This window comes from Coregonus lavaretus, assembly GCF_964263955.1.
Source record: "Coregonus lavaretus genome assembly, chromosome: 38".
Classification (NCBI taxonomy): Eukaryota; Metazoa; Chordata; class Actinopteri; order Salmoniformes; family Salmonidae; genus Coregonus; species Coregonus lavaretus.
The window spans coordinates 19,517,185-19,578,617 of record NC_140025.1 but is presented as its reverse complement, the minus strand read 5'-3'; the positions used below and the strand labels follow the sequence as shown (position 1 = coordinate 19,578,617).

Genomic DNA, 61,433 nt, shown 5'->3' with positions numbered 1-61,433 from the left:
ACCAAAATATAATCTCTTCATGGTACAAAAACGTGATCTCCCATTTTATAATTCCCAAATTAAGAAATTAAAACAAAATTATACAAGATAGGCCTACAGCGCCTTCAGAAAGTATTGTATAAATAATACAGGTGTCCTTCCTAACTCAGTTGCAGGAGAGGAAGGAAACTGTTCAAGGATTTCATCATGAGGCCATTAGTGATTTTAAAACAGTTAGAGTTGAATGGCTGTGATAGGAGAAAATTGCTCTGTCAACAACATTGTAGTTACTCCATACTAACCTAAATGACAGAGTGAAAAGAAGGAAGCATGTACAGAATAAAAATTTTACAAAACATGCATCCTGTTTGCAACAAGGCACTAAAGTAATGTGGCAAAGAAATGAACATTTTGTCCTATTATACAAAGTGTTATGATTGGGGCAAATCCAACACAACACATCACTGAGTACCACTCTTTATATTTTCAAGCATTGTGGTGGCTGCATCATGTTATGGGTATGCTTGTCATCGTCAAGGACTGGGGAGTTTTTCAGGATAAAAATAAACGGAATGGAGCTAAGCACAGGCAAAATCCTAGAGGAAAGCCTGGTTCAGTCTGCTTTCCAACAGACACTGGGAGACAAATTCACCTTTCACCAGGACAATAACCTAAAACACAAAGCCAAATAGACACTGGAGGTACTCACCAAGACGACATTGAATGTTCCTGAGAGGCCTAGTTACAGTTTGGATTGAAATCTGCTTGAAGATATATAGCAAGACTTGAAAATGTCTGTCTACCAATGATCAACAACCAACTTGTGTAACACTCTGGCTCCGGGACTTTTGGATTTGAGCCAGGGTGTATTTGTTTTGTTGGGTATTTGTTGTGGGGTTGGTTGTAAGGGTGTATTCGGTTGGTTGTGTTTTGGGTGTGTTAATTGTGGTGTCGTGTGACTCCCAATCGGAGGTAACGAGTGTCAGCTGTCGGCTCGTTATCTCTGATTGGGAGCCATATTTAATCTGAATGTTTTCCTGTGGGCATTGTGGGTTTTTGTTCCGTATTCAGTATTTGTAACTGTGGACTTCACTAGCCGTCTTTGTTTATTGTTTTTGTTCGTTCGTGTCTTTACTCAAATAAAGTCATGTTCACTCAACGCGCTGCGCTTTGGTCTGCTCCTTTTGAAGACGGTCGTGACAGAAAAACCCACCATCAAAGGACCAAGCAGCGTGTCAAGCGGCAACAGGACCCAGCTCCAAAGGCTTCCTGGACATGGGAGGAGATTTTGGACGGAAAGGGGTCCTGGACTTGGGAGGAGATCCTGGATGGGATGGATCGCCGTCCATGGAGCGAGACGGTGGAGAGGCGACGGCGAGAGGAGCAACGGCGTCAGCAGGGCCATCGTCGGAAGGACGAGAGGCAACCCCAAAAAGTTTTTTGGGGGGGGCACATGGCTTGGGCGGCTGGGCAGCAGGAGGCTGCCACAGGGCTGACGGAGGCAGAGAAGGGGCGAATTCAAGAGGCAACCAGGTTACGGGGGTCACTGGCCAAAGTAGGGAAAGGAGATGTAGGGGCACGGCGAGTGGTACTGGGGTGTATTACCAGTCCGGTCCGGCCCGTTCCAGTTCCCGGGGTAGAGCCAGTGGTGTGTGCCTCCAGTACGGTCCGGCCTGTTACGACCCCTCGCACCAAGGATACGGTGCGCTTCGCCAGCCCGGCCCGGCCTGTTCCGGCCACTCGCACCAGGGATACGGTGCGCTTCGCCAGCCCAGCCCGGCCTGTTCCGGCCACTCGCACCAGGGATACGGTGCGCTTCGCCAGCCCAGCCCGGCCTGTTCCGGCCACTCGCACCAGGGATACGGTGCGCTTCGCCAGCCCAGCCCGGCCTGTTCCGGCCACTCACACCAGGGATACGGTGCGCTTCGCCAGCCCGGCCCGGCCTGTTCCGGCCACTCGCACCAGGGATACGGTGCGCGTCGCCAGCCCTTTCCCACCAGTGCCTACACCACGCCCCAAGCCTCCTGTGTGTCTCCCGAGTCCTGTGCGTCCTGTTGCTGCTCTCCGCACTAGGCTTAATGTGAGTCCCCAGGGTCCAGCATGCCCTGTTCCGGCTCTCCGCACTAGCCCTTATGTGCGTTCCCAGGGTCCAGCATGCCCTGTTGCTTCTCCCCGCACTAGCCCTGAGATGCGTGTCCTCAGCCCGGTACCTCCAGTTCCGGCACCACGCATCAGGCCTACGGTGCGTCCCCAGGGCCAAGCATGCCCTGTTGCTGCTTCCCGCACTAGCCCTGAGATGCGTGTCCTCAGCCCGGTACCTCCAGTTCCGGCACCACGCATCAGGCCTACGGTGCGTCCCCAGGGCCAAGCATGCCCTGTTGCTTCTCCCCGCACTAGCCCTGAGATGCGTGTCCTCAGCCCGGTACCTCCTGTTCCGGCACCACGCACCAGGCCTACGATGCGCCTCAGACGGCCAGAGTCTGCCGTCTGCCCAACGGGGCCTGAACTGTCCGTCTGCCCAACGCCGTCTGAACTGCCCGTCTGCCCAACGCCGTCTGAACTGTCCGTCTGCCAAGCGCCGCAGGAACTGCCCGTCTGCCATGAGCCATCAGAGCCGTCCGCCAGACCAGAGCCGCTAGAGCCTTCCGCCAGACAGGATCAGCCAGAGCCTTCCGCCAGACAGGATCAGCCAGAGCCTTCTGCCAGACAGGATCAGCCAGAGCCTTCTGCCAGACAGGATCAGCCAGAGCCTTCCGCCAGACAGGATCAGCCAGAGCCTTCCGCCAGCCATGAGCAGCCAGATCCGTCGGCCAGCCATGAACAGCCAGATCCGTCGGCCAGCCATGAGCAGCCAGATCCGTCGGCCAGCCATGAGCAGCCAGATCCGTCAGCCAGCCATGAGCAGCCAGATCCTTCAGCCTGCCATGAGCCGTCCAGCCAGGATCCGCCAGAGCCAGCCAGCCAGGATCCGCCTCTTAGTCCGGTGCTGCCCCTTAGCCAGGTGCTGTCCCTTAGCCCGGTGCTGCCCCTAAATCCAGGTGGAGTAAGTTGGAGGGTGGTCATGTGGAGGAGGCTAGGGAAGCGGGTGGTGACTAAGGTGGGGTGGGGACCACGACCAGGGCCAGAACCGCCACCGTGGACAGACGCCCACCCAGACCCTCCCCGAGACTGTATGCTGGTGCGCCCGGAGTGCGCACCTTTAGGGGGGGGGTACTGTAACACTCTGGCTCCGGGACTTTTGGATTTGAGCCAGGGTGTATTTGTTTTGTTGGGTATTTGTTGTGGGGTTGGTTGTAAGGGTGTATTCGGTTGGTTTTGTTTTGGGTGTGTTAATTTTGGTGTCGTGTGACTCCCAATCGGAGGTAACGAGTGTCAGCTGTCGGCTCGTTATCTCTGATTGGGAGCCATATTTAATCTGAATGTTTTCCTGTGGGCATTGTGGGTTTTTGTTCCGTATTCAGTATTTGTAACTGTGGACTTCACTAGCCGTCTTTGTTTATTGTTTTTGTTCGTTCGTGTCTTTACTCAAATAAAGTCATGTTCACTCAACGCGCTGCGCTTTGGTCTGCTCCTTTTGAAGACGGTCATGACAACTTGACAGAGCTTGAAGAATGTTTTCTAAGAATAATGGGCAAATATTGCACAATTCAGGTGTGCAAAGCTCTTAGAGACTTTTCCAAAAAAGATTCACAGCTGTCATCGCTGCCAAAGGTGTTTTTTTCTTGGACTTTTCTTCCACTTTGACATTACATTATATTTTGTGTAGATCGTTGACAAAATATGGCAACCATTTGAATCCCACTTTGTAACAAAACAATAACTTGTTAACTAAAAAGGAATGAGGTGGTTGTCATCTATCCACTCCTAATGATGATTAACTAAAATATATCAATCCATGAAAAGACTCTTGGTCTAGTGGTTAAAAATAACATTTCAACTAGGGTCAGCTCTCAATCAATCAGGATACAAAGGCTATGCCTGTAAATTCATTCTCCCGGAAAAGATCAGTTCTATGGATGCAATAAAACATGTTGGCAATTATCCTGGGAAATTGTTTTCCATGTAAGCCTACTTGCGGACAATATAACATCATCTGTAGGCTATTTAAATCCCATTCCTGACCTCTTGTTCTAATGAAGTAGGTCTAGAGAAACAAAGATTGCGTAGCATAATTTATCCTATACCCTAGGATTGATAAGGAATAACATTATCATAAGATAATGCTTTTGATCACACTTGTGTATGAAACTGATGATTGCAATAAATCCAGTATTTGCGACATTAAACTACCCTTCCTTAGTCTGTTAATAGAAACGTTTACATTTACGTTTTATATTACATATATTTTTCCATTATTTAAAAAAAGTATAGAATGTATTTTTCACGTTGTAAGTGTAGACTGATGAATAAATAATTTCCCCACCAATATTTGACAACTACACAGAACCCAAATGTAAATCAAATCAATGGTGGGAGAATAATCTGATTAACTGATAACACCAGGGCTGGATTAATGCAGGGATTTACCGGAGTTGAAGCACCTGGGCTCAGGCACGAGGGGGTCCGAAGAGGCAGCAAAAGACAAAATAAATAAATAGTGAAAAAAAAAAAAATATGTGTATATATATATGTATATATATACATATATATATATATATATATATAAATAGTACGAGTCAAAAGTGTGATGAGTGTGATGGAAAGGAGTCAGACGCAGGAGGGTAATCACCGACTACAGAGTTTATTCCTTCGTAGACACACAAATGCGCTCAAGTAGCGATCAACGAAACAGGCACAGGGGAAACTATCATCCCTGGCAAATACCCTGTAACGGATATCCAATAATACATATGCACAGGGGAAAATCTACCCTGGCAACAATATGTACGAGTAGCTCCACCGAGCTACACTACTCTCACAAATAACAATCACCCACAAGGACAAGGGGGCAGAGGGAACACTTACAGTGGGGAAAAAAAGTATTTAGTCAGCCACCAATTGTGCAAGTTCTCCCACTTAAAAAGATGAGAGAGGCCTGTAATTTTCATCATAGGTACACGTCAACTATGACAGACAAAATGAGAAAAAAAATCCAGAAAATCACATTGTAGGATTTTTTATGAATTTATTTGCAAATTATGGTGGAAAATAAGTATTTGGTCAATAACAAAAGTTTCTCAATACTTTGTTATATACCCTTTGTTGGCAATGACACAGGCCAAACGTTTTCTGTAAGTCTTCACAAGGTTTTCACACACTGTTGCTGGTATTTTGGCCCTTTCCTCCATGCAGAACTCCTCTAGAGCAGTGATGTTTTGGGGCTGTCGCTGGGCAACACAGACTTTCAACTCCCTCCAAAGATTTTCTATGGGATTGAGATCTGGAGACTGGCTAGGCCACTCTAGGACCTTGAAATGCTTCTTACGAAGCCACTCCTTCGTTGCCCGGGCGGTGTGTTTTGGATCATTGTCATGCTGAAAGACCCAGCCACGTTTCATCTTCAATGCCCTTGCTGATGGAAGGAGGTTTTCACTCAAAATCTCACGATACATGGCCCCATTCATTCTTGCCTTTACACGGATCAGTCGTCCTGGTCCCTTTGCAGAAAAACAGCCCCAAAGCATGATGTTTCCACCCCCATGCTTCACAGTATGTATGGTGTTCTTTGGATGCAACTCAGCATTCTTTGTCCTCCAAACACAACGAGTTGAGTTTTTACCAAAAAGTTATATTTAGGTTTCATCTGACCATATGACATTCTCCTAATCCTCTTCTGGATCATCCAAATGCACTCTAGTAAACTTCAGACGGGCCTGGGCATGTACTGACTTAAGCAGGGGGACACGTCTCTCACTTCAGGATTTGAGTCCCTGGCGGCGTAGTGTGTTACTGATGGTAGACTTTGTTACTTTGGTCCCAGCTCTCTACAGGTCATTCACTAGGTCCCCCCGTGTGGTTCTGGGATTTTTGCTCACCGTTCTTGTGATCATTTTGACCCCATGGGGTGAGATCTTGCGTGGAGCCCCAGATCGAGGGAGATTATCAGTGGTCTTGTATGTCTTCCATTTCCTAATAATTGCTCCCACAGTTGTTTTCTTCAAACCAAGCTGCTTACCTATTGCAGATTCAGTCTTCCCAGCCTGGTGCAGGTCTATAATTTTGTTTCTGGTGTCCTTTGACAGCTCTTTGGTCTTGGCCATAGTGGAGTTTGGAGTGTTGAGGTTGTGGACAGGTGTCTTTTATACTGATAACAAGTTCAAACAGGTGCCATTAATACAGGTAACGAGTGGAGGACAGAGGAGCCTCTTAAAGAAGAAGTTACAGGTCTGTGAGAGCCAGAAATCTTGCTTGTTTGTAGGTGACCAAATACTTATTTTCCACCATAATTTGCAAATAAATTCATTAAAAATCCTACAATGTGATTTTCTGGAGAAGAAATTCTCTATTTGTCTGTCATAGTTGACGTGTACCTATGATGAAAATTACAGGCCTCTCACATCTTTTTAAGTGGGAGAACTTGCACAATTGGTGGCTGACTAAATACGTTTTTTCCCCCACTGTATATACAGACTAATTAGGGGATAGGAACCAGTTGTGTGTGATTGACAAGACAAGACAATTGTGATGATGATTGGGGCAGCAGTGGTTAGTAAACCGGTGACGACGAACGCCGAAGCCTGCCCGAACAAGGAGGGGAGGCAGCCTCGGCCGAAGTTGTGACAGTACGCCCACCTTGACGCGCAGCTCCAGCAGCGCGCCGAACCCGGCCTCGGGGACGGCCAGGAGGACGCGGAGCAGGGCGAGCCAGATGGCGACGGTGGAAATCCCGCAAAAGGGAGGGATCGAGGATATCCCTCACCGGGACCCAGCACCGTTCCTCCGGACCGTACCCTTCCCACTCCACGAGGTACTGAAGGCCCCCGACACGACGCCTCGAATCCAGGATGGAATGTGCAGAGTACGCCGGGGCCCCCTCGATGTCCAGAGGAGGTGGAGGAACCTCGCGCACCTCAGACTGCGGGGGCGGACCAACCACCACTGGCCTGAGGAGAGAGACATGAAACGAGGGGTTAATACGGTAATCAGGGGGAAGTAATAACCTATACGTGACCTCGTTGATTCTCCTCAGGACTTTGAACGGCCCCACAAACCGCGGGCTCAGCTTCCGGCAGGGCAGGCGGAGGGGCAGATTCCGGGTCGAGAGCCAGACCCGATCCCCCGGTACAACACTGCAGTGATGGTCAGCATTGGCCTTCTGATGATGCACAGCGCGCTGGAGGTGAACGTGGGCAGCGTCCCACGTCTCCTCCGTGCGCCGAAACCAGTCATCCACCGCAGGAGCCTCGGTCTGGCTCTGGTGCCACGGTGCCAGAACCGGTTGGTAACCTAAAACACATTGGAATGTTGTTAGGTTAGTAGAGGAGTGGCAGAGAGAGTTCTGGGCATATTCTGCCCATGGCAAGAACACCGACCACTCCCCTGGCCGGTCCTGGCAGTAGGACAGCAGGAACCTACCCACATCCTGATTTAACCGTTCCACCTTCCAATTTAACTCGGGGTGGAACCCAGAGGTCAGGCTGACCGAGACCCCCAGATGTTCCATGAACGCCTTCCAAACCTTGGACGTGAACTGGGGACCTCGGTCGGACACTATATCCTCTGGCACCCCGTAGTGCCGGAAGACGTGAGTAAACAGGGCCTCCGCAGTCTGCAGGGCCGTGGGGAGACCGGGCAGAGGAAGGAGGAGGCAGGACTTGGAGAAGCGGTCCACAACGACCAGGATGGTGATGTTAACTTGGAAGAGGGGAAGATCAGTCAAAAAATCAATACTAAGGTGAGAACATGGTCGTTGTGGAACTGATAAAGGTTGTAGCTTACCCTCTGGGAGGTGCCTAGGTGCCTTACTCTGGGCTCACACCGAGCAGGAGGAGACTTACACCCTCACGTCCTTAGCCAAGGTTGGCCACCAGTACTTTCCGATCAAGCAGCGCACTGTACAACCGATACCTGGGTGACCAGAGGAGGGTGACGTGTGTGCCCAGAAATCAGATGATCACGGATAAGAGCAGGCACGTACAGCAGCCCAGCTGGACACTACGGTGGAGATGTATCTGTGCGTAATGCCTGCTCTATATCCGCGTCCATCGCCCATACTACCGGCGCCACAATGCAGGAGGCCGGGAGTATGGGGGTGTTGTCTCTGGGCCTCTCCTCTGTGTCATACAGCCGGGACAGTGTGTCTGCCTTCACGTTCTTCGTACCCGGAATGTATGACAGTGTAAAATCAAACCGGGTGAAGAATAGGGCCCACCTGGCCTGGCGAGTATTCAGCCTCCTTGCTGCCCGAATGTACTCCAGGTTACGGTGATCCGTCCAGACGAGGAAAGGGTGTTTCGCCCCTTCGAGCCAATGCCTCCACATGGTCAAAGCTCGGACAACAGTCAACAGCTCCAGATCACCAATGTCGTAGTTCTGCTCCGCCTGGCTGAGCTTCTTAGAGAAGAAGGCACAGGGGCGGAGCTTGGGTGGCGTGCCCGAGCGTTGGGACAGGACAGCGCCTATCCCTACCTCGGAGCTGAGGTGAACAGACCCCGCATTCTCCTGAAGGCCAGGTCAGCTTCAGCAGACCAGCGGTGCAGGGACGGCCCACCCTTCAACAGGGATGTAATGGAAGCTGCAACCTTGCCAAAGCCCCGGATAAACCTCAGAGAGTAGTTGGCAAAGCCAAGGAAGCGCTGCACCTCCTTAACCGTGGTTGGAATCGGCCAATTACTCACGGCTGAAATGCGATCTCCCTCCATCTCCACACCTGAGGTTGTAATGCGGTATCCGAAGAAGGAGACTGACTGCTGGAAAAACATACACTTCTCTGCCTTGGCATAAAGGTCATTTTCCAACAGTCGGGCTAGCACTTTGCGAACCAGGGACACATGCTCGGCGCGAGTAGAGGAATACACCAGGATGTCATCGATGTAGACCACCACACCGTGACCAAGCATGTCCCGAAGCACCTCGTTCACAAAGGCCTGGAAGACGGATGGAGCATTCATCAAACTGTAGGGCATCACCAGGTATTCATAATGCCCCGTGGTTGTGCTGAATGCTGTCTTCCATTAATCCCCCTCCCGAACACACACCAGGTTGTATGCACTCCTGAGATATATCTTAGTGAAGAAGCACGCCCCATGCATTGACACAATCACTGAAGGAATGAGGGGGAGAGGATAACTAAATCTAATCATCTCCTTGTTCAGTGATCGATAATCAATGCACGGGCGCAGACAGCTGTCTTTCTTCTTCACAAAGAAGAAACTCGAGGAGGCGGTTGAAGTGGAGGGATGTATATACCCCTGGCCCAGGGACTCGGAGACGCATGTTTCCATAGCCTCCGTTTCAGCCTGTGACAGGGGGTACACATGACTCCTGGGAGGTATAGCGTCTACCCGAAGGTTTATCGCGCAATCCCCCGCCAGATGAGGTGGTAATTTAGTAGCATGCGTCTTTGAAAAACGTGTGCGCCAAATCTAGGTATTCGGGGGGAATGCGCACGTTGGAGGTACCGTCTGGACTTTCCACCGTGGTTGCACCAACGGAAACATCTAGACACCTACCCTGACACTCTTGCGACCACCCCGTGAGAGGCCTCTGCGGCCATAAGAAGGTGGGGTTGTGGAGTGCTAGCCAAGGGATACCTAATACCACAGGGAAAGCAGGAGACTCAATAATCAAAAAAATTACCTGCTCATAATGTGTCTCCTGGGTGATCATGGTGACTGGTATAGTGACTTCCATAACAAACCCGGACCCTAATGGTCGATTAACGAGTGCTCTGATGGGGAGTGGAATGGATAGGGTGAACCAATGAAATGCCTTGACGGCGTGCGAATGCCCTGTCCATAAAGTTCCTAGCTACGCCTGAATCGACTAGCGCCTTACACTGGGGAACTACAATGTGATCGGGAAAGTGGATAGGTAGGGTACAGTGCGCAGCAGAGGGCTCTGAACAAGTGTGGGTGTTCGATACCTGGGGTGATGCGTGAGTGCCCTGCCTGCCGCCTCCAGGCCCAAAAGAACGTTGACTACGACATATGGTGTACTGTCCCTTCGTGCCACCATAGTGGCACTGTCGCCAGTTGTGTGTGTGTGGGGGGGGGGGGGGGTTTACAGAAGATAGCCCTATTTGGTAAAAGACCAAGTATGTATATATGTATGTATGTATGTATGGATGGATGTATGGATGGATGTATACGTTTATGTATATATATATATGTGTATGTACAGTGACTTGCGAAAGTATTTCCCCCCCCTTGGCATTTTTCCTATTTTGTTGCCTTACAACCTGGAATTAAAATTGATTTTTTTGGAGGTTTGTATAATTTGATTTACCCAACATACCTACCACTTTGAAGATACAATATATTTTTTATTGTGAAACAAAGAAGAAATAAGACAAAAAAACAGAAAACGTGCATAACTATTCACCCCCCCCAAAGGCAATAATTTGTAGAGCCACCTTTTGCAGCAATTACAGCTGCAAGTCTCTTGGGGTATGTCTCTATAATCTAGGGTTCTGCTGGTGTACAGCAATCTTTAAGTCATACCACAGATTCTCAATTGGACTGAGGTCTGGGCTTTGACTAGGCCATTCCAAGACATTTAAATGTTTCCCCTTAAACCACTCGAGTGTTGCTTTAGCAGTATGCTTAGGATCATCGTCCTGCTGGAAGGTGAACCTCCGTCCCCGTCCCAGTCTCAAATACTCTCTGGAATACTGAAACAAGTTTCCCTCAAGAATTTCCCTGTATTTAGCACCATCCATCATTCCTTCAATTCTGACCAGTTTCCCAGTCCCTGCTGATGAAAAACATCCCCACAGCATGATGCTGCCACCACCATGCTTCACTGTGGGGATGGTGTTCTCGGGGTGATGAGAGGTGTGGGTTTGTGCCAGACATAACGTTTTCCTTGAAGGCCAAAAAACTAAATTTTAGTCTCATCTGACCAGAGTACCTTCTTCCATATGTTTGGGGAGTCTCACACATGCCTTTTGGTGAACACATTTACATTGACATTTTAGTAATTTATCAGACGCTCTTATCCAGAGCGACTTACAGTTAGTGAGTGCATACATTTCCATACTGGCCCCCTGTGGGAATCGACCCACAACCCTGGCGTTGCAAGCGCCATGCTCTACCAACCGTGGAGCTTTGCAGCTCCTTCAGGGTTATCTTTGGGCTCTTTGTTGCCTCTCTGATTAATGCCCTCCTTGCCTGGTCCATGAGTTTTGATGGGCGGCCCTCTCTTGGCAGGTTTGTTGTGGTGCCATATTCTTTAAATTTTTCTAATAATGGATTTAATGGTGCTCCGTGGGATGTTCAAAGTTTCTTATTTTTTTTTATAACCCAACCCTGATCTGTCCTTCTCCACAACTTTGTCCCTGACCTGTTTGGAGAGCTCCTTGGTCTTCATGGTGCCGCTTGCTTGGTGGTGCCCCTTGCTTAGTGGTGTTGCAGACTCTGCGGCCTTTCAGAACAGGTGTGTATATATACTGAGATCATGTGACAGATCATGTGACACTTAGATTGCACACAGGTGGACTTTATTTAACTAATTATGTGACTTCTGAAGGTAATTGGTTGCACCAGATCTTATTTAGGGGCTTCAAAGCTAAGGGGGTGAATACATATGCACGCACCACTTTTCCATTATTCATTTTCTATATTTTTTTGAAATAAGTTATTTTTTAAATTTCACTTCACCAATTTTGACTATTTTGTGTATGTCCATTACATGAAATCCAAATAAAAAATCCATTTAAATTACAGGTTGTAATGCAACAAAATAGGAAAAACGCCAAGGGGGATGAATCATTTTGCAAGGCAATGTATGTACAGTTGAAGTCGGAAGTTTACATACACTTTAGCCAAATACATTTAAACTCCACAATTCCTGACATTTAATCCTAGTAAAAATTCCCTGTTTTAGGTCAGTTAGGATCACCACTTTATTTTAAGAATGTGAAATGTCCGAATAATAGTAGAGAGAATGATTTATTTCAGCTTTTATTTCTTTCATCCCATTCCCAGTGGGTCAGAAGTTTACATACACTCAATTATTATTTGGTAGCATTGCCTTTAAAGTGTTTAACTTCAGTCAAACGTTTCGGGTAGTCTTCCACAAGCTTCCCACAATAAGTTGGGTGAATTTTGGCCCATTCCTCCTGACAGAGCTGGTGTAACTGAGTCAGGTTTGTAGGCCTCCTTTCTCGCAAACGCTTTTTCAGTTCTGCCCACAACTTTTCTATAGGTTTGAGGTCAGGGCTTTGTGATGGCCACTCCTATACCTTGACTTTATTGTCCTTAAGCCATTTTGCCACAACTTTGGAAGTATGCTTGGAGTCATTGTCCATTTGGAAGACCCATTTGCGACCAAGCTTTAACTTCCTGACTGATGTCTTGAGATGTTGCTTCAATTTATCCACATAATTTTCCTTCCTCATGATGCCATCTATTTTGTGAAGTGCACCAGTCCCTCCTGCAGCAAAGCACCCCCACAGCATGATGCTGCCACCCCTGTGCTGCTTGGGATGGTGTTCTTCAGCTTGCAAGGGCCCCCTTTTTCCTCCAAACATAACGATGGTCATTATGGCCAAACAGTTCTATTTTTGTTTCATCAGACCAGAGGACATTTCTCAAAAAAGTATGATCTTTGTCCCCATGTGCAGTTGCAAACCGTAGTCTGGCTTTTTTATGGTGGTTTTGGAGCAGTGGCTTCTTCCTTGCTAAGCGGCCTTTCAGGTTATGTCGATATAGGACTCGTTTTACTGTGGATATAGATACTTTTGCACCTGTTTCCTCCAGCATCTTCACAAGGTCCTTTGCTGTTGTTATGGGATTTATTTGCACTTTTCGCACCAAAGTACATTCATCTCTAGGAGACAGAACGTGTCTCCTTCCTGAGCGGTATGACGGCTGCGTGGTCCCATGGTGTTTATACTTCAGTACTATTGTTTGTACAGATGAACGTGGTACCTTCAGGCGTTTGGAAATTGCTCCCAAGGATGAACGAGACTTGTGGAGGTCTACATTTGTTTTTCTGAGGTCTTGGCTGATTTCTTTTGATTTTCCCATGATGTCAAGCAAAGAGGCACTGAGTTTGAAGGTAGGCCTTGAAATACATCCACAGGTACACCTCCAATTGACTCAAATGATGTCAATTAGCCTATCAGAAGTTTCTAAGGCCATGACATCATTTTGTGGAATTTTACAAGCTGTTTAAAGGCACAGTCAACTTAGTGTATGTACATTTCTGACGCACTGGAATTGTGATACAGTGAATTATAAGTAAAATAATCTGTCTGTAAACAATTGTTGGAAAAATTACTTGTGTCATGCACAAAGTAGATGTCCTAACCGACTTGCCAAAACTATAGTTTGTTAACAAGAAATGTGTGGAGTGGTGAAAAACTAGTTTCAATGACTCCAACCTAAGTGTTTGTAAACTTCCGACTTCAACTGTACATTTTGGTCATGTAGTGTATGTTCTGATAACCTTCGTTTTTTATCCCCTGTGAATATTATACTACGCAATTGTATCTACTCCGAGACCAAGGGCCGGAGTAGAAAGGCCCTCCAAAGAAAGGTCAAAGGCCAGACTAGGAAGGTGATGTTTGCTAAGTTGCGACTAGGACATTGTTTATTGAACTCATCATTACATCTGGTTGGCAAGTATGTGAATGTTTTGTGACCAGATTGTATATTCGGTGAAACGGTGGAGCATGTGTTGTGGTATTGTTGTAAGTATGTTGAAGAGAGGGAAACATTTATGTGTACGGTTATTGATGTTGGACAGGGTTGGGGGGGGGGGGGTTTGGGGAATCGAGAAGGGTTTGTAGGGCTCTTTTTTATGTCCTTAGTAGTTCATTATTAGGTAGGAGGTTTTTTGTGTTTATTTGATTTTATACTAATGTTGCTAGAGCTACTACTGTATGTAGTAAACCGTGATGACCACACTCTCCAGCACAGTAGTTGGCGCCATGCACCCTAAACGTTTGTTTGCGGACCGCCATTATAGCATAGAAGGAGAAGGAGAAGAAGAAACCGAATTCCCCCAGTGTTGTTATTGACTCTTTCTTGCATGACAATAAGCTATCTAACGTTAGCTAGCTAGCAAGCAACCGTAAGTAGCAGACTTGGATGTATTTTAATGTCTGTCTGTTTCTAACACACTAACGTTAGGTTAACGTTACATGGTAACGTAGCGTATGCTGCTAGCCAGTTTATATCATTGTCAGCTAGCGAGCTATCACTAGCATCAATCTACAGTGTTACGTTAGTCTATACAATTATGTTGAGTGACTCATGATTACAAAACCGTATCACGGTCGTGCCCAACAAGTGAGTATTTTCCTGCAGGGGCTTCAATGGGACATGCCAGGACGTCAGGGCTGTTTAGCGTTAGCTTTGACTTTTTGTCTCTGAATGGGGTTTCCACTAGTTATCACAGCCACAAAGTCTTAATTATGGCTAAAGTTTACCCTGCCTATTTCTCAAATGTATCTTCTTAAAATCAGATTTTAAACCTAACATTAACCACACTGCTAACCTTATGCCTAACCCTAACTGTAAATTAAGACCAGACATTTTTGTTTTCATTAATTTCTACGTTGTAGCCAGTAACAACCATCTGAATGGGCTTGCTATCGTTTGCACTTTCCATTCTGTAATCTTACCTAGCTAACGTTAGCTGTCTGAGTTATTGTTTAGGTAGCTAGCTATATCTTACCTTTACTTTTCAACAGTTTTAGGCAGCTAGCTAACATAAAGGAAAGAGTGGACAAAGACGAGGAGCGGGACACCAATACATTCTACAGAGATGGGTGCTGTTGTTTCCCGGTGGAAGGTAACTATATGCACGTTAAACAAGTCCGTAACATTAGGATTATTATAGCTACACTAGCTATCTAAGGATTCTAGCGACGCTGGTTTATAAGCGCGGATATCGACTCTGCCACTTGAGCATGCTTTTTTTGGCACAGTCGATGGCTCGCTGGGCTTCGGGCCAGAAGGTTGAGGGTTAGAGCCGCACTCCTGTTTCATTACATTGGTGTCAGATGTGGGAACCCTTAATCTTCTGGCCCAGCAGTCCATCGACTGTGCCACAACAGCATGCTCATGTGGCAGAGTCGATATCTGAGCTTATTAAAATGTTTACTTTTACCATTATTTAACTAGGCAAGTCAGTTAAGAACAAATTCTTATTTACAATGACGGCCTACACCAGCCAAACCCAGACGACGCTGGGCCAATTGTGCGCCGCCCTATGGGACTCCCAATCACGGCCGGTTGTGATACAGCCTGGAATCGAACCAGTTAGACCGCTGCGCCACATACATCTGGAGAATATGTCTACTCAACGGCCTAACTAGCTAGCTACCAACCCAATGCTCTCTTAGCATTTCAAGCTTTCAGTTTAATGCAATCAAGTAGCCTACATCACTGACTAGTCAACTATACTGTACTGTCTGGCTAGTTTCAAAATGGAATTGAGCCAATGTTTTTGGCGTTGTTTGAGGGCATGCATGATGTGTTGAAGTTACAGATGTTTATAATATCTATTATAGGGACAGTTGTCTTTTATACATATTAGCCTAGTTACCTTTTATATTAAGAGAGAGCAAAAACATTGCATTCAGCACACACATATGGTCCTAGCCATTTGTTTTGTGATTCAGAAGTAAATTGTATCTAATCTTCGAACAGGCTAAACCAACGACGGTTGAACTTCTAGAAGGCATTGACAAGGTAAGTATTAGGTTAAATATTGCTATAATCCCTACTTTTCAACATTATATAGGCTTCTGGTATTAAAAACAGTTTCTACAGTCAATATACATTTACATTTTAGTCATTTAGCAGATGCTCTTATCCAGAGCGACTTACATGAGCAATTAGGGTTAAGTGCCTTGCTTAAGGGCACATCGACAGATTTTTCACCTAGTCGGCTCGGGGATTAGAACCAGCGACCTTTCGGTTACTGGCACAACGCTCTTACCCACTAAGCTACCTACAGGACCAAGCTTCTCCCGCAGTCCTGTCCATGAGCTTCATCTTGTATCCCCCTGTAATTATCAGTCAGGCAGTGATCTGTTTTGATATTTTAGTGATAGGCACAGATGTCTACAACTCTGACTTTGGCCAGCACATTGGCCGTCAGATACTAGGAAAGAGGTTATACTTTTTTGAGAAGAATTAGAAGAAACAAAGCTTAACATTTTACAAAACCCTTTTCATGTGTAGCATAAGGCTGGGTTAATACTCTGGCATTACCCAAGCATTCCATAATTTAATATAATCAAACTATAGTGACCTGTTTTCTTTTTTAAAATACTTGTCATGGCATTTTGTTGTCTTTTCAGGATATTAAGGACCTTGAGGAATTTAGAGCGAAGAATCAGAGACTGGAGAAGTTGTGGGTGGGAAGACTACTTCTGTATTCATCTGTGCTCTATCTTATTACTTGCATAAGTGTTTACTTCTGGTATCTCCCCGAACAATGGACAGGACGCATCGTGATGACTTTGCCCTTATTTTTATTTCCTATATTGTAAGTATAGCCTACTCTGTCCTCTGTCACACATAACCTTAAAAGGGCAATCTGGGATAACAGCTGAGCCATGGGACTGGAGGAATGTACCCACTCTCAAATTCATAGACGGCACTGATCAAAATCATGTTTTATAGCTATACAGTGTTGGTTTGAAATTACATTGTTTACAAACATGGTAAATAAGGCATTCATAAGTTGTATTCTTCAAGAATCAATCAATGGCTGTCCTTTATTTAAAAGTAAAAAAATGTATGCACTAATTCCAGATTGCCTCTTTAAGTATGTATACTATTATGTGCATGTAGCTTACTTTGTAAAGATGTTTGTTGGCAGTTCAAAAGTACCTCGGGGCACATAAGTCAGAGAAGATGCCGAGCATCCACACATTTTTCATTAACATGAAATCTCCCAAGCACAGACATAGATGTTTTATATTTATTGTTTCAATCAATATTTCATCTTATTCCACAACTGTTCTGGTTTTGTGTATCTAATGCCAAAGTTACTTTTCAATATGTAGGCCTATGCTACTCATTCAGGTCATCAAAATGTCCCGCCAAGTAAAAACACCACCACATAATCTTCAAAGTGAAGAGTCTTCTGTATTGTTCCATTGATCACAAATTGCTTTACCACAGAAAGTGATGCTCTCTCTGAACTGCTTTTCTGAGTAACTATTCAACAATGGAAGACTGTTTCTGCTGCATTCTAATATTCCTGATTGCTTTTCAGAGTGTGGTTTATGAGGAAGCTGCTGATATTCCTTTTCTCAAAGCGAACAGAAAGAAACAGTAAGGCTTCTCTTATTTTAAATTGTATATTTTTTATTGGCCCATCCACCACCACATTTTTGTTTTTACAAACATAGGATTCTCTTCTTTACATTAAGTTTAGCTTGTCTTGTTTTGAATTGCAAGTCATTGTAAAAAAAAATAATATGTACAGTACCAGTCAAAAGTTTGGACACACCTACTCATTCAAGGGTTTTCCTTATTTTCTTTACTATTTTCTACATTGTAGAATAATAGTGAAGACATCAAAACTATGAAATAACACATTTACATTTTAGTAATTTAGCAGACGCTCTTATCCAGAGCGACTTACAGTTAGTGAGTGCATACATTTTTCATACTGGCCCCCCGTGGGAAACGAACCCACAAACCTGGCGTTGCAAGCGCCATGCTCTACCAACTGAGCTACAGGACTAATCAGGTAACACATATGGAATCATGTAGTAACCAAAAAGTGTTCAACAAATCAAAATATATTTTATATTTGAGATTCTTCAAAGTAGCCACCCTTTGTCTTGATGACAGCTTTGCACACTCTTGGCATTCTCTCAACCAGCTTCATGAGGTAGTCACCTGTAATGCATTTAAATTAACAGGTGTGCCTTCTTAAAAGTTAATTTGTGGAATTTCTTTCCTTAATACGTTTGAGCCAATCAGTTGTGTTGTGACAAGGTATGGGTGGTATACAGAAGATAGCCTTATTTGGTAAAAGACCAAGTCCATATTATGGCAAGAACAGCTCAAATAAGCATTACTTTAAGACATGAAGGTCAGTCAATACGGAACATTTCAAGAACTTTGAAAGTTTCTCCAAGTGCAGTCGCAAAAACCATCAAGCGCTATGATGAAACTGGCTCTCATGAGTACCACCACAGGAAAGGAAGACCCAGAGTTACCTCTGCTGCAAAGGATACGTTCATTAGAGTTAACTGCACCTCAGATTGCAGCCCAAATAAATGCTTCACAGAGTTCAAGTAACAGACACATCTCAACATCTACTGTTCAGAGGAGACTGCATGAATCAGGCCTTCATGGTCGAATTGCTGCAAAGAAACCACTACTAAAGGACACCAATAAGAAGAAGATACTTGCTTGGGCCAAGAAACACGAGCAATGGACATTAGAACGGTGGAATTCTGTCCTTTGGTCTGATTAGTCCAAATTTGAGATATTTGGTTCCAACCGCCATGTCTTTGTTAGACGCAGAGTAGGTGAACGGATGATCTCCGCATGTGTGATTCCCACCGGGAAGCATGGAGGAGGGGGTGTGATGGTGTGGGGGTGCTTTGCTGTTGACACTGTGATTTATTTAGAATTCAAGGCACACTTAACGAGCATGGGTACCAAAGCATTCTGCAGCGATACGCCATCCCATCTGGTTTGCGCTTAGTGGGACTTTCACTTGTTTTTCAACAGGACAATGACACAACACACCTCCAGGCTGTGTAAGGGCTATTTGACCAAGAAAGAGAGTGATGGAGTGCTGCGTCAGATGATCTGGCCTCCACAATCACCCAACCTCAACCCAATTGAGATGGTTTAGGATGAGTTGGACCGCAGAGTGAAGGAAAAGCAGCCAACAAGTGCTCAGCATAATTGGGAACAACTTCAAGACTGTTGGAAAAGCATTCCAGGTGAAGCTGTTTGAGAGAATGCCAAGAGTGTGCAAAGCTGTAATCAAGGCAAAGGGTGACTAACACTTTTTTGGTTTCTATATGATTCCATATGTGTTATTTCATAGTTTTGATGTCTTCACTATTATTCTACAATGGAGAAAATAGTAACAAATAAAGAAACCCTTGAATGTAGGTGTGTCCAAATGTTTCACTGGTACTGTGTATGTGTGTATATATATATATATACACACACACACACACACACACACACACACACACACACACACACACACACACACACACAGTGGGGAGAACAAGTATTTGATACACTGCTGATTTTGCAGGTTTTCCTACTTACAAAGCTTGTAGAGGTCTGTAATTTTTATCATAGGTACACTTCAACTGTGAGAGACGGAATCTAAAACAAAAATCCAGAAAATCACATTGTATGATTTTTAAGTAATTAATTTGCATTTTATTGCATGACATAAGTATTTGATACATCAGAAAAGCATAACTTAATATTTGGTACAGAAACCTTTGTTTGCAATTACAGAGATCAAACGTTTCCTGTAGGTCTTGACCAGGTTTGCACACACTGCAGCAGGGATTTTGGCCCACTCCTCCATACAGACCTTCTCCAGATCCTTCAGGTTTCGGGGCTGTCGCTGGGCAATACGGACTTTCAGCACTCTCCAAAGATTTTCTATTGGGTTCAGGTCTGGAGACTGGCTAGGCCACTCCAGGACCTTGAGATGCTTCTTACGGAGCCACTCCATAGTTGCCCCGGCTGTGTGTTTCGGGTCGTTATCATGCTGGAAGACCCAGCCATGACCCATCTTCAATGCTCTTACTGAGGGAAGGTTGTTGGCCAAGATCTCGCGATACATGGCCCCATCCATCCTCCCCTCAATACGGTGCAGTCGTCCTGTCCCTTTTGCAGAAAAGCATCCCCAAAGAATGATGTTTCCACCTACATGCTTCATGGTTGGGATGGTGTTCTTGCCGTTGTACTCATCCTTCTTCTTCCTCCAAACACGGCGAGTGGAGTTTAGACCAAAAAGCTCTATTTTTGTCTCATCAGACCACATGACCTTCTCCCATTCCTCCTCTGGGTCATCCAGATGGTCATTGGCAAACTTCAGACGGGCCTGGACATGCGCTGGCTTGAGCAGGGGGACCTTGCGTGCACTGCAGGATTTTAATCCTTGACGGCGTAGTGTGTTACTAATGGTTTTCTTTGAGACTGTGGTCCCAGCTCTCTTCAGGTCATTGACCAGGTCCTGCCGTGTAGTTCTGGGCTGATCCCTCACCTTCCTCATGATCATTGATGCCCCACGAGGTGAGATCTTGCATGGAGCCCCAGACCGAGGGTGATTGACCGTCATCTTGAATTTCTTCCATTTTCTAATAATTGCGCCAACAGTTGTTGCCTTCTCACCAAGCTGCTTGCCTATTGTGCTGTAGCCCATCCCAGCCTTGTGCATGTCTACAATTTTATCCCTGATGTCCTTCCACAGCTCTCTGGTCTTGGCCATTGTGGAGAGGTTGGAGTCTGTTTGATTGTGTGTGTGGACAGGTGTCTTTTATACAGGTAACAAGTTCAAACAGGTGCAGTTAATACAGGTAATGAGTGGAGAACAGGAGGGCTTCTTAAAGAAAAACTAACAGGTCTGTGAGAGACGGAATTCTTACTGGTTGGTAGGTGATCAAATACTTATGTCATGCAATAAAATGCAAATTAATTACCTAAAAATCATACAATGTGATTTTCTGGATTTTTGTTTTAGATTCCGTCTCTCACAGTTGAAGTGTACCTATGATAAAAAATGACAGACCTCTACATGCTTTGTAAGTAAGAAAACCTGCAAAATCGGCAGTGTATCAAATACTTGTTCTCCCCACTGTATATATATTAATGTAAATGTCTCTTAAAATGCAGATGTTTGAAAATGCATGTGTGTTTCATGACAAATACTCAACAACGCATGCCTCGTCACTTTTGTTTCAGATGACAAACTAGAAGATTTAAAAGTTGGAAAAAGAAAAATCGTAAGTGTAGATTTTTATATCTTCCAATTATTTTTATATCATTCAGGGCAGGGCTGGTTTCCTGGGCACAAATTAATCCTAGTCCTTGACTAAAAAGCATGCTCAATGGAGAAACCAGCCCTTAGTGTTTTGAAGTAAACGTGTCATTGTCATTGATCCAGAGCTGATATCTTAATGACACAATGACACTTTCCCTGATTGCCTTTTAATAGTCCTAAACGTTTAATCGTGTCTGGAGCTCCTTGCACAACTCTCATGCGCTCTGACCTTTGAAACCCATTATGATGTAATTTGTGCTGATCTATGCATAATACACCCCTGTGACCCAAACCCTAATTCCCAGTGCTAAGAAATTATCTAAAATCAATGCAGACAGCAGGCTAATTGGCAGAGAGACTGTGTTCAATAAAGCGCTCCCTTAACGATCCTTTGTAAATTAATAGCAGTAAGCATTTAGAGGATTTCATGTCTAATAACTTCCAATAATTGTGGTCCTCTGTAGCTCAGCTGGTAGAGCACGGCGCTTGTAACGCCAAGGTAGTGGGTTCGATCCCCGGGACCACCCATACACAAAAATGTATGCACGCATGACTGTAAGTCGCTTTGGATAAAAGCGTCTGCTAAATGGCATATTATTATTGTGGCTGATGGATTTTCACACCCCATTATCGATATTGCTGCGTGTTATTATTTATCTTCTACTAGCAAACAATTCACACTGGTGTTTTCCTGATGCAAATTTGAATTGCAAACCATATGGTTGCTGACTTGCAAAATCAGAATTTCCTTACTTGGCAGTTTTGGTGTTCACGAACAGAGTTTTTTCTGCCACAGAGTACACATTTTCGGTTACAACAAATGAAACCACTAGGATAATGGTATAAGCGTAAAATTATTTTTAAATCCTGTTGTAAGGTATTTCCCCTATGATTTACTATTAGTGTTTATCATGTTATTGTAGCTTTTGTGTATTTAAAAAGGTCATCAAAAATATTTGCTCTGCTAGGGTTGCAAAGCTACCGGAAATTTACCAAAATTACCGGAGTCTTCTGTAATTTTGGTAATTAACAGGTAATCTATGGCAAGCAATGGTGACTTTGGTAATTTGTACTTGTATTCATTTTTGTATATCTGTGTCCATATTGTCCTTGAGTTTCTAGTGGATAGACCATATGGTTCAAGAGAAAATTGCCTAATTAATGAAAAAAGCATCTACAATGACATTATTTTCAATTAACTCTGCAACTCTTCCAACTATTGACTTTTCTCACAACATTTACAACAAAGACATAGTAAAATAAAGGTATATTAACAAATATATCAATGCTGAAACCCTCATAGTAAACAAACGGTATTCACTTAGTTGATGGTTTATATTTAGGATAATGTTTTACATATTTGTCATTCAATTATTGTATATATTTTGTGCAAAGGCCACACAGAGGGCCAGAGATAGACACCTGTGATAATCTGAAGTACCCCAAAAAGCCACTAGATGTTTTCTGATATACACTTAACAAAAATATAAACACAACATGCAACAATTTGAAAGATTTTACTGAGTTAAAGTTACTAAGGAAATCGGTCAATTAAAATAAATGCATTATGCCCTAATCTATGTATTTCACATGACTGGGAATACAGATATGCATCTGTTGGGCACATAACTTTTTTTTTTTAAATAGGGGCATGGATCAGAAAACCAGTCAGTATCTGATGTAACCACCATTTGCCTCATGCAGCGCGACATCTCCTTCGCCTACAGTTGATCAGGCTGTTGATTGATGCCTGTGGAATGTTGTCCCACTCCTCTTCAATGACTGTGCGAAGTTGCTGGATATTGGCGGGAACTGGAACGCGCTGTTGTACACGTCGATCCAGAGCATCCCAAACATGCTCAATGGGTGGCATGTCTGGTGAGTAGGCCATGGAAAATCTGGGACATTTTCAGCTTCCAGGAATTGTGTACAGATCCTTGTGACACAGTGCTGTGCATTATCATGCTGAAACATGAGGGGATAGCGGCGGATGAATGGTACGACAATGGGCCTCAGGATCTCGTCACGGTATCTGTGCATTCAATTTGCCATTGATAAAATGCAGTTGTATACGTTGTCTGCCCATACCATAACCCCACCGCCACCATGGGGCACTCTGTTCACAACGTTGACATCAGCAAACCGCTCGCCCACACGACGCCATACACGCTGTCTGCCGTATGCCCAGTACAGTTGAAACCGGGATTCATCTGTGAAGAGCACACTTCTCCAGCGTGCCAGTGGCTGTCAAAGGTGAGCATTTGCCCTATGAAGTCAGTTACAATGCCGAACTGCAGTCAGGTCAAGACCCTGGTGAGGACGACGAGCACGCAGATGAGCTTCCCTTAGAAGGTTTCTGACAGTTGGTGCAGAAATTATTCGGTTGTGCAAACCCACAGTTTCATCAGCTGTCCAGGTGGCTGGTCTCAGACAATCCCGCAGGTGAAGAAGCCAGATGAGGAGGTCCTTGGCTGGCATGGTTACATGTGGTCTGCGGTTGTGAGGCTGGTTGGACTTACTACCAAATACTCTAAAATGACGTTGGAGGCGGCTTATGGTAGATAAATGAACATTCAATTCTCTGGCAACAGGTCTGGTGGAAATTTCTGCAATCAGCATGCCAGTTGCACGCTCCGTCAAAACTGCACATTTTAGAGTGGCCTTTTATTGTCCCCCGCACAAGGTGCACTTGTGTAATGATCATGCTGTTTAATCAGCTTCTTGATATGCCACACCTGTCAGGTGGATGGATTATCTTGGCAAAGGAGAAATGCTCACCAACAGGGATGTAAACAAATTTATGCACAACATTTGAGAGAAATAAAAATTTTGTGTGTATAGAACATTTCTGGGATGTTTTATTTCAGCTCATGAAAAATTGGACAAACACTTTAAATGTTGCGTTTTTATTTTTGTTCAGTATGTACAGTGGGGGAAAAAAGTATTTAGTCAGCCACCAATTGTGCAAGTTCTCCCACTTAAAAAGATGAGAGAGGCCTGTAATTTTCATCATAGGTACACGTCAACTATGACAGACAAAATGAGGGAAAAAAATCCAGAAAATCACATTGTAGGATTTGCAAATTATGGTGGAAAATAAGTTTTTCTTTCCTTCTTAATGCGTTTGAACCAATCAGTTGTCTTGTGACAAGGTATACAGAAGATAGCCCTATTTGGTAAAAGACCAAGTCCATATTATGACAAGAACAGCTCAAATAAGCAAAGAGAAACGACAGTCCATCATTACTTTAAGACATGAAGGTCAGTCAATACGGAACATTTCAAGAACTTTGAACGTTTCTTCAAGTGCAGTCGCAAAAACCATCAAGCGCTATGATGAAACTGGCTCTCATGAGGACCGCCACTGGAAGTTCATTAGAGTTACCAGCCTCAGAAAATGCTGTGGTAGCCATGCTGGTTAAGTGTGCCTTGAATTCTAAATAAATCACAGACCGTGTCACCAGCATAGCACCCCAACACCATAACACTTACTCCTCCATGCTTTGCGGTGAGAAATACACATGCGGAGATCATCCGTACACCCACACCGCGTCTCACAAAGACACGGCGGTTGGAACCAAAAATCTCCAATTTGGACTAAATGACACATTTCCACCGGTCTAATGTCCATTGCTCCTGTTTATTGGTCCATGCAGGTATCTTCTTCTTATTGGTGACCTTTAGTATTGGTTTCTTTGCAGCAATTCTACCATAAAGGCCTGATTCACACAGTTCCCACTGAACAGTTGATGTTGAGATGTGTCTGTGACTTGAACTCTCTGAACCATTTATTTGGGCTGCAATTTCTGAGACTGGTAACTCTAATGAACTTATCCTCTGCAGCAGAGGTAACTCTGGTTCTTCCATTCCTGTGGCGGACCTCATGAGAGCCAGTTTCATCATAGCGCTTGATGGTTTTTGCGACTGCACTTGAAGAAACTTTGAAAGTTCTTGAAATGTTCCGTATTGACTGACCTTCATGTCTTAAAGTAATGATGGACTGTCGTTTCTCTTTGCTTATTTCAGCTGTTCTTGCCATAATATGGACTTGGTCTTTTACCAAATAAGGCTATCTTCTGTATACCACCCCTACCTTGTCACAACACAACTGATTGGCTCAAATGCATTAAGAAGGAAAGAAATTCCACAAATTAACTTTTAAGAAGGCACAACTGTTAATTGAAATGCATTACAGGTGACTACCTCATGAAGCTGGTTGAGAGAATGCCAAGAGTGTGCAAAGCTGTCATCAAGGCAAATGGTGGCTATTTCAAGAATCTCAAATATAAACTATATTTTAATTATTTTAACACTTTTTTGGTTACTACATGATTCCATATGTTATTTCATAGTTTTAATGTCTTCACTATTATTCTACAATGTAAAAATAAAGAAAAACCCTTGAGTAGGTGTCTCCAAACTTTTAATAATATAATAATAATATAATATGCCATTTAGCAGACGCTTTTATCCAAAGCGACTTACAGTCATGCGTGCATACATTTTCTTTTGTGTATGGGTGGTCCCGGGGATCGAACCCACTACCTTGGCGTTACAAGCGCCGTGCTCTACCAGCTGAGCTACAGAGGACCACTTTTTGACTGGTAGTGTGTGTATATATATATTTTAACTTGAAATCTACTAAAATTCTTGTAGTTTAATGGTAATATACCCTCCCTTTGCAACCCAATGCTGTGCAGATAGAGTTCCTTAACCAATTTTATTTTTGGTACTTTTTTTTTTTCTACAGTTGGAAGAGGTGATGGAGACTGAAACCTACAAAAATGCCAAGTTAATTCTTGAGAGGTTTGATCCTGAAGCAAATAAAAAAGTGGCAAGTACAGTGTCTGTTTTTAAAGAAAACGAATCAATTATTTCTTCTGCTATTTCTTTCAATTATGAATTGATCTGAGATTGTTATTTAATTTTTAAAGGAAATGGAATTCACGCCAGTCAGGCCAGGTCAGATGACTCCTAGAACGGGCCAAGGTAAATAATATAATAATATGCCATTTAGCAGACGCTTTTATCCAAAGCGACTTACAGTCATGCGTGCATACATTTTTTTTGTGTATGGGTGGTCCCGGGGATCGAACCCACTACCTTGGCGTTACAAGCGCCGTGCTCTACCAGCTGAGCTACAGAGGACCACGATATACTTGAATGAGTAGTGGAAGCAGGGCAGTAGCTCCACCCCCCCACTCTTTGCAAGTTTCGGGCTAGTCTATGGGCCAAATCTTCCCTCAATCAATCAAATGTATTTATTAAGCCCTTTTTACATCAGCAGATGACACAAAGTGCTATACAGAAACCCAGCCTTAAACCCCAAAGAGAAAGTAATGCAGATGTAGAAGCATGGTGGCTAGGAAAAACTCACTAGAAAGGCAGGAACCTAGGAAGTAACATAGAGAGGAACCAGGCTCTGAGGGGTGGCCAGTCCTCTTCTGGCTGTGCCGGGTAAAGGCATCCTCTCTACATTAGTTGTGTTTCTGTATCGAAGCATAAAACCAGAGATTGAGAAACTATAAATGTCTTACTTTCCTTTTGATTGCTACCACATAATTCCTGTGGTTGACTAGGTTACATAGAATGTATCTGTTCATGTGCTCACGGTGTGAGCCTGAGCCAACAGTCCTGTAGAATTTTTTATTTTAAAAAAACCTTTATTTAACTAGGCAAGTCAGTTAAGAACAAATTCTTATTTACAATGACGGCCTACACCGGCCAAACCTGGACGACGCTGGGCCAATTGTGCGCCGCCCTATGGGACTCCCAATCACGGTCGGTTGTGATACTGCCTGGAATCGAACCAGGGGGTCTGTAGTGACGCCTCAAGCACTGAGATGCAGTGCCTTAGACCGCTGCGCCACTTCAGGAGAGCAGTCGCACACTTCCCTTTCTCTACCTTTTAGACTATGAACAAATACGTTTACCATAATGGAGTGAACACTTGTGCGAAAAGTTGTTTATTCAATGCCCCTTGGGGACTTCAGTTCAATCAATGGGGTCGGCAGGTATTCTTGATGTTATGCTGCAGGGTTGGGCAAACTACGAAATTACTGCCCTTTTTCTGGCCCAGAAATAAATTGACAAACAAATCGGTCAACAACAAAATAATCTGCGTGGCCCTCTGTTGATTTTATCGAAATCCCGATGTGGCCCTCGAGCAAAAAAGTTGCCCACCCCTGCACTAGTGTATACACACTTATGTTATACTGGGAAATTGTGTTTCCATAGCTAGTGCTGACAGTGAGGACTTGTGAAGTGCAGAATCAACAACCTCTGCATAATCAAAACAGTTGCTTTGTGAGAAGGTGTAAAAGTTCAGTTGCTTTGTGAGAAGGTGTAAAAGTTCACAGATAGCCAGTGTTATGCAAATGCCAGCTGAAAAGTACCAGTGGCCTGGCTTTGGCCCCAAGTGAGAGCAGGTCCACCGGAGCCATGGCCCAGTGAGACACGGGTGCCGGTCCACGTAGATGGAAACAAAAAAGCCTGAGCCTTTTGGGTAAAACACTGGGGTAAATCTTGTATGGAAATGTGCCATTAGAGATGGGCTAGCAATCGGAATGTTGCCGTTTTGAATCCCTAATCAGACAGGAAAAATCTGGCATAATGTGAGCCGGCAACCAAGGGTTGCTGGTGTCAAATCCTAGATGCCATCTCCTGCCGTTTTGCCGTTGAGCACGGCAAGAACTCTGAGAACCAGTTGTGTAGTGTCCCCCATTTGAGAAAGAATACCTTTTCTACATGTCCCTCTTCTTCAGAACTCCGTCAACGCAACATAGCCATGAGGCCCCCTGTCATGGGAACTCCCATGACCCCCCCTCCTGGTGTCTGCCCCCCCATGGGCGCTGTAGCCACACCTACTGGTCCCCTTCCTCACTCGGCCCCAGGAGGACCCCCGGATAGAGGCCTGTCTGCTGCGGTCGCCCAGCAGACCATGATGAGGAGACCCCCTATGACCCCCTGTACCCCTATCCCAGGAATGGGTGAGTAAAGCTCTAATAGGATAGTTAGTAAACTGTAGGCTGCTTTGGCCAGAATTGTACAAACATTCTATAGCGCTTTCAGGTCCACCTATATCAGGGCTTACCAAACTTTTGTGGCCCACGACCCTATTTTGATATCAGAAACTTCTAGGTGACCCCACCATGTGAAAAAAGCTATGTAATCAATAGCAAGTTCAGTCTGACAGTATTTCTAGACAGTATTTCAATCAGGGAAGATCATCAGGCAATAATTGTGTATGATCTTATGTGTAGAAAATAACTATCATTGCTTGAATAGATTTGTCTACACTGCCTTGCACAGTTTTCACATTTTGCTGCCTTAAATTTCAATCTAAAAAGGGATTAAACTGATCTACACAACCTACTCAACATTTTCCAAGTGAAACTCATTTCCTGATGGCTCACTGCTCTTTGTACTGGGTGACGTCAACCTCCCGACGTCTGCCTTCGATTAATTTCTTTCCAACTGTTTCTTTCCCCTCCTTGCCTCTTTTGACCTCACCCTTTCCCAGTCCCCTCCCACTCACAAAGCAGGCAATACGCTTGACCTCATCTTTACTAGAGGCTGTTTGCCCACTAATCTCACTGCAATCCCCTCCAGGTCTCTGATCACTACTTTGTTTCATTTTCTGTCTCCCTCTCCTCCAACCCTAGCCACTCAGCCCCTACCCAGATGGTCATGCGACGTCGCAATCTTCACTCTTTCTCCCGCTACTCTCTCTTCTTCGATCTTATCATCTCTCTCTTCTGCTAAATCCTTCTCCCTCCGGTCTCCTGATTCTGCCTCTTCGACCCTACTTTCCTCCCTTTCCGCATCCTATGACTCGCACTGTCTCCTTTCCTCCCAGCCTGCTCGGCCCTCCCCTCCTGCTCCGTGGCTGAGTGACTCATTGTGAGCTTACAGAATAGGGCTGCGGGCAGCTGAGCGACAATGGAGGAAAACTAAACTTCCGGAGGACCTATCATCCTTTCACTTCCTCCTCTCTAACTTCTCTTCCTCTGTATCCGCTTCTTTAGCCACTTTCTATCACTCTAAATTTCAAGCTTCTGCCTCTAACCCTAGGAAAGTATTTTCCACCTTTTACTCCCTCCTTAATCCTCCACCTCCTTCCTCTCCCTCCTCCCTCTCTCTCCTCCCTCTCTGTGGATGACTTTGCCAGCCACTTTGACAAGAAGGTTGACGACATCCGCTCCTCATTCGCTAAGCCTATTGAGTCCACTGGTCCCACTCACTATATTTTGTCAGCTGGTGATTGTCAAGCAAATAACTGCTGGTCTCACAGTAATTGACCGTTAATTAACATAAACACATTTAGTATCTCCTGGCTTCCACGCATAGCCTACAAGCCACTGATGCAGACCTTTGGAACATCTACATTTAAAAAAGTGTAATAAATCCATGTACACCAAATCCTACACCATCACAATAAATCCATTATTTATTTTAGACAGGTCTAAAGAAACATGATATGAAGAAAATGTAGTCTATTTCAGAAGAACAGAATAGCATTCTCTGAGTTGTCCTTATGTTAGGTCCTGATCTAGCTATATCATATGGCTGTGGGCTACAGTAGTTCATTTAGCAGACAACATTTGCTTAGAATTCCGTGGTATTATTTTATAGTATGAAGAATACAATTGAACATACATTTGAAAAGTATTCAAACCCCTTCACTTTTTCCACATTGTGTTACTTTACAGCCTTTTTTCTAACATGGATTAAATGTAAAAAAAATCATCACGTCAATCTACACACAATGCCCCATAATGACAAAGCAAAAACGGGATTTTAGAAATGTTTGCAAATTTATTCAAAATAAAAAAACGATCACATTTAAATAAGTATTCAAAAGGCTCCTAAAGGACTCTCAGACCATGAGAAACAAGATTCTCTGGTCTGATGAAACCAAGATTGAACTCTTTGGCCTGAACGCCAAGCGTCACGTCAATCTACACACAATACCCCATAATGACAAAGCAAAAACAGGATTTTAGAAATTTTTGCAAATTTATTAAAAATAAAAAACGATCACATTTAAATAAGTATTCAGACCATTTACTCAGTACTTTGTTGAAGCACCTTTGGCAATGATTACAGCCTCGAGTCTTCTTGGGTATGACGCTACAAGCTTGGAACACCTATATTTATGGAAGAACCCAATGGTCACTCTGACAAGCTCCTGAGTTCCTCTCTGCAGCAATCCATCAATCAGGCCTTTATGGTAGAGTGGCCAGACGGAAGCACATGACAGCCCACTTGGAGTTTGCCAAAAGGCTCCTAAAGGACTCTCAGACCATGAGAAACAAGATTCTCTGGTCTGATGAAATCAAGATTGAAATCTTTGGCCTGAACGCCAAGCGTCACGTCTGGAGGAAATTAGTCACCGCTCATCACCTGGCCAATACCATCCCTACGGTGAAGCATGGTGGTGGCAGCATCATGCTGTGGGGATGTTTTTCAGCGGCAGGGACAGGGAGACTATTCAGGATCAAGGGAAAGATGAACGGAGCAAAGTACAGAGAGATCCTTGATGAAAACCTGCTCCAGAGCGCTCAGGACCTCGAGACTGTGGCAAAGGTTCACCTTCCAACAGGACAACGACCCTAAGCACACAGCCAAGACAACACAGGACAAGTCTCTGAATGTCCTTGAGTGGCCCAGCCAGAGCCCGGACTTGAACCCGATCAAAATTTTTTGGAGAGACCTGAAAATAGCTGTGCAGTGACACTCCCCATCCAGCCTGATCTGCAGAGTAGAATGGGAGAAACTCCCCTAATACAGGTGTGCCTAGCTTGTAGCGTAATCCCCAAGAAGACTCGAGGCTGTAATCGCTGCCGAAGGTGCTTCAACAAAGTACTGAGTAAAGGGTCTGATTACTTACAGTACCAGTCAAAAGTTTGGACACACCTACTCATTCAAGGGTTTTTCTTCATTTTTACTATTGTCTACATTGTAGAATAATAGTGAAGACATCAAAACTATGAAATAACACAGATGGAATCATGTAGTAACCAAAAAAGTGTTAAACAAATCAAAATATATTTTATATTTGAGATTCTTCAAATAGCCACCCTTTGCCTTGATGACAGCTTTGCACACTCTTGGCATTCTCTCAACCAGCTTCATGGGGTAGTCACTTGGAATGCATTTCAATTAACTGGTGTGCCTTCTTAAAAGTTCATTTGTGGAATTTCTTTCCTTCTTAATGCATTTGAGCCAATCCGTTGTGTTGTGACAAGGTAGGGGTGGTATACAGAAGATAGCCTTATTTGGTAAAAGACCAAGTCCATATTATGGCAAGAACAGCTCAAATAAGCAAAGAGAAATGACAGTCGATCATTACTTAAAGACATGAAGGTCAGTCAATCTGGAAAATGTGGCCGAGCTGATGGGATCCTCCTCTTTTTAATAGAGGCCATCAAAACTCTGTTTTCTCAAGCAATTGCATAGCCTATAGAAATGTTGTGCAACATGAGCTCATGGGTTCTCATGAAGTGTTCGATTAGATTTCCAATACATTTGCATTGATGTCAGAGGGATTTAGAGGGACAATAGAGTGCTGAGTACCAGGCAGTTTGCAAGTTTGGTAGGCTACTAATGATTATCTGCAGCATCAGAGCTTAAAGAAGCCTAATTACCATAACTAAACGGTCACATGGAATTTGACTGCCGTCATGACTCTTGACTGCTGGTGTGGCAGTAATACGGTCACCGTAACAGCCCTAGTCCCACTAAGCTATCTTAAGATGAATGCCCTAACTGTAAGTCGCTCTGGATAAGAGCGTTGGCTAAATGATAAAATGTAAATGTATGAAATTAATTAAAATTAAACCACAAAGAAGTCTTGATTGCGAAGGTCTTTACACCCCTTGCTGTGGCACTGGCACATCTAAATAAGTTTGGGATGTAATATTTTCATACAAAATCAACAATTTTGGGGGATGAGGTCCATTTGTTTGCAAAAGTAGTGGTGCTCATGATTTAAGAACAACTTAACCGCTAGGTAGCCAAACGGTTAAGAACGTTGGGCCAGTAACCGAAAAGGTTGGTGGTTCGAATCTCCGAGCCGATTAGGTGAAAAATCTGTCGGTGCCCTTAAGCAAGGCACTTAACCCTAATTGCTCCTGTAAGTCGCTCTGGATAAGAGCGTATGCTAAATGACAAAAATATATAAATAAATTCCCCTGTCTCTGCAAGGTCACTCAATTTGATAGTGAATGTCAAACAATGATTCAACCTCAGAGCCGCCAATTAGCTTTTAAAGCATGTCTGGGATACATTTTCAGACCAGCATAGGTTGAGAAATAATTGCAACAAATTATTATATTAAATAGTACTGCAAGACTGTTTGCCATGTTGTCTTGCAGTATTACTCAAATTAACTTTTTGGCCTATATTAACAACTTCAGGTTTGGGTCAAATCCAATACAACATCACTGAGTGAAACCTTCCGTAATTTCCAGTATTGTGGTGGAATAATCATGTTATGGATATGCTTGTCACTGGCAGGGACTTAGTTTGTCAGTATCAAATGAAATATTAAAGTAGCAAAGCCCAGGTAAAAAGTTAGTGGAAAACCTGCCTCAGTCCTCTGAATACCTTACCCTGGGATAGAGTTTTATTTTTCAGCGGGACAATTGCAAAAATTGTAATGCCACAGACACACCAGAATGGGTTTCCAAGAGGTGTTGAGTGTTCCTGAGTGGTCCAGTCTTAGTCCTGACTTAAATCTGCTTGATAATCAGAGACAAGGTTTGGAAATCGCTGTCCATCGATGGTTCCCAATCAAACCAGTTTTAGCAATTTTGACAAAAATAATGGTTTTGTTACCCTAAGAGTTGTGCAAAGTTTATAGAATTATTCAAAATGATTCACAGCTGTAATTGCTGCTAAAGGTGCTTACACCAAGTATTAACTCTGACATCTTCATTTTTTATTAATTTAGAAAAGGTTCTATAATTTATTTCACTTTCAAAATTTGGAGTAGGTTGTGTGGCTCATTATGGGGGGAAAACACAAATGTAAATTACTTTTTGGGATTTTAATTTGAAGGCAGCAAAATTTAAAAACTGCAAGGGGTGTGTAGACTTTCACTAGGCTCTGTATGTAGCCCTCCAAGCTGCTTATTGGTTGTTAATGGTTTCCTGTGTAGATTATTAAAATAGTTGATCTTATTTTCCATAGCCAATACTTTATTATGTAACCAAAATCTAAATGCCATATTATGCACTAAACAAGTGTGATTTACATTCTTACCTTATTTCAAGAAGAACCTGTTAAAAACCAGCCTGTGTAGTTTTTTAAAGGCTGTTGTATTAAAATGTGTAGAAACTAAACTAAGCACTAATTGTCACTGTGTTCCTATGATGTCATTGAATGATGTGCTATAATTTAATGTTAGGTATGCACCCCCCAGGCCCACCCCTGGCCAGACCCGTCTTACCTCGAGACAGAGGTGCTGTGGACAGAGTCATCGAATACCTTGTGGGAGATGGCCCTCAGAACAGGTCTGTACTTCCGTCCAGAGAGGCTCCCTGTTCTTAAATAAGCATTTCCAATTACCTCTTTACTGATGTGCTTCGTAGAGTACTATGCCTACAGTGAGCAGATGATCGTATTCTCTCTGGTTGGCCTCACTATTTTGTGCTCATCAGTTGTGACGGTTACTGTAACATACAGTTTTAAATGGCAGACCTTTACTAGAGTTCTCCTTTTAACAGTTTTGCATCTAGGCAACTTCAAGGTTAATCTCTTCTCAATAATATTTATGCTCTTTTATCCCCAGATATGCCCTTATATGCCAGCAGTGCTTCTCCCATAATGGCATGGCATTAAAAGAGGAATTTGAATATATTGGTAAGATTTTGAGAAACACTGCTTCCTGTCACTACCCTTCAAACACTGCATTAACTTTGCCCGTCGGTGCTTGGCAGCCAGCTTTGTACTTATTATGGATCCCGATTAGCTCTTCCTGGGGTCTTGCAAAATTAAGGCAGTTATACAATTAAAAACATTACAATACATTCATATCAGATTTTTTAAATCAGATTCTACTACTTGCATCAGTTACCTGATGTGGAATAGGAATAGAGTTCCATGTAGTCATGGCTCTATGTAGTACTGTGCGCCTCCCATAGTCTGTTCTGGACTTGGGGACTGTGAAGAGACCTCTGGTGGCATGTCTTGTGGGGTATGCATGGGTGTCTGAGCTGTGTGCTAGTCGTTTAAACAGACCGCTCGGTGCTTTCAACAGGTCAATACCTCTCACAAATACTAGTAGTGATGAAGTCCATCTCTCCTCCACTTTGAGGTTGACATGCATATTATTAATGTTAGCTCTCTGTGTACATCCAAGGGCCAGCCGTGCTGCCCTGTTCTGAGCCAATTGCAATTTTCCCAAGTCCCTCTTTGTGGCACCTGACGACACGACTGAACAGTAGTCCAGGTGCGACAAAACTAGGGCCTGTAGGACCTGCCTTGTTGATAGTGCTGTTAACAAGGTAGAGTAGCACTTTTTTATGGACAGACTTCTCCCCATCTTAGCTATTGTTGTATCAATATGTTTTGACCATGACAGTTTACAATCCAGGGTTACTCCAAGCAGCTTAGTCACCTCAACTTGCTCAATTTCCACATTATTTATTACAAGATTTAGTTGAGGTTTAGTGAATGATTTGTCCCAAATACAATGCTTTTAGTTGTTGAAATATTTAGGACTAACTTATTCCTTCCCACCCATTATGAAACTAACTGCAGCTCTTTGTTAAGTGTTGCAGTCATTTCGGTCGCTGTAGTAGCTGACGTGTATAGTGTTGAGTCATCCGCATACATAGACACACTGGCTTTACTCAAAGCCAGTGGCATGTCGTTAGTAAAGATTGAAAAAAGTAAGGGGCCTAGACAGCTGCCCTGGGAATTCCTGATTCTACCTGGATTTTGTTGGAGAGGCTTCCATTAAAGAACACCCTCAGTGTTCTGTTAGACAGGTAACTCTTTATCCACAATATAGCCATAACACATACAGTGGGGAGAACAAGTATTTGATACACTGCCGATTATGCAGGTTTTCCTACTTACAAAGCTTGTAGAGGTCTGTAATTTTTATCATAGGTACACTTCAACTGTGAGAGACGGAATCTAAAACAAAAATCCAGAAAATCACATTGTTTGATTTTTAAGTAATTAATTTGCATTTTATTGCATGACATAAGTATTTGATCACCTACCAACCAGTAAGAATTCCGGCTCTCACAGACCTGGTAGTTTTTCTTTAAGAAGCCCTCCTGTTCTCCACTCATTACCTGTATTAACTGCACCTGTTTGAACTCGTTATCTGTATAAAAGACACCTGTCCACACACTCAATCAAACAGACTCCAACCTCTCCACAATGGCCAAGACCAGAGAGCTGTGTAAGGACATCAGGGATAAAATTGTAGACCTGCACAAGGCTGGGATGGGCTACAGAACAATAGGCAAGCAGCTTGGTGAGAAGGCAACAACTGTTGGCGCAATTATTAGAAAATGGAAGAAGTTCAAGATGACGGTCAATCACCCTCGGTCTGGGGCTCCATGCAAGATCTCACCTTGTGGGGCATCAATGATCATGAGGAAGGTGAGGGATCAGCCCAGAACTACACGGTAGGACCTGGTCAATGACCTGAAGAGAGCTGGGACCACAGTCTCAAAGAAAACCATTAGTAACACACTACGCCGTTATGGATTAAAATCCTGCAGCGGACGCAAGGTCCCCCTGCTCAAGCCAGCGCATGTCCAGGCCCGTCTGAAGTTTGCCAATGACCATCTGGATGATCCAGAGGAGGAATGGGAGAAGGTAATGTGGTCTGATGAGACAAAAATATAGCTTTTTGGTCTAAACTCCACTCGCTGTGTTTGGAGGAAGAAGAAGGATGAGTACAACCCCAAGAACACCATCCCAACCGTGAAGCATGGAGGTGAAAACATCATTCTTTGGGGATGCTTTTCTGCAAAGGGGACAGGACGGCTGCACCGTATTGAGGGGAGGATGGATGGGGCCATGTATCGCGAGATCTTGGCCAACAACCTCCTTCCCTCAATAATTGCATTGAAGATGGGTCGTGGCTGGGTCTTCCAGCATGACAACGACCCGAAACACACAGCCAGGGCAACTAAGGAGTGGCTCCGTAAGAAGCATCTCAAGGTCCTGGAGTGGCCTAGCCAGTCTCCAGACCTGAACCCAATAGAAAATCTTTGGAGGGAGCTGAAAGTCCGTATTGCCCAGCGACAGCCCCAAAACCTGAAGGATCTGGAGAAGGTTTGTATGGAGGAGTGGGCTAAAATCCCTGCTGCAGTGTGTGCAAACCTGGTCAACGTATGATCTCTGTAATTGCAAACAAAGGTTTCTGTACCAAATATTAAGTTCTGCTTTTCTGATGTATCAAATACTTATGTCATGCAATAAAATGCAAATGAATTACTTAAAAATCATACAATGTGATTTTCTGGATTTTTGTTTTAGATTCCGTCTCTCACAGTTGAAGTGTACCTATGATAAAAAAATTATAGACCTCGACATGCTTTGTAAGTAGGAAAACCTGCAAAATCGGCAGTGTATCAAATACTTGTTCTCCCCACTGTACGTGTTTCCGGCAGCAGACTATGATCGATAATGTCAAAAGCCGCACTGAAGTCTAACAAAACAGCTCCCACAAACTTTGTATCATTAATTTTTCTCAGCCAATCATCATTCCTTTGTGTAAGTGCTGTGCTTGTTGAATGTCCTTGGCATAAGTTTTTCACATATGCTGGTGCAACCAACTTTTTGTAACCAAAGTAGCTCAAGCTATGACATTGAAATAAGGGTAATCCATTGAGCAGATTATGCATCTTCAACAGGTCTTTAAAAAATTGTGGGGCAATTGTTGAAGCACATGGCACCTTCCCTTTAAAATCATTTTACTTACATTATGACCCTTTAGCTTTCAGGTGTGCTTACTGTTACGTCCTGAACCCTGCAAGGAAGACCCGACCTCAAGCACCAAGACTCCCAGAATTTAGCTTTGAGCGGAGAATGCGCTCGGAATCACCCACCCCAGAAAAATCAGCGGCATCAGAGGCCACTGATGAGAGCGCAACCCCCTCTGGAGGTATAGTAACTAGAGTTACCGTTTGGAAATGAACTAATCATATGTAGCACTTGGCCAAATCCAGGGGTCAAAAGATCAGAGGAGTTAAGCGGACCCAAATATATCAGTGTTGACATTAAAGTTGTATTTATTTGATTCAGGGCTCTAAATTAACAGGTTCTAAATTAACAGCACTGGTGCTCCCAACTTTAAAAAGTTAGTTTAAATTTAGGAGCGCCAGAAAATACGATAAAAGAAATCGATTGAGGTATATCCTATATGAATTCTAGCTACTTCTGAAGCACATGTTGTGCCCTAGAAACTCATATGTAACCCTGTAAATACATGTTTATTATAAAAAGGTAAAATATTGATAGAAATACCTGTCATTGAATTTAGTCATTTGTGGAATATTATGTAATAGCACTATTTTCCTGTTTTTACATTTCTGTAAAACATTTGTCATTTATCGGACGCTCATCCAGAGTGATTTAGTGCATTAATCTTAAGATATCTAGGTGGGACAACCACATACAGTGCCTTCAGAAAGTATTCACACCCCTTGACTTTTTCCACATTTTGTTATATTATAGCCTGAATTTTAAATAGATTCAATTGAGATTTTGTGTCACTGGCCTACACACAATACCCCATAATGTAAAAGTAGAATTATGTTTTTAGAAATGTTTACTAATTAAATAAAAAACAAAAAGCTGAAATGTATTGAGTCTTAAGTATTCAACCCCTTTGTTATGACAAACCTAGATATGTTCAGGAGTAAAAATGTGCTTAATAAGCCACATGATAAGTTGCATGGACTCTCTGTGTGCAATAATAGTGTTTTAACATGATTTTTGAATGACTACCTCATCTCTGTACCCACACATACAATTATCTGTAAGGTCCCTCTGTCGCAGTGAATTTCAAACACAGATTCAACCGCAAAGACCATGCCTCGCAAAGAAGGGCACCTGTCGGTAGATGGGTAAACAAAAAACAAGCATTGAATATCCCTTTGAGCATGGTGAAGTTATTAATTGCATTTTGGATGCTGTATCAATATACCCAGTTACTACAAAGATATAGGCATCCTTCCTAACTAATTTGCCGGAGAGGAAGGAAACTGGTCAGGGATTTCACAATGAGTCCAAAGGTGACTTTAAGACAGTTACAGAGTTTAATGGCTGTGATGGGAGAGAACTTGAGGATGGATCAACAACATTGTAGTTACTCCACAATACTAACCTAAATGACAGTGACCAACTTGGTTAGTCATGAATTCATAATCTTCAAGTCATTAGAATTACATGGTAAATGTAGCATAGTGTTTTGCTATAAACTCAATGATCAATTAACCATTTTTGTATTTTTGTGCATGTTTGTTTTATAATATTTACCATTGCTTTATACATTGTCTTTGAATAGCTGATCAAAGTGAAGACTGTGGTCCCAGTCATGTGGCTACCAGGGTGCCCACTGTGTCTTTAGCAACTGCTTCATGGAGTTCAGTGCACAGTTTCGCCATTGTCCACCATCACCACAAAGGTCCCATCTTATCACAGCCTGGTGCTTTGCATTCCCTTACAAATAATGATTTTAGTCCTACCAATCACTTACCCTGATTAAAGGCTATTTAAATGATGTGGCTTCTTGTGGCATCTGGCCCCATAATCGTATCACAATCTTAATATGATCAAGCAACTAACAACCAGAGTTGGGGTCAATTTATTTTTAATTCAGGAAATTAACTGAAATTCCAGTTTTACCCTTCTGTCTGATATCACAGCTACACATGGCATGGCATCACAATGATGTTGCTGCATTATTTCATGTTGGACCATTAAAATGACCATCAATTGACCATTATACTGATTCCACTCTTTTAACCCTGAGAGTTGTTGATAATTAACTTAATTCTGGAGTAATGTAAAGCTTCAGCGTTTGCAGATCGGGTCATTGGGTATAATATTAACAGGCTGTGCATGCTGCAAATTATTATTGTTGTGTAATTACACAAAGTTGTAGTGATTAAATGTTTTGACTGTTAAAATTCTTTAACTCATTCACTCACCCCCCCCACACACACTTCTTTCTCTGATATTTTAGTAATGTTTGATAGGCTGCTCTGACAGTTTGACAGTAATATTATACAGTAAATATATTATAGTGGCTTATGAATGTGTGATTTGTACATAGTGGCTCAGAGGCAGAGAGAGAGTCCTGTTATCAGAAACAAACAAGTGGTAGATTGTATTGTTAATATCTGTCTTCTGGTTGCAGATGAGAAGGAGCTGGAGGCCCCTTCTGATGAAGTGGAGCCCCAAGTTGAAAAGGCCCAGTCTACAGAGGAGACCCCAGACCCCAATGTAGAGAAACCAGAGGCCGCAGAGACCGTACACACAGAAGAGGAGCCTGAGAGACCAGGAGAAAAGCAAGAAGTCCCCCAGTTGGAAACAGAGTAGAAAACATTGAATGCCCCCCTCCCACCCTCCCCTCCATGTATATCAACTGACATGGTGCAGTGTTTAAAATCATGTGGTACCCAGCTCCTGGATTTACATAAGCTGCTTGTAATGCACAATGTTTTATGTAGATGTTGTTTGGTAGTGAAATAATAATCTATTTTGCTTGGAGTTTACATATTATATACCTTTCCAGTCAAGTTGCATTCAAACCCATATAGAGCAAGAATTGACCACTTTTTTCTCTCTCTCACTTAAACCATAACTTTGCGGGTGTGTAGAGAGCCTTTCTTACATTGACTTTGATTATCAAAATGACTGATTTGGCAAATCCACTTTTTTTTTTTTTAAAGATACGTTTGCCAAATGCACTGGTCCTGTCTCGTTCCTGATTTGCACTGAATGTGTTATTTATTAGGCTACACAATAAATAGTTAAGACATGTTTTTAATTTACTTACAGCAGTTCTGTTGTGCCTTGCTATGGAAATATTGAAATGTGTCCGCTCATAAGCCTAGTTTGTAAACAAAAGTTTTGCCTACAGAGTGAGAATAGAATGAATTTGAAGATACTTTTATTCTGGCTAAGAAATAAATAAAAATGTCATTTTGTGTTGGAGCTTAATTTGTATGTCAGGTTTTCGGCACATTGTCGAACTTTGTAGACTCTTATTAAATCTCATGTGCAAGCATTGCCATCATATGTGAAATAATATAGACTTCATAAATAAGATCTCACCAATAATGGGATTAACAGAATACGGTATTTTGGCACATTAGATGTCGGGAGTCTATATACCAGCATTCCCCATGCTGGCAGCCCTAGCTCACTATTTGAGAGACCGAGATACTAACAAATACCCACCAACAAACTTTATTCTAGAGCTGGCTGAATATGTTTTGACGTATACATAATTCAGGTTTGATGATGAATACTACCTCCAAACAAAAGGAGCATCGATGAGCTCCACATTCGCTCCAAGCTATGCTAACCTTGATGTGGGTCATTTTGAAGAACGTTTTGTTAACAATGAAAATCCATTTTTGAATAAATTCCTAAGTGGTATCGATATATTGACGACATTTTTTGCATATGGGGAGGAACGGGAGAAGAGCTGTCAGACTTTATGGCATTACTCAATGACATTGACCCCAATCTCAAATTCACTATGGAATGTGACAAATATGTTCATTACCTCGATATGTGGTTTGAGAAATTAAATGGAACCCTGTTTACAACTCTGTACAGAATTGAAACGGATAGAAATACTCTAGTACAGGGGGACAGCTTCCACCCTGAGCCATTAAAAAGAGGACTTCCAAGAAGCCAGTTTTTCAGACTGCGCCGTACATGCCACTCCACAGAGGACTATCTAGAAAAAGCAGAGGAGATACGCAATAGGTTTCTAAGAAGAGGCTACTCCCCACTATGAGTGGATGAAGCTCTTGATTTGGTATTAGGGAAAACACGAAATTAACGGCTACAAAAAAGACCCACTAGAGCTAAAGAACACTCTGTAATGTTCACAACCATTATACACTTTGAACTCGTGCAAAGTGGGAGATGCTGTCAAGAAACACTCGTATGTTTTATCATCGGACCCAGCTCTGCCAGCTAAATTTAAGAACCCACCACATTGTATATAGGAGAGGTCGCAATTTACACGACAAATTGGTCCATGCCAACTGCCATCCACAAAAGAAAATAAGACAGGCTATTTTACGCCCTCTTCCGAATGTTAGCTATAAATGCAGAAGTTGCGCACAGTGCGAATATTTCTGCCACCCACATACAGGAAAACGGTTCCAAATAAATGACATTATTACGTGCTCCACCACCCATGTTATCTATATGATTAAATGTCCATATGGGCTGTGTTATGTAGGTAAAACATCTCGTTCTCTCAGAGTATTAGTGAACATAAAAGTTAAATCAGGAGAAACTACAGGGATTATCCGGTCAAAGTTCATTTTAATGACCAAAAACATGACATTTCTACCTTTAGATTTTGTAGCATAGAGAAAGTCAAGATATCAAACCGGGGAGGTGATATAAATAATACTCTGAGCAAAAGCGAATGTTTCTGGATTTTCACCCTCCAGATATTATACCCAAAAGTTCTTAATGATGAAATGGCCATGAATGTTATGTTGTAAATATGAACATGAGTTAATGCCGCCACTTCAGATTACGTTTTTTCTTGTACTGTAACCAATGATTTATGAAAACTTATTTGATAGGTCGATGTCCTCATTGTGGTTTCAAATCAAATTGTATTTGCCACATGCACCGAATACAACAGGTAGACCTTACAGTGAAATGCTTACTTACAAGCCCTTAACACTTATTTTTCTTAAAACTGCATTGTTGGTTAAGTAAAAAAGAGATCAGTACAAAATAAAAATAACAAAGTCTTGTTTAATACGTTTTATGTACACACTTCCTTAGAATTATTAGAATACTTATGAAATGCATATTGTTATATTTTGGGAACATGCTTGTTTTCCTTATACACCAACCCCAATCGATGCATTGAACGGATGTGGGTGGAGCAATGTTTATATAAGGGTGCAAATTAAAAACACTCACAAAAACTCTGAAGAAGGCCTTGTGGCCGATACGTAAAGCTTAATAAAAAGAGCAACGATACTAGCAAGAGCAGTGTGCAGGTTTCTTATTTTTTCTCAGGTTTTCAGCACACCAAATCTTTGCAAATGCCTGTTTTTATTAGTATGTACATGGCACGCCAAATAAAGTTGTTTAAAAAATAAAATAAAAAACATTTATGTTCTCAATCAATTCATAGTAGACTATTGAAACAAGACATAAATGGTATGTCTACTTCATATAACTCCAGGGTAGACTGCAGTGCTTTGCAGGCAGCGCAATAGCGGGCTGCCTGCACCATATGAGATTGGCCCAAATATATTTATTATGTTTTGGATCTTACTGACATGAAATTCATAGAAAGGTCCCTTGGGGGAAGGATGTTTGGCATACCTTTGACGTATGCAAAATAATTACTGAGAAATAACAAATAAGTTGGGAAATTTTTGACATTTTGGCCTTACCCAGGCCTTAAGACACTACAACGATGAGTAAAATTGTGCTTAACAAGTCAGATAAGTTGCATCGACTGTGTGCAATAATAGTGTTTAACATGGTTTTTGAATGACTACCTCATCTCTGTAGCACATACATACAATTACATTTAAGGTTCCTCAGCCGGGCAGTGAATTTCAAACACAGATTCAACCACAAAGACCAGGGAGGTTTTCCAATTCCTCGCAAAGAAGGGCACCCACTGGTAAAAAAAACAGCACCTTTGAGCATGGTGAAGTTATTAATTACACTTTGGATGGTGTATAAATACACCCAGTCACTACGAAGATACAGGCGTTTTTCCTAACTCAGTTGCCGGAGAGGAAGGTAACCGCTCAGGGATTTCACCATGAGGCCAATGGTGACTTTAAAACAGTGAGGATGGATCAACAACATTGTAGTTACTCCAAAATACTAACCTAACTGACAGAGTGAAAAGAAGGAAGCCTGTACAGAATAAAATATTCCAAAACATTCATCCTGTTTGCAATAAGGCACTAAAGTAAAACTGCAGAAAATGTGGCAAAGAAATGACCTTTATGTCCTGAATACAAAGCGTTATGTTTGGGGCAAATCCAACACAACGCACCACTGAGTACTACTCTTCATATTTTTAATCATGGTGGTGGATGAATCATAGCCACCATCATGGTGGTCCTCTGTAGCTCAGCTGGTAGAGCATGGTGCTTGTAACACCAAGGTAGTGGGTTCGATCCCTGGGACATCCCATACACAAAAAATGTATGCACGCATGACTGTAAGTCGCTTTGGATAAAAGCGTCTGCTAAATGGCTTATTATATATTATTATATTATAATCATGATATGGGTATGCTTGTCATCTGCAAGGACTAGGGAGTAAAATAAATAAAAACAATTGGAATAGAGCTAAGCACAGGCAAAATCCTAGAGGAAAACCTGGTTCAGTTTGCAACAGAAACTGGGAGACAAATTCACCTTTCAGCAGGACAATAACCTAAAACACAAGGCCAAATATACACTGGAGTTGCTTACCAAGACAACATTGAATGTTCCTGAGTGGCCTAGTTACAGTTTTGACTTGAAAATGGCTGTCTAGCAATGATCAACAATCAACTTAACAGAGCTTGAAGAAATTTGAAAAATAATAATGTGCAAATATTGGACAATCCAGGTGTACAAAGCTCTTATAGACTTATCCAGAAAAACTCACAGCTGTTATTGCTGCCAAAGGTGACTAACATGTATTGACTACTTGTCACGACTTCCTCCGAAGCTGCCTCCCCTCCTTGTTCGGGCAGGCTTCGGCATTCGTCATCACCAGAGTTTTCATCTATATTTTTTGTAGCTGTCTATTTACAACCACAAACCGATGCTGGCACTAAGACCACACTCAACGAGCTGTATAAGGCCATAAGCAAACAAGAAAATGCTCATCTAGAGGCGGCGCTCCTAGTGGCCGGGGACTTTAATGCAGGGAAACTTACATCCGTTTTACCTCATTTCTAACAAGCATGTTAAATGTGCAACCAGAGGGGAAAAAAAACGTTTGACCACCTTTACTCCACACACAGAGACGCGTACAAAGATCTCCCTCGCCCTCCATTTGGCAAATCTGACCATAATTCTAGCCTCCTGATTCCTGCTTACAAGCAAAAACTAAAGCAGGAAGTACCAGTGACTCGCTCAATACAGAAGTGGTCAGATGACGCTGATGCTAAGCTACAGGACTGTTTTGCTATCACAGACTGGAATATGTTCCGGGATTCTTCCGATGGCATTGAGGAGTACACAACATCAGTCACTGGCTTCATCAATAAGTGCATAGATGACGTCGTCCCCACAGTGACCAAACATACAGTGGCTTGCGAAAGTATTCACCCCCCTTGGCATTTTTCCTATTTTGTTGCCTTACAATGGATTTTTTGGGGGTTTGTATCATTTGATTTACACAACATGCCTACCACTTTGAAGATGCAAAATATGTTTTATTGTGAAACAAAGAAGAAATAAGACAAAAAAACAGAAAACTTGAGCATGCATAACTTTGTAGAGCCACCTTTTGCAGCAATACAGCTGCAAGTCTCTTGGGGTATGTCTCTATAAGTTTGGCATATCTAGCCACTGGGATTTTTACCCATTCTTCAAGGTTGGATGGGTTCCGTTAGTGTACAGCAATCTTTAAGTTATACCACAGATTCTCAATTGGATTGATGTCTGGGCTTTGACTAGGCTATTCCAAGACATTTAAATGTTTCCCCTTAAACCACTCAAGTGTTGCTTTAGCAGTATGCTTAGGGTCATTGTCCTGCTGGATGGTGAACCTCCGTCCCAGTCTCAAATCTCTGGAAGACTGAAACAGGTTTCCCTCAAGAATTTCCCTGTATTCCGCGCCATCCATCATTCCTTCAATTCTGACCAGTTTCTCAGTCCCTGCCGATGAAAAACATCCCCACAGCATGATGCTGCCACCACCATGGATGGTGTTCTCGGGGTGATGAGAGGTGTTGTGTTTGCACCAGACATAGTGTTTTCCTTGATGGCCAAAAAGGTCAATTTTAGTCTCATCTGACCAGAGTACCTTCTTCCATATGTTTGGGGAGTCTCCCACATGCCTTTTGGCGAACACCAAACGTGTTTGCTTATTTGTTTCGTTAAGCAATGGCTTTTTTCTGGCCACTCTTCCGTAAAGCCCAGCTTTGTGGAGTGTACGGCTTAAAGTGGTCCTATGGACAGATATTCCAATCTCCGCTGTGGAGCTTTGCAGCTCCTTCAGGGTTATCTTTGGTCTCTTTGTTGCCTCTCTGATTAATGCCCTCCTTGCCTGATCCGTGAGTTTTGGTGGGCGGCCCTCTCTTGGCAAGTTTGTTGTGGTGCCATATTCTTTCAATTTTTTAATAATGGATTTAATGGTGCTCCGTGGGATGTTCAAAGTTTCTGATTTTTTTTTATAACCCAACCCTGATCTGTACTTTTCCACAACTTTGTCCCTGACCTGTTTGGAGAGCTCCTTGGTCTTCGTGGTGCCGCTTGCTTGGTGGTGCCCCTTGCTTAGTGGTGTTGCAGACTCTGGGGACTTTGATAACAGGTGTATATACACTACTGTTCAAAAGTTTGGGGTCACTTAAAAATGTCTTTTTTTTTTAAAAAAGAAAACCAATTTCTTTGTCCATTAAAATAACATCAAATTGATCAGAAATACAGTGTAGACATTGTTAATGTTGTAAATGGCTAATGTAGCTGGAAACGGCTGATTTTGTATAGAATATCTACATAGGCCTACAGTGGCCCATTATCAGCAACCATCAGTCCTGTGTTCCAATTGCACGATGTGTTTGCTAATCCAAGTTTATCATTTTAAAAGGCTAATTGATCATTAGAAAACCCTTTCGCAATTATGTTAGCACAGCTGAAAACTGTTGTGCTGATTAAAGAAGAAATAAAAATGGCCTTCTTGAGACTAGTTGAGTATCTGGAGCGTCAGCAATTGTGGGTTCGATTACAGGCTCAAAATGTCCAGAAACAAATAACTTTATTTTGAAACTTGTCAGTCTATTCTTGTTCTGAGAAATGATGGCTATTCCATGCGAGAAATAAAACGAGGAAGATCAAAGAAGCCGAGTCCCAAGGAGCCCCTCAATCTCGATGTGTGGAAAGCAATTTCTCGCCAGGGACCAGGCCCATATTTGATTTTTGATTGTAAGTTTAGCTCTTTACCAAACAAAGGCTACATAAAATATTGTAGCCTACACCTCACGGACTGCAATGTGTTCCACAATAATTCACTGTTGCTTCCTTATTCAGGCTTGAGATGGGATGGTTTTCTGGGACCACATTGTTTCTTTCAAGGTAGGCTACTAGCCATGTTTATTTTGTTATGTTTAGGCCTATTTACATGTACAGTATGCTTATATCTATTATTTTACCTAATGTTGGCTATTAGGCTAATGTCTTCTTTTCCCCAAATGCAGACAATGACCCAAAACATACTGCGGCCCGGGTTTGCGTTGTAAAAGAGGGCATAAACTGGGTCAAGACGCCAGCAGATTAAGTAGACCTACAAAACTTTTTCACAGCACATGACTCAACACTTCTACAGTAGTGAGACTCATCATGCCTACTGTAGGCCTACAGCATGTCTAACTGTTTTCTTTTCTTCTTCAACTCTACATGTAGATCTCCTGATTTGAACCTGATCAAACTTGTTTGGCATCAACTGAAAACATTCATCTGTAACTCTGCCAAGCCTACAAGCAAACATTAACTAGTGAAGGCCATTGCAACAACTACATAGATCATCTCAGCAACGACCCGTGGTCGTGGAGCTGGGGGGAAGTACAACTAAAATATAGTTGAAATTTAGTTGAAATAAACATCTGCATTTTGAGTATTGTTTATCATTCTCTATCAATGAGATCATGTGACTAGTGTCTTTGACATAAGATGGGAGATTCTCAACAATCGGTTTATTGTGGTGGTCCACAATCTTAGAAATGTTGGACGTCATAGAGTCAGTTGCTGCATTCATCCTCCTCCCTTGTTTATGTAATTTAGCGACTGTATAAAAAGGACATTTCTTAGGGAATTTCATACATAGCAATTCACTTTTTTTTGTGTGTGATTTGTCCTGATTCCAAATAGCTTTCCACTGTGGATGTGATATTATGTTGGAATTCTCATGATTCAGTTTGTAGAAGTCACCTTTAGATAGTTGTCAGCGACATTCATTCACATAGTCACATTTGTTTTGTATACAAATCCTCCTCCTTTGTCACATTTTTTAAATGATAATCGAAGGATCTGATTGTAAGTCCTTAAGAGCGTTCTCTCGTCTATACACAGGTTATCATAGGATTTGTGTTTCTGTTTGTCTTTCAGTAGGTCACCTAAATTATTTTCAACAATCCTGCAGAAGGTTTCTATGGATGCATTGCATTTGGGTGGCGGTACGAATGAACCTTTTGCTCTAAATGTGGTTCTCTCAGAGTTCTCAGGTACCTCAGCTTGGTTGATGGCTCCATCTCCTGCTTGACTCATGGTAGGGCAGGTAAGTCTATAGATTAACGTGGTGGACCTATGTGTACAGTTTTGAGAATGACACAGGTATTTGTCTTCACAAAGTTTGCTGCTTCAGTGTTTTTAGATATTTTTGTCAGATGTTACTATGGTATACTGAAGTATAATTACAAGCATTCCATAAGTGTCAAAGGCTTTTATTGACAATTACATTAAGTTTATGCAAAGAGTCAATATTTGCAGTGTTGACCCTTCTTTTTCAAGACCTCTGCAATCCGCCCTGGCATGCTGTCAATTAACTTCTGGGCCACATCCTGACTGATGGCAGCCCATTCTTGCATAATCAATGCTTGGAGTTTGTCAGAATTTGTGGGTTTTTGTTTGTCCACTCGCCTCTTGAGGATTGACCACAAGTTCTCAATGGGATTAAGGTCTGGGGAGTTTCCTGGCCATGGACCCAAAATGTCAATGTTTTGTTCCCCGAGCCACTTAGTAATTACTTTTGCCTTATGGCAAGGTGCTCCATCATGCTGGAAAAGGCATTGTTCGTCACCAAACTGTTCTTGGATGGTTGGGAGAAGTTGCTCTCGGAGGATGTGTTGGTACCATTCTTTATTCATGGCTGTGTTCTTAGGCAAAATTCTGAGTGAGCCCACTCCCTTGAGAAGCAACCCCACACATGAATGGTCTCAGGATGCTTACTGTTGGCATGACACAGGACTGATGGTAGTGCTCACCTTGTCTTCTCCAGACAAGTTTTTTCCGGATGCCCCAAACAATCGGAAAGGGGATTCATCAGAGAAAATGACTTTACCCCAGTCCTCAGCAGTCCCATCCCTGTACCTTTTGCACAATATCAGTCTGTCCCTGATGTTTTTCCTGGAGAGAAGTGGCTTCCTCGCTGCCCTTCTTGACACCTGGCCATCCTCCAAAAGTATTTGCCTCACTGTGCGTGCAGATGCACTCACACCTGCCTGCTGCCATTCCTGAGCAAGCTCTGCACTGGTGGTGCCCCGATCCCGCAGCTGAATCAACTTTAGGAGACGGTCCTGGCGCTTGCTGGACTTTCTTGGGCGCGCTGATGCCTTCTTCACAACAATTGAATCTCTCTCCTTGAAGTTCTTGATGATCCGATAAATGGTTGATTTAGGTGCAATCTTACTAGCAGCAATATCCTTGTCTGTGAAGCCTTTTAGTGCAAAGCAATGATGATGGCACGTGTTTCCTTGCAGGTAACCATGGTTAACAGAGGAAGCACAATGATTTCAAGCACCACCCTCCTTTTAAAGCTTCCAGTCTGTTATTCTAACTCAATCAGCATGACAGAGTGATCTCCAGCCTTGGCCTCGTCAACACTCTCACCTGTGTTAACGAGAGAATCACTGACATGATGTCAGCTGGTCCTTTTGTGGCAGGGCTGAAATACATTAGAAATGTTTTTTTGAGATTAAGTTCATTTTCATTGCAAAGAGGGACTTTGCAATTAATTGCAATTCATCTGATCACTCTTCATAACATTCTGGAGTATATGCAAATTGCCATTATAAAACCTGAGGCAGCAGACTTTGTGAAAATTAATATTTGTGTCATTCTCAAAACGTTTGACCACGACTGTATATCTCACTGAGGATGACATTTCAAGTGGTCATGTAAATTTCACTCTTATCAAAGAACTCACGCAATCTCAGATTACGGAAAAACTTGAATAGATCTATCTGGACGTCAAAGTCATTAATGTATGTAGTAGGTACAAAAGAGAACACTAAGGTGGGCTGGTGTCAGGGTCTTACTTGATAAGTTGAATACATTTAGCTCCTGTTGGACTGGGGGCCCGTCCTGGATCTCAATTGGTAGGTATCGTGGGGTGGTAGTAGCAGCTCACTTTGTTGAAGCTAACCATCCCATCTCCTCCCTCAAATACACAGGCATTGAGCATGTTGCTCTACCAAGGAGAGGAGGTAACATCGAGACCCTACTACTACAGAGGGAGGCCTACTGGATATCCTACTTAAAAACATTGACCCCTAGTGGTCTGAATATTGACTTTGATCTCAGGCCCTTCTTATGACCAATTATATTTTTTGTGAACAGGTCTTGAAAATGAATGCATTCTTTCTACAGCTTATCAGCGTACACCCAATATGTTCCCCCTGTTGATGATGCTTATTATGCATTATGGTTGAACCAAAAGATTACATGTAACAAAAACATTTAATTAAATTGAAAATATTTAAATATAGATGTGAAATTAAATGAAACAATGTATGTTGATACAAATGATAACAATGGCATAATATATTCAACATGCTGTGGGCTATTGTCTTTTAATAGTTTCGCTTAATTCATTCTGATTAACCTAGGAATTATGACACACCCCTCACTATTGTCATTGGTTGCACTACCGTTTGTCTACATAACCAGGTTCAAGCATTCATGACATTACCTGAAGAAGGCACAGTGATGCCGAAACGTTGGTGGTTTCTTACCCAATAAATTGCTGGGAGTTTATACATGGAGTGTGAGACTCTCTTTATTTGCTTATATAGCTTACAGTTTATTCTCCATTGGTCAGCACCTCTACACTAAGTGATGTTCTCTGGGTGTGTGCCAGCTCATGCTTTTTATTAGATTATAATAAATTGACATATTTGTTCTGGGTTGATGCATTTTTCATTACGGCAAATCTGGTCTGTGATATTGAATTCGAAATATAAAACTTTAAAATACTTTAGCTTCGAATACATTGCCACTCTACAAATTTCTTGTTAACAAACTATAGTTTTGGCAAGTCGGTTAGGACATCTACTTTGTGCATGACAAGTAATTTTTTCAACAATTGTTTACAGACAGATTATTTCACTTATAATTCACTGTATCACAATTCCAGTGGGTCAGAAGTTTACATACACTAAGTTGACTATGTCTTTAAACAGCTTGGAAAATTCCAGAACATGATGTCATGGATTTAGAAGCATCTGATATGCTAATTGACATAATTTGAGTCAATTGGAGGTGTACCTGTGGATGTATTTCAAGGCCTACCTTCAAACTAAGTGCCTCTTTGCTTGACATCATGGGAAAATCAAAAGAAATCAGCCAAGACCTCAGAAAAAACATTGTAGACCTCCACAAATCTGGTTCATCCTTGGGAGCAATTTCCAAACGCCTGAAGGTACCACGTTCATCTGTACAAACAATAGTACACAAGTATAAACAACATGGGACCACGCAGCCGTCATACCGCTCAGGAAGGAGATGCGTTCTGTCTCCTAGAGATGAACATACTTTGGTGCGAAAAATGCAAATCAATCCCAGAACAACAGCAAAGGACCTTGTGAAGATGCTGGAGGTACAAAAGTATCTACAGTGGGGAGAACAAGTATTTGATACACTGCCGATTTTGCAGGTTTTCCTACTTACAAAGCATGTAGAGGTCTGTAATTTTTATCATAGGTACACTTTACCTGTGAGAAACGGAATCTAAAACAAAAATCCAGAAAATCACATTGTATGATTTTTAAGTAATTCATTTGCATTATATTGCATGACATAAGTATTTGATACATCAGAAAAGCAGAACTTAATATTTGGTACAGAAACCTTTGTTTGCAATTACAGAGATCATATGTTTCCTGTAGGTCTTGACCAGGTTTGCACACACTGCAGCAGGGATTTTGGCCCACTCCTCCATACAGACCTTCTCCAGATCCTTCAGGTTTCGGGGCTGTCGCTGGGCAATACGGACTTTCTGCTCCCTCCAAAGATTTTCTATTGGGTTCAGGTCTGGAGACTGGCTAGGCCACTCCAGGACCTTGAGATGCTTCTTACGGAGCCACTCCTTAGTTGCCCTGGCTGTGTGTTTCGGGTCGTTGTCATGCTGGAAGACCCAGCCACGACCCATCTTCAATGCTCTCACTGAGGGAAGGAGGTTTTCACTCAAAATCTCACGATACATGGCCCCATTCATTCTTTCCTTTACACGGATCAGTCGTCCTGGTCCTTTTGCAGAAAAACAGCCCCAAAGCATGATGTTTCCACCCCCATGCTTCACAGTAGGTATGGTGTTCTTTGGATGCAACTCAGCATTCTTTGTCCCCAAACACGACGAGTTGAGTTTTTACCAAAAAGTTCTATTTTGGTTTCATCTGACCATATGACATTCTCCCAATCCTCTTCTGGATCATCCAAATGCACTCTAGCAAACTTCAGACGGGCCTGGACATGTACTGGCTTAAGCAGGGGGACACGTCTGGCACTGCAGGATTTGAGTGCCTGGCGGCGTAGTGTGTTACTGATGGTAGGCTTTGTTACTTTGGTCCCAGCTCTCTGCAGGTCATTCACTAGGTCCCCCCGTGTGGTTCTGGGATTTTTGCTCACCGTTCTTGTGATCATTTTGACCCCACGGGGTGAGATCTTGCATGGAGCCCCAGATCGAGGGAGATTATCAGTGGTCTTGTATGTCTTCCATTTCCTAATCATTTTTCCCACAGTTGATTTCTTCAAACCAAGCTGCTTACCTATTGCAGATTCAGTCTTCCCAGCCTGGTGCAGGTCTACAATTTTGTTTCTGGTGTCCTTTGACAGCTCTTTGGTCTTGGTGTCTTTTATACTGATAACAAGTTCAAACAGGTGCCATTAATACAGGTAACAGAGGAGCCTCTTAAATAAGAAGTTACAGGTCTGTGAGAGCCAGAAATCTTACTTGTTTGTAGGTGACCAAATACTTATTTTCCACCATAATTTGCAAATAAATTCATAAAAAATCCTACAATGTGATTTTCTGGATTTTTTTCCCTCAATTTGTCTGTCATAGTTGACGTGTACCTATGATGAAAATTACAGGCCTCTCTCATCTTTTTAAGTGGGAGAACTTGCACAAATGGTGGCTGACTAAATACTTTTTTCCCCCACTGTATTTGGCTCGTGACAGTGATTGGAATCGGATGCTTTTACTGGTTTAGTCTGCAGCTACGCCCTAAGTCTGACTCAGAGGGCAGCAATAAAGTCACACTGACGGAGGTCCTGGGGGCTGCAGGATGTCTGCACCAGCAAATTCCAGGATGTTCAATTAGTAGATATATTTTTTCTGTTGGCAGAAATACTGTACATACCTTATCATACCCAAAAGTGAATAGTTTTTGATAAAAAGGCATTCTAACATAAATTGTTTAAAGCCACAATCCTTCATTAGTTTTTCAGTCAACACCAGCCTAGACACTGCTATCAAATAAAAATCAAATCAAATTGTATTTGTCACATGCACCGAATACAACAAGTGTAGATTTTACTGTGAAATGCTTACTTACGAGCCCTTTCCCAACAATGGAGTTAAAAAGTAACAAAATTAACAAATAGATAAAAAGAAAATAGTAACACAATAAAATAACAATGAGGCTATATACAGGCTATATACAAGGAGTACCGGTACCGAGTCAGTGTACTGGGGTACGAGGTAGTTGGGTTGATTGAGGTAATATTTACATGAAGGTTTGGTTAGGTGATTGAAGTATTTATGGTATAGATCAATGAAAACAAAGGCTGTTAAAATACAAAACAGTTTTATGTCATTGGTGTTTTTATTTATAGTTTTTTCTTTATTACTTTCCAACCCCACCACCCCTTCCCTAATTGGAGTAAACTAGTGAACAACAACGCTTAGGCCTCTACTTCCAGCTTATACATACTATATACATTTTATGGACACAGTCAATTTTACAATAATTCTATTTAGTTTGTTTTTACTCCTGAAATTCCTCTACCCTCAACCTCTCCGATCATTTTCATGATGTCCGTTCGGTTTGCTTCCATATGCCATATCTTTCTAACTGTGCTCTTTCACAAAAGCTCTCAACCTATATACTTATTATGGACACATTATTTTATTTTTACCAGGCAAGTCAGTTAAGAACAAATTCTTATTTACAATGACGGCCTACACCGGCCAAACCCGGACAACGCTGGGCCAATTGTGCGCCGCCCTATGGGACTCCCAATCACAGCCGGTTGTGATACAGCCTGGAATCAAACCAAGGGGTCTGTAGTGAAGCCTCAAGCAATGAGATGCAGTGTGTTAGACCACTGAGCCACTCGGGAGCCCATGCTGTACATTAGTTATCTTGTTGTTATTAGTTGTTGTTAGTTGTTATTAGTCCCATCCTTCAGCTTCATTTAGCCTGGGGGCGGCAGGTAGCTTAGTGGTTAAGAGCGTTGTGCCAGTAACCGAAAGGTCTCTGGTTCTAATCCCCGAGCCGACTAGGTGAAAAATCTGTCGATGTGCCCTTGAGCAAGGCACTTAACCATAATTGCTCATGTAAGTCGCTCTGGATAAGAGCATCTGCTAAATGACTAAAATGTAAAATGTAACACCTCCCGTCTATCTCTTAACACCATCCATATTGGATTTCTATTTGCCATATATTTTTCAACTGTACTGTGATGTTTCACAAATGTTCTGAACCCTTCTGTTCTCATTGTTTCTATATCATTGGTATTACCACCTTGAAAATCACTGATTGCAAAGACATACAAGGACCTTGAGCATTCTCCCCAGTGGAAAACTTATCGGGGAGGGGTCTATATTAAAGAAGGTTATTAGCTAATCACACCCTTTTAGTATGTCATACATTTGAAGATTCCATTGATAATTTGGTGTGTCTAAATCCAAAGTATCACATGGTGTTAGTCAATTTAAATGAAGGGACATAACATTGTGAGCAAAATTATTAAAAATAATTTACTACAGTGATATGATTAAAGGATGGATGACCTTAGATTTGAGCATTTGTGGCCTCAATTTCAGAATATTTTGCGGATTTCTCCAGTCTTTCTCCTCAGTCTGGAAACAATCAGGCTACCAAAAGCACATACAGTACAGTGGCCAACATTATCAGCATTCCGCCCACTAGTCTCCAGAAAACTTGTGTTTTGGGAAAGAGAGGCACCTTATCATTATTAAGTTGGAGGAAATACCTTCCTAGCGTGTGAGGAAAGTTTTTTCTGGCCTCATTAATGCTAGCCAGCTACAGTGGGGGAAAAAAGTATTTGATCCCCTGCTGATTTTGTAAGTTTGCCCACTGACAAAGAAATAATCCGTCTATAATTGTAATGGTAGGTTTATTTGAACAGTGAGAGACAGAATAACAACAAAAAAATCCAGAAAAACGCATGTCATAAATGTTATAAATTGATTTGCATTTTAATGAGGGAAATACGTAATTGACCCCCTCTCAATCAGAAAGATTTCTGGCTCCCAGGTGTCGTTTATACAGGTAACGAGCTGAGATTATGAGCACAGTCTTAAAGGGAGTGCTCATAATCTTACCTGTATAAAAGTTACCTGTCCACAGAAGCAATCAATCAATCAGATTCCAAACTCTCCACCATGGCCAAGACCAAAGAGCTCTCCAAGGATGTCAGGGACAAGATTGTAGACCTACACAAGGCTTGAATGAGCTACAAGACCATCGCCAAGCAGCTTGGTGAGAAGGTGACAACAGTTGGTGCGATTATTCGCAAATGGAAGAAACACAAAAGACCTGTCAATCTCCCTCGGCCTGGGGCTCCATGCAAGACTCACCTTGTGGAGTTGCAATGATCATGAGAACGGTGAGGAATCAGCCCAGAACTACACGGGAGGATCTTGTCAATGATCTCATGGCAGCTGGGACCATAGTCACCAAGAAAACAATTGGTAACACACTCCGCCATGAAGGACAGAAATACTGCAGCGCCCGCAAGGTCCCCCTGCTCAAGAAAGCACATATACATGCTCGTCTGAAGTTTGCCAATTAACATCTGAATGATTCAGAGGAGACCTGGGTTGTGGTCAGATGAGACCAAAATTGAGCTCTTTGGCATCATCTCAACTCGCCGTGTTTGGAGGAGGAGGAATGCTGCCTATGACCCCAAGAACACCATCACCACTGTCAAACATGGAGGTGGAAACATTATGCTTTCGGGGTGTTTTTCTGCTAAGGGGACAGGACAACTTCACCGCATCAAAGGGACGATGGACGGGGCCATGTACCGTCAAATCTTGGGTGAGAACCTCCTTCCCTCAGCCAGGGCATTGAAAATGGGTCGTGGATGGGTATTCCAGCATGACAATGACCCAAAACACAAGGCCAAGACAACAAAGGAGTGGCTCAACAAGCAGCATATTAAGGTCCTGGAGTGGCCTAGCCAGTCTCCAGACCTTAATCCCATAGAAAATCTGTGGAGGGAGCTGAAGGTTCGAGTTGCCAAACGTCAGCCTCGAAACCTTAATGACTTGGAGAAGATCTGCAAAGAGGAGTGGGACAAAGTCCCTCCTGAGATGTGTGTAAACCTGGTGGCCAACTACAAGAAACGTCTGACCTCTGTGATTGCCAACAAGGGTTTTGCCACCAAGTACTAAGTCATGTTTTGCAGAGGGGTCAAATACTTATTTCCCTCATTAAAATGCTAATCAATTTATAACATTTTTTACATGCGTTTTTCTGGATGCTTTTGTTGTTATTCTGTCTCTCACTGTTCAAATAAACCTACCATTAAAATTAGAGACTGATCATTTCTTTGTCAGTGGGCAAATTTACAAAATCAGCAGGGGATCAAATACTTTTTTCCCTCACTGTAGCTAATATTTGGAAAAACATTTATTTTGTTTGGCTAGAGTTATATATGCAATCCTTTTAGTTTTGCTAGCTAGCTTTGCTGGCTAGCTACAAAGGTTAGCTGGATAGTTGCACTAGTTAGCTAATGCCATAGATTGTTTTTGTGTTATTATCATGTGTAAAAAAATAAATGTAAAAAAAGGCAGGCACTATCAATCTGATTGGCCTTCAGGCCCGTCAATCACCCGCCGATGCCACCCAATCAGGACGCTCAGACGCACTCCAGGGCCCTGCCTCCTACACCTCAAGCAGAGTGTGCTTACATGCCTTTGGGACACCAGGAAGCAAATGATGAGGTAGAGCGGTGGGCATTAATGTGGGGATTCAGGTTCTCTGTAGAGAAAACTCAAACAGTGTTCTTTACCAGCAGGAAAGTGGGAGATGAGGTATGCTTGAGGTTATATGGGAGAAACTTGGAGAGGGTGGGGGACTTCAGGTTCCTTGGGGTATACTTTGACACTAGACTGACCTGGGCAGAACACATTGAGAGAGTGGTGGGAAAGTGTAAGAAGGTGCTAAATGTGATGTGCTGTCTGACGGGGAAGGAGTGGGGGGCTGGGTTATCCTCACTGAAGACCATGTACAGTGGGGAGAACAAGTATTTGATACACTGCCGAATTTGCAGGTTTTCCTACTTACCAAGCATGTAGAGGTCTGTAATGTTTATCATAGGTACACTTCAACTGTGAGAGACGGAATCTAAAACAAAAATCCAGAAAATCACATTGTATGATTTTTAAGTAATTAATTTGCATTTTATTGCATGACATAAGTATTTGATCATCTTCCAACCAGTAAGAATTCTGTCTCTCACAGACCTGTTAGTTTTTCTTTAAGAAGCCCTCCTGTTCTCCACTCATTACCTGTATTAACTGCACCTGTTTGAACTCATTACCTGTATAAAAGACACCTGTCCACACACTCAATCAAACAGACTCCAACCTCTCCACAATGGCCATGACCAGAGAGCTGTGTAAGGACATCAGGGATAAAATTGTAGACCTGCACTAGGCTACAGGACAATAGGCAAGCAGCTTGGTGAGAAGGCAACAACTGTTGGCACAATTATTAGAAAATGGAAGAAGTTCAAGATGACGGTCAATCAACCTCGGTCTGGGGCTCCATGCAAGATCTCACCTCGTGGGGCATCAATGATCATGAGGAAGGTGAGGGATCAGCCCAGAACTACACGGCAGGACCTGGTCAATGACCTGAAGAGAGCTGGGACCACAGTCTCAAAGAAAACCATTAGTAACACACTACGCCGTCATGGATTAAAATCCTGCAGCGCACGCAAGGTCCCCCTGCTCAAGCCAGCGCATGTCCAGGCCCGTCTGAAGTTTGCCAATGACCATCTGGATGATCCAGAGGAGGAATGGGAGAAGGTCATGTGGTCTGATGAGACAAAAATAGAGCTTTTTGGTCTAAACTCCACTCGCCGTGTTTGGAGGAAGAAGAAGAATGAGTACAACCCCAAGAACACCATCCCAACCGTGAAGCATGGAGGTGGAAACATCATTCTTTGGGGATGCTTTTCTGCAAAGGGGACAGGACGACTGCACCGTATTGAGGGGAGGATGGATGGGGCCATGTATCGCGAGATCTTGGCCAACAACCTCCTTTCCTCAGTAAGAGCATTGAAAATGGGTCGTGGCTGGGTCTTCCAGCATGACAACGACCCGAAACACACAGCCAGGGCAACTAAGGAGTGGGTCCGTAAGAAGCATCTCAAGGTCCTGGAGAGGCCTAGCCAGTCTCCAGAACTGAACCCAATAGAAAATCTTTGGAGGGAGCTGAAAGTCCATATTGCCCAGCGACAGCCCCGAAACCTGAAGGATCTGGAGAAGGTCTGTATGGAGGAGTGGGCCAAAATCCCTGCTGCAGTGTGTGCAAACCTGGTCAAGACCTACAGGAAACGTATGATCTCTGTAATTGCAAACAAAGGTTTCTGTACCAAATATTAAGTTCTGCTTTTCTGATGTATCAAATACTTATGTCATGCAATAAAATGCAAATTATTTACTTAAAAATCATACAATGTGATTTTCTGGATTTTTGTTTTAGATTCCGTTGCTCACAGTTTAAGTGTACCTATGATAAAAATTACAGACCTCTACATGCTTTGTAAGTAGGAAAACCTGCAAAATCGGCAGTGTATCAAATACTTGTTCTCCCCACTGTATGTTGCATTGATCCGATCTGTAATAGACTATGGCAGTATAGCATATGGTTCGGCAGCCTGGACCTCACTGGAAAGGCTAGATGTCATACAGGGGCAAGGACTCAGAATATGTAGTGGGGCGTTTCGGACGTCCCCAGTGGCTGCATAACAGGTGGAGATAGGGAAATGCCATTGCAGATTAGGAGACAGCAGCTGGCAATTAATTATTGGGTCAACCTACAAGGACATGGGGTGTCTCATCCTGCGAAAGGGATTTTACAGGCATGCTGGGAACATGAGCGAAGACAGAACACGAGCTTTGGGTGGGTGGGTGGGTGGGTAATACCCAGGCAAAGGAGATGGGACTGTATGGAAGGGAGTTTAGTCCAACGGTAGTTATTCCTGTAAATCCATCATGGCTACTCCCGCCTCCAGTAGTTGATCTAGAAGTGTTGAAGAGACTACAGAAAGATAGGGATGGTGTTGATCCATCTGATTTGTTTAAGAGACGTCTGGATACTGCGTATCAGGATTTTGTGGCCATTTACACAGATGGTTCATAAGATCCAAGGACAGGACGTACTGGGTCAGCAGGAATGTGGGGTGGAAGTCAGGAAACGTATTACAGATCATCTGGCTGTATATACGGTGGAGCTGATGGCCATACTGTTGGCCTTGCAGTGGGTGGAGGAAGTCAAACAAGACAGAGTAGTTATTTGCTCTGATTCATGTGCAGTGTTAATGAGTCTCCAGTCCTTTAGCGCACGTGGCAGACAAGACCTGCTTTATGAGGTGCTACAAACCCATGGCAGGATTAAACAGATGGGTATACAGATAAGATTTACTTGGGTCCCCGTCCATGTGGGGGTGGAGGGGAACGAGGCTAAACAAGCTTTTAGTAGTGGGGATGTTGATGTTGAAGTGTCAATGAGCAAGGCAGAGGCAAAAAGACTGATATATACAGTGATGGTGCAGAGATGGCAGAAGCAGCGGAAAAGAGATAATAAGGGAAGGCATTTATTTCAAGTACAGAGGAAAGTCAGGGAGGGGAGGACGGCAGGAAGGGGCAGAAGAGAGGAGGCTATTTTTACAAGATTAAGGGTGGGACACAGCCAGTTGAATAAGACATTAAATGTGATAGGAAAGCACCCAACAGGAAAGTGTGATTATTGTCAAGAAACAGAGACCGTAGAGCGTGTATTGCGACAGTGTGGGCAGTATCAGAGGGAAAGAGAGAGGATGAGATCTAGTATGCGGGAGAAGGAGATACAGGAAATTAGTTTAAAGAGTATATTGAGTAGAACGTCATTAGATATTTTGTAACGGAGCTGGCAGGTAGGATTTAGTTTCTCCCTGTCTCTGGCCCACACTCCAGTACAGTAGGTGGCGGTAATGCACCATAACGTTGGATGCCAACCTCCGATAAACCCCACTGAAGAAGAAGAAGAAGCATTTGGAAGAATTAATGTTGTGCTGACGGACTTTGTACATGCTGCCTTTCTACTTGAGATATTGTGCTTCTATTTGGCATGTAAGTGTGGGAATATTATCGGGTTGATATTCGGTGTGTTTATGGCTGTCCTGCGTTAGGTTTGTAGGGTTAAGATAAGTTACAGTGTTGTTTGCTAGCCTACAGCTCTACTACTTGTTTGGATTAGAGAGGAAAGTTTGTATGTACCTCTTACATGCTATTTTCTATCAGTGTGGTTACCATTGCTACATGTGTTTATAGAATACCACTAGGCCTACTCCTGATTGTATTACCAATGTGTATTTTTGCATGCTATCGCTGCAATGTTTATAGCCTCAATACTGTATAGTGATTTGCATGTCAGTATATATATTCTGGAAGCATCTAAAAGGTTCCAGCTCCTTCTGGGCACCCATGCATGTGCAGTGATTATTTATGAGTGCCACCAGAGGCCTGCTAGGTAAGGTCTAGCTTTAGGGCTCTATTTAATCTGTAAAGCTTCCATGATTCCCGATAGAAATGTAAAGGGATACTTCGGTGTTTTGGAAATATCTACTTCCCCAGAATCAGATGAAGTCATGGATACCATTTTTATGGTAACTAGAGCTAGCGTAATTGCTAACAAGCATTAGCACAATGACTGGAAGTCTATGGGTATCTGTTGGCATAGACTTCCAGTCATTGCACTAAATGTAGTTAGCATTGGCTCGCGAAACTACCTCTAACTTCCTTCATATGGGACACAGAGACATAAAAATGTTATCCACGAGTTCATCTGACTGGGGAAGTAGATAAAGGGCCTCATTGGCTGCTCGTTCACGCTGCTCGTTCCGTGGTTAAGCGAATGCTCCTACCACTGTCTTGCCCAAGCATCTTTGACCGGTGTTTTGGCTTACTGCCCCGCATATTGCTTGTATCCATAGCACTAACTTGCTAGTTGGTAATCTCCCGCTCGTTTAGTAAAGTGTAGCCAGGATCCATACAGTGAACAATTTTTCTGCTTTCTCCATTTATCGTACTGGTGCATGTGTGATGAAGTGTGTGTTGCTTGTGTGTGTTTGCCATTTCACTGGCGGAGCTTGTTTTTGGGAGGCGGGGTGTGGGTTGTGTTTGCGGACTCATTTTAGCTCACAACAACCTTGTAGCATGGCGAATACTAGAAAGAAAAACGCTGCAAAGCTCAATGCGGAAGAGGAATGCGTATCAAGCATTACACTCCATGAACTACTCGATCAACAAAAAGTTATATAAAGATCTAATATATCTGCAGGAAAATAACTTAAACTCCTTCCTGCAACTCTTTAGGGATTCTACCAACAAAAGGGTTGATCTGTTTAAGGATGTAATGGAATTTAAACACAATTTGGAATTTACGCAGTCGGAGGTGGAGG

At 42.8% G+C, this 61,433-nt stretch overlaps 1 protein-coding gene across 6 annotated transcripts; it reads left to right on the top strand.

Annotated features, from left to right (window-relative positions):
• Window positions 1-14,048: 14,048 nt before the first annotated feature.
• On the top strand, window positions 14,049-40,281 carry LOC311112453 (endoplasmic reticulum junction formation protein lunapark-B-like). Of its 6 annotated transcripts, none has more exons than XM_084155590.1 (14): window positions 14,049-14,157; window positions 14,780-14,880; window positions 15,741-15,782; window positions 16,397-16,584; window positions 17,320-17,378; window positions 21,006-21,046; window positions 25,835-25,918; window positions 26,019-26,073; window positions 27,849-28,073; window positions 33,512-33,602; window positions 33,881-33,951; window positions 37,055-37,222; window positions 38,627-38,767; window positions 39,482-40,281. In XM_084155590.1, exons 2-14 carry the CDS (start codon window positions 14,854-14,856, stop codon window positions 39,661-39,663), a joined length of 1,374 nt encoding a protein of 457 aa, XP_084011716.1. In that variant the 5' UTR covers window positions 14,049-14,157; window positions 14,780-14,853; the 3' UTR covers window positions 39,664-40,281. The 6 variants fall into 6 exon arrangements, with proteins under 6 accessions (XP_084011716.1, XP_084011717.1, XP_084011714.1 ...); XM_084155591.1 differs by having other exon boundaries at window positions 33,497-33,602; window positions 38,627-38,746; XM_084155588.1 differs by having other exon boundaries at window positions 33,497-33,602.
• The last annotated feature ends 21,152 nt before the right edge of the window (window positions 40,282-61,433 follow it).

Bases quoted from the DNA above. Each gene is read 5' to 3' on its own strand.
- LOC311112453 (XM_084155588.1), top strand. From the start codon at position 14,854: ATGGGTGCTGTTGTTTCCCGGTGGAAG. The intron at 15,783-16,396 runs GTAAGTATTAGG...TTGTCTTTTCAG, and splicing joins TTCTAGAAGGCATTGACAAG to GATATTAAGGACCTTGAGGA. The intron at 38,768-39,481 runs GTGCTTTGCATT...TTCTGGTTGCAG, and splicing joins TCCCATCTTATCACAGCCTG to ATGAGAAGGAGCTGGAGGCC.